A 72,089-nucleotide genomic window follows, 5' to 3' on the forward strand; every position below is an offset into this window, starting at 1 on the left:
GTGCGGTGTTGTTTGATTTTCCGTCTTGTTGCGGTGTTTATTTGTTTCATATTGAAAGATTGATTATTCAATCAAAGATTTGAGCGTCAACGTTGCGGATCCGGAGGCATGAGTATTCCAGTCATTTTAATTTTATCGTATACACCCTCCGGTCACTATTATAAACAAAAATCAACTTTGTAGGTTCATTCAATAAATGATGTATGTGGTACATTAAATAGACCACATACATCATTTATTGAATGAACCTAAAAAGTGAAATTTTGCTTATAATAGTGATCGGAGGGTGTACTTTTGTAGGCATTATGCCGTTATATGCTATTAACTTGGATGCTGTGAGTTTGTTTGCAGATTCTCTTTTACGTTTTTAGCGATGTTGAATGATGTAATCTATCGATTTGAATAAATGAATATTGTTTCGTTTTTGTAAAAAAAAAAAAAAACCTTAACAATTCATTTTTAATTACTTCGTAATCTAAACTAACTTGAATTAAAAACTAACAATTTTATCAAAATCATAATGTTACTACCTTTAATAACTTTTTGAAACTTACGGTAAAAACAAGAAAAAGATGATAATTTTCTAGTACAACAATGAAACTTCCTGTGCAACGATAAAAATTGTTAAGACTTGTGTAAGAAATAAAAATTACGACGAGAATCATAAAGTATATAGATGATGTGTTTCTTATAAATAACTTGAATGTTTAGATTGAAGGGTGTTGTTAGTTTGTTTAACTGAAACTCAATTAATTATAAAGGGTTTTTCTATCATGTTTAAAATTACATATGTTAAGAAGTTTAAAATAATAATTTTGTATTTAATTATGTATAAACATCGAAGTGTCTACATCGTCAAACTCAACTTTATTAAATTGTTACTGTCAGTTTTCTTTTCCTACTTTAATTACTCTGAATCTTCTTCTTTTATAGGTTAAGCAAATTTTTTAAAGAAGGTTAAGCTAATATATTAGTTTTAAAATTACTTTTTATTTTATTTATCTTTATATTTGGCTCCTAATAAATTCAAAATTAAAGAAAACTACTATGGCTCGAATGTATTGGGTTCCACCACTATGGACCAAACCAAAAGATAGTTGGAGATTGTAGTAGAAGTCATGGATCTAGTGAAATTTCATTTTACAGTTTTACAATCGTTGCCGCGAAGTCCTCGTTTCAACTAAAGATTCACAAAGGTATTTATTGTACGTTAAGCTATTTGAGAAAATTATAACTTAAAATTGATTATGACTCAATATTATTATTTGTAGTTTTTAACTTTAAACATAATTTATTCAACTCACTTATACGAATATAATTTAATTTTTTTTTATACCGGGGTTCAAACCCCGATCACCATAAAAAAAAAACTTATTTTGATCTAAAATCGATTTAAAAAAGAATAATTTTTTTGTCGTCTTACAGAAGCAAAGATTATTATGGCAAACAAAACAATTTCCAGGTTAGTTGGAGTGTTGGACAATGGAACGCAACTTGCTTGAAGCATCTAATGTAGTTGTACACTTGTGTACTACTAGTAGCGTAGCATCAGAAGCATAATTGAAATATATGAAATAAGTCAAATACCGCCTAGTTGGATTCAATGGTCAATAATCCCAAGTCTACTTACGTCTATGTGTCCTGAACTTTTTTCTGTGAAAAAAAATAAAGTTGTTTATTTATAATAATTTTTTTTACAGCAATCTCATTCTTAAAAAAGAAAATTTTCATTATACTGATATGAAAAATGTTATATACACTCACTTTCTTAGACATTCAATTTTCTATTGACTAAAAAATTTATGTCGATGACACATTTTAAATGTATATGTATCACATAAAGTGATAAAATCTGCACATATTTTTTTATCCGATAAAAGAGAAAACGTTAGAGTAAAAAAAAAGTGTTAAAAAATATACTAAAGTACTCCGGTTTTATTTATAAGAAACAATTGACTTTTTAGATTCATTGAGTAATTGATGTATCCGGTCTAAATATAGACCAAATACATCAGTTATTCAATGAATCAAAAAGTCAAATGTTTCTTGTAAATAGAACCGGAGGGGGTATATACCAAATTCTTTTTCAAATCATTTTTTTTTTTTAAAAAGTCTATAGCGTACTTTTATTGAGCAACAGTCAACTGTCGGCATGAGTTTTTAGAGCTCTTCCACGATAATTTTTAGAAGCCGCGCTGCTCATTAATTGTGAATTTCACATAGAAACTTAGAAATGCACTTGAGTATGAGTTATTAAGAATTCTAACTTTTTTTTGACACAATTAGTCTTGTACTAGTATAACAATACTCCCTCCGATCCTATTTATAATAGAAAGTTGACTTTTTAAATACATTGAATAATGTATGTATCTAGTCAAGAACCTAAACCAAATACATAAATTATTTAATGTATCTAAAAAGTTAATTGTTTATTGTAAATAGGACTGAAGGGAGTATTGTTTATTTTCTCTGTTTCAAATAATAAAAAAAAAATTCATGTTTATTGTCTTAAATTATAAAAAAAAAAGTCAAACTTTTATCATATCTAATTATGTTATTTTGAAAACTCAATTTTTTCAAAGAGAAACTAAATACAAATTGCATTTTCCCTCAAAAAAAAAAATACAAATTGCATTTATTATGCTCTCATTTTCATTTTTTTCTAGGCTTAAATGTGACATTAGTCCTTGCAGTTACACCATTTTTTGGGTTTGGTGCCTGCACTTTTTTTTGTTTGGTAAAGTCTTTGCACTTTATAAAAAAATTGGTTTTAATCCTTGCTATTAGTTACTCCCTCTGGTCTCAAATGTAAAAAACTTTTTACTTTTCAGATTCATTCAATAAATGATGTATGTGGTCTTTATTGAAGACCACACACATCATTTATTGAATGAACCAAAAAAGTGAAAAGTTTCTTACATTTGAGACCGAAGGGAGTAGTTGTTAAAAAAAAGGTCAAAATTAACTTAGTGTCACGTGGCCAATCGTTACATGTCATGTGACACAGCAAAAATAAATATTTACAATTTTAATTAAATAAAATAAAACAATTGATTTATAATTTGTTTTGAGTTTACTGTTCATCATCCCCGTGGTTAACATTTGATTAATTAATCAGTGCCAGTTAACATTTTCCAAAATTAATTTAAATGAAATGAGATAGCCACTTTACAGCATTATATTCATGATGATGATATGAGATTGACTACTTGTCATGTGTCGATAGTTGGTTTGTTGTAGCCTTGTAGGGTCCCACAATATAGTTTGGAGTTTATGCCGACAGATGAGCATGCATGCAAAAGTATAGAATATCAATCAGGTCCTAGTATTGGAGTAGTAGGCATGTTCCTTGTTCATGCAAATCGAAGGCACGCATCTGACACAAAGCAGCACTCAACTTTCAATTCATAAAAATATCTCTTTCAAATTCAATTCATTGGTGAGCAGACACTACGGCGGCATGCCGCTTGGCCAACATGCAAAACCTATGCCTTTGGCATTAATGACACACCACTATTATCCCATTCTAATATCTAACAGATCATGTTAACTTGTGCTCTAAGGACACATATTAAGGAACTCAAAAAAAGCAACTTTGTAATGGAAAACATGATATTTTAACTTTTTAAAAGTTGACTACATGACTTTTGATGCGTATATTTCTATAATGAATTCCTTCACATGTAGTCTTGAGGGCACAAGTTAACATTTGTCATATCTAAACGGTCATTTTACTGCTCTACCCTCTCAAATGTTTACTACCACGATTTACCCTCTTCGGTCATTCTCGAAGGAGGAATGATATTTTGACAACCAATTTTAAACAACTTTGGGTGACAACCTTTTTGCTCCTTTCTTATTGGACAGTAGCAATATGGAGAGAAAAAGGAAGAGAAAGAATAAAAGTATAATGAGAGTATGAGAGAGAGAGAGTTGTCACCAAAGTTGTTAAAAAATGGTTGTTCAAATATCATTTCTCTTCTCGAAGCTTATAGTAATGAGTGCTACTAACAAGTGTTCGTTAGGATTAAGCCTATAAAGATAGACCAATCCAAAAGACTGGTCTAATAGATGAAAGATTCTCTTGACTTAAATATCACATCAAACACTGTAACCTAGCCCTTAAGAGTCGACGTTCGTAACGACTTTCTCTCTATCGACACTGACTTGATGGTAGCATTTTTCTTTTGGAGACTTCACTCACCTATCAGTATTCGATGACTGATGTAACACTTTAATCAAGCCTATAGGTAGCCCTTTCCGTGGTCTAACTCTCAATAAAAGTGATAGACTTTTAGCAAGTGTACTAAAACCATCGAAGTAATAAAATTTATAAGTTCGTATCCACGAGGATTGTTTCAATTTTTACTCGACAGTGTCATTAATATTAAGGATGTGTTAAAATGGGGGGTTGCCCTAGGCAGTTGGTTTGGTTTGAATTGCATAAATTAAATAAAAGCTTGTAAATATTGGTAAAGATAATCGGAGAAATAGATCAAGTCTGTAGAATCATCTTGTTATCAATGTTTGGTAAACTGCACCAATCACTAATAATTGTTCTTCTTGCTTTACGGTGATTAACAATGTTATCTCTGATCAATTCCTTGACTCAGAGCTCTCTTCAATAGTTACAAATCCTAAATTTCTTAAGTGAACTAATATCCTTTGAAGGTTTTTAAAGTGCGTTAATCTTATATCACAATTAAACGATTATCCATTCTTAAACTAATCATGTCTAATTGAACAGTCAAATTAGATCTAAGTTAAAAGTTAGGATAAATAGTCATTCAATCTTTTGAAATCAATTTATATACGATTAATACATAAAAAACATTGCACACAAATTTAACTGAATAAAGACTAAAATTGCATTATCATAGATAGAGTTTCATAGCTACATGTTTTAAACATATCAAACAAGATTCATCTCCAGACCTAATCACTAAGAACTTAGCTACTCATAATTGAAATTACAATCACTCAATTCAAAGAAAGATTCCTCACATACATGAGAATCAACTATTAGTTTGATGGCAAATCACCTCTCCAATCTTCAATCTCAATTCCAAGATGTAGTTTTAGATTTTCAAATTTCAGAACCCTTTTCTCAAAAACGTATTATGTTTATACAGGCAAGGTTGTCGGCGTAAAAAATTGCGTCAAGATGGCCTTCATTAAATTCAAATTCCTACTTTGGTGCTGTCAAAATCATGTCGCAATTTTGCAACAGTGTCACGATTTTATAGGCAGTGGCAAACTCCAACTCTTTGTAATTTCTTGCCTTTTGCACCTCCACGTTGTTTAATAATGCTATAGACTCCATAAAAACATCAAAACAACTAATAAAAACATGTAATGACATCATGTCATCAGAAAACACCAATTGTTAGGAATTAAGCCCATGAGAAGAGTACAACCTAAAAGAATAATTCATTAGGTGAAAGAACATCATGACTTAATACAACATCAAACACTTTAATCTACTCGATGTGGGACTCCTAACAATGTCCAAGCGCATTGGTTAAAGAACCCCTTAATAGAAACTTTGTTTTTAAAGTACAAATTTTTATTTTTGTCTTAACAATAGTTACACTATTTTTTAATACAAATTTATTTATTTTAAAATTTTAATCAATGTCTCAAAAGTACACGTTAACATTCTCTAATGACAATTACCTCCGTCTTAAGATAATTGAGTCCGTTCAAAACTCACAAATTTTGCTTTAGCTAATATTTAACTTTCCGAAAAGAGAGATTACGTTTCTCAATTTACTTATTCATAAATTATGTTAACTAATGTCTCTAATGTTTTCAGGCATTAGTTAATTAAGTCTCTAATGTTTTCAGGCATTAGTTAATTAATAAATAAAAAATTGCATTGAAAAGTATATTTTTATATTTTTAAATGTTTATCTACATAAATTTTAAAATATCTTTGCTATATTTATCTCTTTAATAAATGTCTAGGAGACATATGTTAACATTTTTTATGGGTCTTACTAGTGAGTGTCCTTGAGACATTATTTAACCATTTTAAATTGAGAAAATATTATTTAAAAAGATAAATATTTAGTTTTCAATGCACCGAATTAACAAATCTCCATAAAAACTGATCATTTATAGAATGTTCGAGAGACACTCCTTAGTTTTTTCATTCTTTTACGGGTTATATTAACAAGTGCGCTAAGGATATTCGTTAAAGATTCAAAAATAAAAATAAGTGATAACTTTTATGTAAAAAATATACTTTTTATTGTTTCAATGTCTTAAATGCATAATTTTTAAACCAAGATTTTCATTTTAAAGACCACATTTGTTTATTAGTGTTCATTAACATTTGTTTATTTTATGGGTTATGTTAACTTAAGCCCTGAGACCACATGTTAAGAAACCTAAAATAAACAACTTTGGATTAGAAAACATGATAATTTAACCTTTCAAAAGTTGACAGCACAACTTTTCATACGAATATTTTTAGGGTTATGCTAACCGGCGCCCTTAGGGTAATGGTTAAGGAAACCTAAAAAAGAAAGTTTTAAGTTGAAAATACCAATTTTTAAACTTTTGAGGAGTTGAATGCACAAGTTCCAATATGAGATTACTATATTTGTTTCCTTAACCATTGTCCTGAGGACACTGGTTAGCATTATCCATATTTCTATAATAAGTTAATTAACATTTGTTTATTTTATTTATAAAAAGTTTTGAACACTAAAAAACAAAATCATCGAAATGAGCAAGTGGTTGTTCAAAAAAAGTAAAGAAGCTGGTAGTAGTTGTTAGCGAATCGCAAAGTGTAGGCAGAGTCACGTGGAGGCAATGATTTTAAACAAGATTGAATAGGCAACAGTGATAACTGCAAATCAAAAAGTGGGATAATCTTTGGTTTAACTTAATTTAAGTAAGGGAAATGTTAACTTGTGCCCTTGGGACATAAGTTAAGAAGGCAAATGTAAAAAGTTTTTCTTGAAATTTGTGCATTTAATGTCTTAAAAGTTGCAAAAGTTATACTTTCAATATAAAATTTATTTTTAATTTCCCTTTTAAGCTTCTTAACTTGTGCCCTAAGGGCACAAGTTAACATGACCCTTTAAGTAAGGGTGTTGTTAACGAATGTCTCCAGGACACTTTTTAAGGATTTTAAAAAAAGAAATTATTTTATAAAAAAGTCAAAGATTTTGATTTCCAATGCATTGATTACACATATTTTTATGAAAAATTATCATTTAAAGGCCTTAACCAATGCTCCAGAGACACTAGTTGACATTTTCCTTTAAGTAATATCGACCTCATTTTCACCGAAAAAATTCATTGCATTAGACCCACATAAAGAGAAACGGGCTAGATGAAGTGTTTGACTTTCTTCTAGTTGGAGCTACTTGGTACTTGCCCCATTACGTTCTCCCAAGGGTGAGATTTTTTGTCGTTTTGTTCCAAATTAGTGTCAAGAAATAATGGAATTGTTTTAGTAAAATAAAAATAAAAATAATGGAATTGCCGATTAACTATTCGTCCATTTCATTACAACAAAGTTTGATATTTTTTTTACCTCTCCTTGTACTTGTTAATAAATTTCTTTTTGCTTCTAAAAAAAAGGTTGGAATTGTGCATAGGTATTAAAAAAAATTAAAGTTATATTCCCTCCGGTCACTATTATAAGCAAAAGTTCACTTTTTAGATTCATTCAATAAATGATGTATGTGGTCTATATATAGACCACATACATCATTTATTGAATGAACCTTTAAAGTTAACTTTTGCTTATAATAGTGACCAGAGGGAGTATGAATTTTAATGATAAAATTAGTTTCATATATAAAAACACCTTATTAATTATTAATAGATGAGTTAAGATACCATAAATAAAATAGGGTCTTGTTAATTTATACACTAAAGACATAAGTTGAAGAATTAAAAAGTGGAAATTTGACAATAAAAAGTGTAATTGTTGTATTTATAACAAAGAAATGTTCAAAGTAAGAACTTTAACTTAAAAATTGTGTATTAAACCTATTGAAACGTTAAAGGATGTTTGTTACCACGATCCTTAAAAAAAGTCTAAATACACTATTATTGTGATATTACTATTTATAAATTTTTAACTTATGTCTTAATAGTACGTAGGACACAAATTATCATTCTCTATAAAAATATATCCATAAAAAAATTAGTAATTTATTGTTGATGATATAAAAACACAAATAAATTTTACAAATTAGACACTTAGGATTAAGACCGAAGAATAATAATAATTTACACATCATGACATGACACACAAGTAGTAAATCCTTGAAAAACAGCTCACATCACATCACCACACAACATGTTCTCTCCTTTATCCTCTGCTTGTAGTACCTATAGCAAGTAGCCACCCAATTAAACAAACTTCCTCTATAAATACAACCAATATTCCCCTTTACTTTTCAATTACTCAACTCACAAATTAGCTAGATTCAATTCAAGATGAAGAGGCAAAGAGGTGCAACTGTGAACAACCCCAAGAATCTTCCCAATGTTGAAGATGTAGTAGCAATGGGGAAGAAAAAAGGAAAGAAAGAGGGTGAACAAAAGGTGGAGAAGGAGGAGAGGAAGGAAAGCAGTGAGGGTACAACAACAATAAGGGAGGGTATGAATTGGAATTGGGAGGAATATATGCCATGGTTGGGAGGTGTTGTGGATGAACAAATGTCATGGGGTTCAACTTGGTTCCCTGGGTGGGATATGGATTTCATAGGTGAAGCTTTTAATAATGATGTTGTTTGGGATGATGATATCTGGAATCTCAAAAATCAAATTCCAATTCCATTACATGGAAAGAGGTTTGAATTGGAGTAGAAGAGGTACAATAATACAACATATTATATATGAAGTTTTCAGCTTTGTTTAGGCAGCTAAGAACGAAATTTCACTCACTATTTTCATGTCAATTTTAGAAATATATATGTGAAATTCACTAGTAGATGTCAATGTTATATAGTAATTAACTTACCCAAGCTATCTAATTATAAGCATATTTGTTTGAGTTTAATTATATTTACACTTGTGTGAACAAAGAATGATTAATGGAGGATCCATTAGAAGCAACTGATATATTTATCTCTTGCTGCTGAAAAAAAATTCAAAGAAACTCTATTTTCCTATGATTCTTCATTTTTTAGGTTTGAGTTGATTTAAGGTGGTAGCAATAGTATAATGTTTATTTTTTTTTACTAAAGGAGCCAAAGGCTCAAGATAGATTTGTTAAAAAAAGAAACTCAAGACAGACCAGGAGACTGTAGGGATAACACTTTTAGTAGGATGTTTTAAAACATATACGAATTAAAATCGTAAACTAGTCCAAAAAATACTAAGCATCGCACAAAATTGAATATTATCAAGGGCTCGTTTGTTTGAGATTTTTTTAACTAAAAAATCTTTTTTTTTTAATTTTTGGAGTGTTTGTTTAAGATTTAAAAAAAAATCCATTTTGTTAAAAAAATTATTTTTAACCTCAAAATAAAAAACTATTTTAAGTAGCTTTTCCAAAATCTATTTTTTATTATAAATACAAGGATATCAAGTGTAAGAGCTTCATATCTTAAAAAAAAAAGATTTTTAAGTTAGTAAACAAACATAAATAGCTTTAGATTTTTTTAAAAAAATCTCTGGATTCTTTAAACCCAAAATCTATTCTTTTTTTAAAGTTGAAACAAACGTATCCTAAATCTTTTTGAATGTCTTTTTCGAAAACTACTTGAAACAGATCGGGTTTTGGATTGATTTTCAAAAACCAAACCATTTATATATATTTTGATTTTTTAATTTTTTTTATCAGAATGAGGCAGTTAAATTGGATCGGATTTCATCAATTTTTTTAATTAGTCATCCAAAACCTAACCACATGTAATACCAAGTTGAATATCTCACTTTTGAGCCCGTTAAAAACAACACCGCTCACTCTTTGGTTCAGTTTGCTTTAAAATGGTTCGGTTCAAAACGGTTCAGTTATGGTTCAAAAATTGTTATTAAATTAACGGTTCGCGAACTGAACCATTAAGTTTCTTCAAAACTTTACCTTGGACATAGTTAAAAATTTGCATCTTGCATATACCCACAACATTTGGAAGACCAAAGTATTTAGAAATTAGAAATGTTATTCACATATTTCGTAGAATGCTACTGAAGAATTTGATATTGTGTGTTTGTTTCATAGCTACATTTTTTTTTAAGTAATTTAGTGGTTGAATCTCACACATTTTAAATATGGAGAATTGAAGAGTCCGGAGTTCGAATCACAGTTTCTACTATAATGATTCGGTTAATTTTGGTTCAGTTCAATGCTGTTTGACAGTTTAGTTTGCTTCTTGGTTATTTTTGCCCACCCCTACCAACTATAGATTGGGCCTAATCACTTAAGGGGGGCCAAGATTGCTTTACAAAATCGAGAATTTCTTTTTAGGCCCCCCTCAATTTCTCTTAGGCCCCAAAAATTCTCTTTTTACCGATGTTGATCTATACATCCGGTATATATTTTCCGGAGGATTTGAGAGATATCTCTAGTTCGCTTCATTACAATGATTGATTTATGTACAATCCGACCTTTCCCCCTCACGTTATCGTCTTTACTTGCACAAACCCGACCCTGTTTCTGAGAAAGACATTCGTTATCTCCCAATGCAATCAATAAATTGTTACTTTTGATACCACTATTTTTGTCCCTTATAATATCATTTATTATTTATTGTTTCATTTCATCTAGTTCTCTATGCAATAAATAAATAACTAAGGGTATTATCGACAAATTTATAATTAATATTTCATTGAACTTATGAAAACATAAGTAAATAAGAACAAAAAAAACTTATGTAAATGCGACAAGTAAAAAGGAACATAGGGGGTAAAAAGTTGTTGATTTCTTTGTAGTTTGTTATTTTTCGAGGTTTTCCTCTCTTCAATATAAAAAAAGTAAATACTTGTTAATTTTGATGGTAAGGGTATGGATTTTCAGGTTAACTTTTTGCTGGGAAAAAAAGGTCAGGGAGAGAATGGGCAAAATGTAGGGCCACTGATGTTCTTGGCTACAATTTATGGTAAAGCATCTGAGGCTTGGACTCTCTGAAGCCCCGATACTCCAAAAATGGTAAAGTATCGTATCCGACACGTATCCGATACCGATACGCCCCGATACGTCCCGATACGCGTATCGAAAAAGTATCGGGCAATTAATATTTATTTTTTTGAAAAACAATGACCGATACGTGTCGGATACGTCCCGATACGCATATCGGAGAAGTATCGGGCAGTTAATATTTATTTTTTGAAGGAAAAAAAAATGACCGATACGTGTTGGATACGACTAATTTGTACTCCGACACAGCTTACTTATACTCCGACACCTATACTTCTGTCTTACATATTTCCTTTAAAAAAAAAAGAAAAAAAAATAATAAGAAATAAAACTACAAGTCTCACGGCGCTATCAAAATCATATTGTCTCTCCTAACCTAAAAAAATAGGGTTTCTCGTCACCACATAACAATAGCTATTCTCTCTTCTAACCATTACCACTGATTGAATTGTACTCGGTTTCTCTTCTCTCTAATGTTATGTTTCTTCTGCTGTTTGTTTTCGATATAAATTAGTGTTAACTGTTAATTAGTCAACATTAGACAAAGATGTTCTTTTTTTATAGTACTTATGATGTTCTCTTTGGATGGTACTAATGATGTTTAGCTATTTTCTATCTAATTTGTGCGGAAAAAATATGTAATTGTCACTTGTTTTGATCATTTTCATTAATGTGAATGTTTATTTATTATCATTTTTAGTTATGTTTATACATTGTGCACTTATACTATTAATTTTAAATTTAATTTTTTTAATAACGTATCGAGGCCGTATCGTATCGGGAATTTTGAAAATTTTCCCGTATCGCCGTATCAGTATCGTATCGTATCGGTATCGTGTCAGGTATCGGGGCTTCATAGCTTGGACTCCTAGTGCACTAATTAGTTATTCTTTAAACTAGATATAATTTGAGTTTTGTTCATATATTTATTTCATAAGACCTGCAGTTTCTTGATTGCATACCTCTCTTTGTTATTTGTAATGTAATGCATGTAACTAAATTCTAGGATTAAGTTGAGAGTGATAACTAATATATTGACTACAGTAATTGGGGTTCAGTAAAAGTTGAGCATACTATTGTTTCGAACATTTATATCAACATTTCAATACTGTTTAATCTAGCAAGTTCATGCTAATTAATAATGAGGTGTCTTGAATCGTTAACAGGAACTTAAAAGATCAGTTGCGTATGCTCAAAGCAGTGCAAATTTGTCGATGAAACTCACGTTTCAGGTGGAGATTAGTCCATACAGATGTGTGGTTAATTAGTTGAGCAAATTTTTTTAGTTAATTTGTTTGAACTTTCAGTTGTAGATTAGAGTTTGATTTCCTTTAAAAGACTAATGAATCATTCAAACAATGCTGCAGTTCCTCGGAGGCTTCTCTTCTCATCAGAAGTTGGTCACGGTATGGTTCTCAATAGCATACTTCTTAATAGCTGGTACTTTAGAGAATTATACATTCATAAAATGGTTCAAGGGTGAGGGGGATAACATAAGTTGAGAATGTTAATCATTTGTAGTTAGGCAATGTACAATTTCATTAGGCATAGCAGGTAATTTTTCTGATTGCATGATAAAACATTCTGGATTTTCGAAACGAATAAGACAAGGATGAGTGACATTGGTTTCAGTATTGTTAGAAATTTATGTACAATATGACCTTTCCCTCTCACGTTATCGTCTTCATTGGCACAAGCTTAACTTATCAAATTATACTCTAGTTGGAAATGTAACAGGAACACAAGTTGCTAAAGGACATGCTTTGATTAAAAATAAGTTGCTGGTAGACTTTCTCAAGCCACCAAGGCCCGCGAATTAATGTCGATTATGTATAAATAGGAAAATTTTGTCTCTAGTCAATTTTACCAATTAGAAAAGCAATTTTGGTTAGCAGGAAGAACACAATTGAATGTAGTAGGACCGATCCAGTCGAGCACAAGAGTCTGTATACTCTTCCACCTTCAACGTTCGACAGCCCAGAAAGAATGAAGAGTTCCAGATTCTTATATATTCTAAAGAAGCTGATGTAGTGTGGCGTAAATTATATGTTTCATGAGTTTTTCCGAGCCTAATAGGGGATAAATTGATTTTTTTAAAATTATCGATGAAACGGAAACTGCTTAAAGTTGCATCTAGTTTGTGCTAACACAAACACATACATTAGTCAAAATGTGATATGATCTCAAATTTTCTGATATTCACCTGCCATATTTTCTGATAATACATGGAGTTATCCCTAAACTAGTGTGTTTATAGGTTTCTTGTTAGATCGCATCTCTTATTAAAACATGATGAGGATGAACAGTTTTAAAGAAGTAAATTGATGGCAAGATAAAATTATTATTTTGATTAATACTATTTAGTAATTAATAATATTAGAAAAAAAGATTTTTTAAAAAAAAAAAAACTCGTTTGTTTCTTTGTTTATTAACTAGTGTGACACCCGTGCGCGGACGCACGGGTAAATTTATCTATGTATCTACAACTGCAACAATACATTGCGGATATCGTGTGTCTTGACAATAAACAACATTACCTCAATGTTCAAATAACATGTGTATCGACAACGAACTTTCATACCTCAATATTCGGATGACGCATGTCCCGACAAATTAATCATTCAAAAATACATTGTTCATCACCTAACTTAACATCAAATAATCCTCGGATAATTTATATCTTGGCTAAATATGTTTTTGAAAGTTAATTAGTGACTTAAGGTACCTTAGCAGATAATAACAATTTTATCTCTAAAATCAACACAACGTAATATTATTTTGAGAGAGATAATACTTATTTACGACGAAAATAAAAACATCATCTTATTCAATAACTACAAATACAAATATCATTACAACGTATTAATCTCTTTCTCTATTAGAACAAACAGTAATAACCCAAGCTAAATCTAATAACGGAAAAATGGTAAATACAATTAATCCTACGCAACTAATTCCTAATTCTTCAACATTGATAATATTAATAAGGAACAAAACAATGACAAGTAGAGTGATGCATAGAAGAAAACATTTGACCATTATGAAGATATGGATAAATATTCTGAGATTGATGTGAAAATTATGAATGAAAGTCAAATATTTATAGAGTGAATTTTTGTAAAGTGTTAATTATTATTTTTTTTAAAGGAAAATTATACTATTTTAAAATATACAATAAAATAAAATAAAAAACAACACTGTAATCTCTCTTATTCCAACAAACCATCCCCTCTCTCTTCAAACATCTCTCTCTATTTCTCACACAACTCTCTCGCAGACCTCTCTTTGTCGCTGTGTTCACGGTTCTGCTTCTTTTTTTGCTGACGAAACGACGAATGATGGCGAGATGAGAACGTGAGAGATGGTGACGCAGATGGTGGTGGTGGGAGACGGTGGTCGGCGGGAAAGAAGAAGTTGATGGGGTGGGAGAGGGTTGAAGGAGGGAAGGAAGTTTTTTTTTTTTTTTTTAGATCTGGGCACGTGACAACCGACCACCGCGCCGGAATTTGTCTAGTGGGTATGACTTTTTTTTATGACATTCCTCATATTATTCTTGTTCTATTTCGAGTTATGTAGTTAATTTTAAGTTTTCTACTTAGTGTTAAGTGATTACTTGTAGATGTAGTGGATCAAATGAGAACTATTGTTTGAAGGCCTGTGAGAAAAAATTGACAGTTTACCTATAAGCTCAAGCTCAATGACAATGCATATAGTAAGGTTTTCATTTTGTGTTTTAGTGTTAATTATTTGATTTTATGTTGAAAACTGTGGATATGATTTCTGTTTTTTTCTTCTTCACTTCTCTCAGTTTGAACCATGGTGCGAATTACTTCACTGTTGTAGATCTTTTAGTAAATTTTTTTTTCTAAGTCTTGTAGTACTTTGTATTTAATTTTGTATTTTGGATAAGGAAAAAAAAAAGATACGGAATAGAAGATGAAAGTAAATTAGTATTGGCTGAACTGTATCTAATGTTACTTGATTAAGTGGAGGACAATACTTTTGGGTGTAAAATTGGACGGTGAATTTAAAATAGAATATTATGTTGGTTGAAAGCTTATTTTTCATTATCCCGAATCATGTTTTTTTTTTTTGTTCTTAATTTCTGGCAGCAAAGGTTCACATGAGAGAGTGTGCATTTGATGATAAAAGGCTTTGCATAAGTACAATCTCAATTGGTATACTCTTGCTTCCTCAAGTGCCAATCAAATTAATCATTAATCATTTAATACATAAGCAATTGCAGCTTATCTTAAACAGTATCATCTGGATTTTGCAGGAGATGATCACCAACACTTTTCATCTGAACACTATCACTAAAAAAGCTTATTGGTCGTCATACATATTGGCATATAATGCACATTCTGTGTAGGGAGTATTCAATGCTCACTGCCTTCATTTATAGGTATAACTTTCTCATCACATTTTACATTATGGTTGTTTTCAAGTTCCTGAACTGCATGAATATCCATGTGTTACAAATAGACGAATACAAATCTAAACTGATATAGGTCTGAACCATTGAATAATTCATAATATTAAACTTCATAACAGAGTCAGGTTGTAACGATTGAATAAGTCATAATATTATAAGAATACTTTACACTAATGTTTGTTCCACTCACTATTTTTTAGGTCACAAATGTACTAAACTACACACTAATGTCTGTTGAATTCTAAACAATTGCATTCTCTAGTCCTTTTCTATTGGTGATGTTTCGTAAATTAAATTAATTATGATTTGTTTGAAGTTTTAATCATATTTAGAGTTAATTTGCACGCTAATGAATATGAATATCATTTATATGCTGGTTAACATTTAAGATTATTTGAATGGGGTGGCCAGAAGTGATGAAGATTAATCAAGATTTTTTTAAAACAAATACCTTTTAAATAATTTTCTCATCGTTGCATAAAAAGTGAAGCTTTTTTCTTTCTAAAAAAGTTATTGAAATAACTGATATCACATAAGCACTTTGGTATATAATTTTATCCAAATGCATCATGCTGTTATGCCCACCTAATGTCAGATAGATTGACAGAAACAATTGATGATGATGACACCTTCTCTAGATAGGATTCATAGTTCACACCTTGAGAACATATGGTAAAGTCAGGTCTTCTTCAATTGGATGGAAAAATAGATGTAGACCTAAAATAATGCATGTTTTATTAATTTGAAATTAACATGTAAGTACCATTTTGATTAAATGAGCTAGCTTAGCTGGCTGCATGGTGCATATGTTCCTGATGCATATATGCATGTGTTCGCACTATCAACCGTACATGACATAAAGGCATTCCAAAATTGTTGTGAATGGACCATGGAGTGGTGACATGTAATTGGATTTTCACTGTGCTATAATATGCTTGTTTTGGTTTGTGTCTTAACTGTTAAAGAGGCATATGTTATACTACTTTGCAGCTGAAGGAATCACAATACCCAAAGCATAAATAAATTTCGCTGCTCTTGAATGCTTTTGCCTGGTCAAAAGTGAAATGCAGGTTTGCTGATTTTTGGATGTTGTTCTATAGAAGTAGGATAGAAGAATCTTAGAACACAAAGACTCACCATCATATGATTTTGAAATTTATTTTATTTTTACTTATTCAAAGCCAAAGGAATATGAAAAAATAATTTAAAACATTAACACACTACTATCTTGTACCTTACTTATAGAGTATATATCTAAATTAATTACTATTTTCTTAGTATCTAACAATTTCAATCTTGAATCTAATTATCCTTTATAAAGATTAAAGTGTCCTTATCAATAAACTTGAATTAGAATAATTTGACTTACTTTTAGATTCTTAAAGAAGGAGGAGAAATATTTTAGCTCTAATGGTACGTCCAATGGAAAAAGAAGAAGATGGAAATAGAAGCAGCACCAACTTTGCAGAAGAGAATAATGAAAAACAATATGGATAAGCTTTAAGATCCTTCTACTCTTCTACTTTAGAAGAAGCAATAGGGCTGAGAGTATAAATCCTGAAACAAAACCATGTAATTTTTCCTTCTACATCTTCTACTTTTTTTTCCATTCTTTTTTTTTTATTTTTATGCAATTTTCATTTTCTATCTAACATCTTTTTTCTTTTCTTTCTGATGTATGATAAAAATAACCAACTCTTTCTAAAAGCATAGAGAAAAAAAAAGGTAGTTTTTTTAAATGTGTAAAGAATACATAGGATTTATACCATTTCCAATACAATAATGAATCTCCAACCTTTTCCTTACCTTGAAAACCAAAATTCTGGTCGTATTCCTAGTCTATGCTTAAAGTATATTCCATTCTAGGCTTGGCTAACCCTCCAATAGAGATGCCATCAGCTCATTAGAGCTTGAACTTAAGATTCCTGGATCATAAACACAACAGCTTGATTATTATAATTTATAAGTATCTTAAATAAATACGGATCATCAACACAACGACCTAATTACATAAATATGCACCTGTAATTGTTGTAGTAACCGACTGCTGGCTGCTTAAGCAAAAATAGTATTGTTGATTAATATAAGTTTTCTTTTTTTATTTATTGGACAGAATGCACAAAAAAATATTGCTTTAAAGAAAGAGAAAAGGATGTAGAAAGGATGAAAAATTGGTACCTGTCATTTGAAATGGAAATGAGAGAAACTCACCACAAATGAAGTTGTCAATGCTCACAACAAAGGGTCTTACTTTTCCTGCATTTACTTTGGCCTCACCAAGGGACCAAAATCAAGTAAGAATAGTCGTGTGTTTGGCTCCAAATTTGAGCAATGTTAGTTGGAAAAAACCTTGAAATTTAAATGCATGGATCATCAATACAACATGTTGATTATAATTTATTATATCTTAAAAATCAGAAATTGTTTCAGTGCTATAACTTACTAACCTTCATTTTGTTTTTGGCAGGATTGAACAATTGTGGACAAAAGAAGAGTAAGAATGAGCAAGAATTCGGTGGTGCAATGTTAGAAGAAAAGAATTAGCGAATTTTTTTACCAAACAAAATTCTAAACGCTTACCACTCGCTTTTCTTATACCATTTGAAAGTTGGATTCTTCTATCATTCAACCATATGGTTCCGGTCGTCTAATTTACACATACGTGTTTCGTTTCCGATTGATAGTTGATCATGGTTTTGGGATATAATTTTTCTATAATTTATAAGATCAAAATGATGAATGGAATGGAATGGCTCTTCCCCTCACAAGAGTAGAGGTGGAAACTGAAGTAAGATCAAAATGATGAATGGAATGGAATGGCTCTTCCCCTCACAAGAGTAGAGGTGGAAACTGAAGTTGCAAGCAAAAGTTGCAACAACTACTTCTATTTATAGATAATAAAGTTGCAGCAAAAATTTGAATTACAACAATTTTTTTTTAAGAAAAAGGCAGGGCTATGATTATTTGCTGAGCTATTAAAGCCATTTTTTTAGGCTTTTGTCAAAAACTGTCATAAATTCCATGTTTCTTGGCTTTATTTTGAAATCCCACGTTTTTAGGCTTTTTGCCATGTGAGCAAAGAAAATCTGTCTTGTATCCCTTGTTTGTAGGAGCCACGTGAGCCAATGAGTTTTCCCCACATGCAAATGTTTGCTTGGATAAGGATGTTTTTTGTTTTATACGGCACCCTTGAAAAAAATAATTGAAAATTTGTAGAAAATCAGAAAACATCAAAATGTGAGAAAAACAGTTGGGATTTAGGGTTTTGCATTGTCAAGATTATAGATTTGGACTTGTTTCACTTGACATGATTTCCATGTGTTTGAATGTGCGTTCATTTTATCAATCTTGCACTCCAGTGCTCTTATGAAACAATAATAGATTAAAAAAAATCAACTAAAAGATTCTTGAAATCGGATTGAAACAAAAAACTATCAAGCAAATTAGAAACACGAAGAAAGTGAACAGTAAATAAACAAGATTTACTGAGGTTTGAACCAACACATGTTGGATTAATTATTTAATTAATCAATTATGGATTGACAATAATCAATTATTATAAGTTGATGTCATAATATAAATTATGGTCTATTGTGTTAAGCACTAATTATATGATGAATTTGAGTGATTGGGCTTTTGTTACTAAATGGACCGTGATGGGTTGGACCATCTAGATAAGCCCAATGAGAGGTCCCTGCCCTCAGCCGTTTAGCTATTTAAACGTCATCCCATTAGACGGTTAATTATTCTGAATATTGGTGAAAACCTAGAGCTAGACAGAATGAGGGTAGTTACCCTCTCATAGTTGTCGGCGTTGTCTACGGTTATCCTCATCAACCTAATTCAAAGGTACACAATCTCTTGTTCTTTCTTTGTTATTGATGATATGCTATAATTTGTATCTAGTGATCTATGGCTGAAAAATCTAAAACTTTCATCAATTGGTATCAGAGCCAATTAGATACAATTTATGGCTATTATCCTATTAAATGGAATTTATAAATGTTTGTTCATACGAATGATTTAACCTCTTCTTGTCGATCAAAATTTTGAATATGCTAATGAATTTGATTTGAGGTTTATGTTCCTCATCATTTGTCCTATACTATGATATGATGATGACGTTTGCAAAACTCTTTGTGTATTAACTTTCGTATGAAATTCAAAGTCTTGATATCTTATAACTCTATTAAACATCCATGTGCGTTCTTGTTAATATTGATGTTAGATTGATTTTCATCGAGAAACATTGTTTTACAATATTTTAATGCCAGATAATGTTTCTGGGTTTCAAAACCGTTTTCCCAAAGAACAGTTCAAATCGATGACCATACAATGAGAAACCAGTCCCAATTTTGAATTTTGGGATGAACCCTAATTTTCTTAGATATGTCATTAGGTTGATAATCAGTAAAATTGACATGTGTGTTCTTTTCTTCTCTCAATTCCGATCAAATTAGTACCATAATCGCCGCGTTTCACTGCCCAAATCGTTATAACCAGTCGCGGGTCAAAACAACCCGTTTCCCTAAAACCGGGCGAAGAAGAAGCCATTGGCGCGTGACTTACACGCGTACGAGAGAGAAAACTGGCTTGGGACCCACGCGCGCGTGTAGCGCGTATAATATTATATAATTCCAAATTTTTATTTTATTTTATGCCAAATAATTATTATTATTATATTTTTGATTGTTTTGGTATAAATTTGGAATAGTTTGATGCATGTGGATATTTTATATGATATTATTTGGCGATAAGTAAATTATATTCTCACATTTTTTGTTGTGTGAAAATTACATGAATATTCCTTACTCTTGATTGACATTTATGAGAAATTTTACCCCCTCAAACTTGAGATTGATGTGTCAATGAGGAATTTTACATCCCTAATTAACTAGTAAATATTATATTATATTATTTTGGGATATAAATATAATTTATCTTGTGCCCAAAATATTCAGAAGATTTGATTTATTTTATACCCTTAAAATTAGGGATTTAAATTACTTTTGAAATCTCTAATTTTTTTTTTTTATGTAAATTGATATGAGAATCATATGTTTTTTTAAATCATGCATTCTTCAGATTTGAGTCTAAAATATAACACTTATGTAAATTATTCTTTTAAAGTGTTAGTATTGTGAAGAATCTTTAGACTCAGTCTTATATTCTTGTCTCAAATATCTTGTATAAACTAATATATTTTGAGAATTGTTGATATTGTATTTTTGATGCATGAATTTCAAAATTTTGTCAAATCTTGTAAGGATTAGATATCAATTAAATTGAGAATAATTTATTTCAAATCATGTATTCTCAATATTTGAGCTTAAACTATTGTGAATTTTTAGAAGGTTCAATTTTATTAATTCTAATGCCAAATATATTGAATTTAATATATTCTTTAATTCATATTGTCTTAGCATAAAAATCCAAAGTTCACTAATTGATCATTCTTTTGGCGACATATTTGAACTTAGACACTTGTGCCTGATTCTTGTCACAAATTGATTTAAAGGGTCTTAATAATATTTTGTTTTCAAAAGGAGTATAGTAAGTTGTATATTATATATTCCCTCAAAAAAAAAAAAGTTGTATATTATATATGTCATTTATATTAATTGAATCTAAAATTGACATATTTCTCTTTAATATACATTATGTTTTCTGCTATGCTCTCTAATCTAGACCCTTAATTTATTACTCTAAATTTTGTGACAAACACCATTAGCTATCTAATTATGTGTCTTGTCGCAATTAAATATTTGGATCACAATTATGTTGAACTATGAATGAGGCGTGGTTGCATTTTTTTTTTATGCTAAAATTCTAATTATGAATTAACGTTTGTACGCCTCTTTGTTGTTTATCTGTTAACTATTATCAAAACAACTTATTGAGAATTAAGGCAATTTTTAAAATATGTATCATCCTTATATCAGAATTCTTATATAAATCATATTGATTTATAATTAGAGTCTTATATTTGTTTAGTTATAATGACTTATTCTCTATTCATGAATATTTTGAGATGACTATATTATAAGATATTCTCGTTAAGTCATCAAAATTCAGTGGCTCTAAGTATAAGGATGAATGTCACACTCTGCGAGGTAAGTTGTTATTTAATTATTTTATCCTCTTGTGATTTATTGCTTATTATTGCACATATGAAGAAATTTAGTTCTTCTTCTCTTTTGTTGTGCAATTTTGATATCCTATATAGAAGTGAAATCCTTTTCAGAATATTCTAAACAGAACTCTATTGTTATATACTATTTTCTTACTATAATGCTCCATTTTGTATTTGTGTTTTTTTTTCTTTCTAATTTATAGTGGGAGCATTGAAGATTTTTATTCTAAGAGTTCTTTTCTGGATAAATTGGAAAACTATTTGACACACTTCTATTCCAAATAACAATTTTTGTTATCATATAAAAGAAATTCTAAAGTCATATTTATGATGTGCTAATTTAAAATTTTGTAAAGCACATTTTTCTATCGTTTGAATATGACCGAAGTTGAGTAAATTAAGTACAATTGTTTATGCATGATATTATTGTATCATACTCTCTTAAGCATAAACATTATTTATTTGTATAATTGTAATCTCACCCATCGTGGGTACAATTATGCGAATTTTGTTAAATAGATTAACATTATATTGGTAACAGTCATACCCTATCGGTGTGTTGTTATTAATATAATTGTTATTATTCAATGTACCTAAAATGTTTATACTTATGTCAATTACAATACTCTATCAATGTTTAAATTTTGAGACATAAGAATTGTACATTGTGATGATATAGTTCTTACTTATTATTATCCTTAAGGTTCTTGAATGAGATTACAATAAGTAAGTTACCCTATTAAAGACATGTAGAAAATTGTATAAATTTTTGCAATCCAATATTATTACATTTTGAATTAAATTTCTACCTAAATGTGATTTTTTATATATAAATATTTTGGATTGCTACTATCCCTTTGTTATGTGAGTGACGGACATACCCTATCGGTGTGACGTTACTTAACATATCATTTTGTGATAGAGAAATAGTTGAATATTTTATTTAAAATATCTTTCAGACTTTTTAATTCAACTATCATTGTCTATTCTCTATCAAGTGGGAGAATCATTGCTATGTATTGTGTAACGTGATGGACATACCCTATCGATATGACATTACTTAACATAATCATCCTTTTGTGGATAAGATAGTTTAACTATCATTCTCCACCAAGTGGAGAAAATATCATTCTTCAACAAGTGAGAAAAATTCTACATGTCAACTAACTATATCTCATAAACAAATATATTTATTTGTTTTTCATATTTTAGATATGAAATTTTTTGTAGAGACTTATATTGAGGATATTAGTCTTGTGTATTTCCGCTGCTTGTAACCTAATTGTTTCTCAAATTTGTGTAAGTATAAATTGTAGCATTTGAGTTTTGAGTGAGTTATTAAAATTGTGAACAGAGTCTTATATCCTATTTTTAGAGACTCATCTCACTCATATGATGATAATTTTTTTTTATATAATCATCATACTCTGTCATATAACGGTTACTATGTTTATAAAATTCTGTGGAATTTTAATTGTGAAAAGGAGATCTTGTGTTATAAAATTCTTAAATGAAAATTTGCGTTCTCCTTAATTGTAAATGCAGAATATGTGGTTAACTACGAAACCCAATTCTTGATAATATCTGCCATTGATAAAATATGTATTTATGGGGGTTTCATATTATTCTTGAGTTACCACTTGTGTTAATAATTCTGCTATGCTCATGTGCAAAATATGTGGTTGAGTTCATGAAACTCTATTGGCTAAAATTATATAACCACCTATGTTGATAATCTTGCACTAGTAATTGAGTATCCCACTGTTGAATATTACATTATTATAATATTTTGTATCAGTGATCACTAATGAGAATTCCACTTACTCTTGTTTATATATATGTGGGATCAGTGGGAGTGTGTACACAACATTATATATTATGAGCTCAAATGAGAAATCTCACTTTTGTTTATATATATGTGAGATCAATATGAGCTCAAATGAGAAATCTCACTTTTGTTTATATATATGTGAGATCAAGAGAAATGTGTACACAATATTATTGTTGTTATCGCCATATACTCTTGTGCACACTATAAAATATGGCATAGCTTAAGAGACTTTAAACTTTAGTCTCATTCTATTATATTGAGATATATGTTAAAATTCTATCGATCTCAATGAGCATCATAATTGGATGCTTAAGTCAATTTTGTTGGAATATGCACAATAACCTCGTAGCATGCAAATATATATTGTGCTTCTGTTTTACCAACATTCCACATTTTATGAGGTCATAAATAGTAAGTACAATGTATAATATCAATACTCCTATCGAGTATGATATTGTGTTCTTGTGGTACTTATAATTTGAGATAATCATACATGTTCTTTTGTTATTGACATTCTAGTGGCCACATTAATCCACATTTTTTTCTTTAAACTAAGTGTCTATGTTAATCCAATTTGGGGATTCTTGAATTTCCTATTTTGTTTTTATGGATTTTCATAGTCACATTTTTTATAAAACTTGGATTAATTGAATGTCGTAGAACATTTATTGATTTTGACTATATGTAATTACACTCTCTTAATAGGCTATCCCTATAAGTAATTACTATTCGTGTACCTATGTGGATATATGACTTCTGTAATATTGAAAACTCATTGGCAGAACCACTAACCACAGACTTATATATATGAGTATTGTAACTCGTAATGATTTGATTAAGTCTATGTTATTTTGGGTTAGTGGGAGTTTGTTACAGCATTTTTTAAAATGCTTGGGCTATTCTTTAGTGACATATTCTTTTTAATTCAAACGTGTCACTATAGATTCATCATTTGTTAGAAAAGTGAGTCTCTGATCTGTATGATTTGTTTTCCCTATCGGATTCAACTTCTGCAGCATTAAAGCTTACTTCTCTTTTGAATGATTAGTGCTTTGACCATACATGTAATTTTAAATTTTAAATTCTTTATGACAAGTGAATTTTTTATTTTTTCAGTAATTGAGTATTGTCATCCAAGTGGGAGATTGTTGGATTAATTATTTAATTAATCAATTATGGATTGACAATAATCAATTATTATAAGTTGATGTCATAATATAAATTATGGTCTATTGTGTTAAGCACTAATTATATGATGAATTTGAGTGATTGGGCTTTTGTTACTAAATGGACCGTGATGGGTTGGACCATCTAGATAAGCCCAATGAGAGGTCCCTGCCCTCAGCCGTTTAGCTATTTAAACGTCATCCCATTAGACGGTTAATTATTCTGAATATTGGTGAAAACCTAGAGCTAGACGGAATGAGGATAGTTACCCTCTCATAGTTGTCGGCGTTGTCTACGGTTATCCTCATCAACCTAATTCAAAGGTACACAATCTCTTGTTCTTTCTTTGTTATTGATGATATGCTATAATTTGTATCTAGTGATCTATGGCTGAAAAATCTAAAACTTTCATCAACACATTCACAGGAATTTTTATGAAGGAAAATCACAACTCCTCATTTAAACACTATTTTTTTTCTCTCTTGATCAATAATTTTATGAAACATCACTTTTTTTTTATCCTTTTACAAGGATAAAGCAGCTGATATACAAGTAGTCGATACAAAGTAGTTACAAGATAATTATTATAACAAAAAAAACTAATTAACTTAACCAATATAACAAACTCAACCTTTGGTTGGTAAAATTGAAACTTTTTTTTTTTGAGTAATGGTAAAATTGAAACTTAACTAACAAACTAAGACTTAACCAATTATTTACTCCCTCCGTTTCAAAATGAGTGTCACTTTAGCCAAAAAAATTTGTTTCAAAATGAATGTCGCTTTACATTTCCAATACAACTTTAATTTTTTTTTTCCAACTTTACCCTCTCAAACTTTTCTCTCACACAATTTTCAATGCAACTTTAAGTTTGTCTTTTTCTAATAAAGTAAGGACAGTTTAGTAAAAGCGTTATATCCAATGATTATTTCATTCCATTTCTTAATCTGTGTGCCAAAGCCTAAAACGACACTCATTTTAAAACGGAGAGAGTAGTACAGAATATCAAGCATAAATAACAAATGCCAATTGCACTTTGATTTATTAAAGGTACAAACTAGAGATATGGACGAAAGCAAATCCTAAATGTAACGTGAGTTCACACAATGTGTGGGATTGTTTTAAGCTTTTAGCTTGAAAAAAAGAAAAACATCTGTGTTAAAAGATTATAGAAATTTTTACTCCATGTAATATTAGCGAGTTATGACTTACCCTCTGTAATTATTTTTGTTGTAGATTCCAACTTTGTAAAATATAGAATATTTGGTGTTCAACCCTGATTCTATCTGAACGTGACTTGTGCAAATATATCGCATGACGCGTTGACGGTATAAAATTGTACATGTGGCATGCTTAGTTGGAATTATTTAACTCTTTTCCGGTTTTTTTATTCAATTTAGAATTATTTTTAATAAAAACAATCTCTCTCTCTCAACCCATCCCAAAACCTTCAAATGTCTCTTCTTAACCCATTCTTCATCAAAACCCCATTCACCATCATGAGTAACAACCCAATCCATCCCTTTCATCATCAACAACCCAATCAATCTCTCTCATCCTCAACAATAATCATCAAATTTAGATAACTATTTATTTGATAATTTTTTTAATCCTAATCAAACACTTCAAAATAACAAAAATGGTTTTTTTAAACTAGATTTTTTTTCAAAAAAAAAATCCTTCACAAACGCACCCATAACACATTTAACTGAATATATAATTTTTTGACAAAATGATCCCTTTTTATGGAATCAAACCAATGTTTCCTTGAATATTACTGTATATTTTTTGACAGATGTTTCCATGAACAATTATATTTTTTGACCTCCCCCTCAAAAGAAAAAATATATATATTTTTCTTGACCAATGTTTCCCTGAATATTAAAACATCCAAGTCACGGATTTCTCGTAGGCACAGTTTGCAAAGTTGCGTTCTCACTTCTTGTTTCAACTGTCTCCCACCGACATGTTAATTTCAAAGGCCAAACCTAACTCCTATAAATTTAAGATAAATCATTTCATCTTTTAAATGTGATATTTGATCTACTAATACTGATATAATCTCTTATTAACCAATGTTGTGGGAGTATTTTCATGTAAGGGTAGTTTCTATTATAATTTCTCATGTAATAAGCGGGAAAGTGAACTGAATAATCATGCTCAAATCTAGCTAAATTGCTTTTGTTTGTTTTAAAGAACTCAAGCGGCAAAACTCATATAAACTAGATATATATAGGTAAAGTATTACAGTTTCAATTAGTAGTAACCAAAATCCAAAAATAGGTCTTTCTAATGAGATATAATAATACACTAATGAATAGGGAAAGGCATGTGCCTAAGTGATACTACAATTATGTTACAAACTTATAATATAATTTGGCCTAAAAAAACTAATAATATAATTTGGTATTATCGACCATTGCAGGATTTCTTTTCACGTGGGCCAGTGTGTGTATGGGATGGTCCTAACATGAGGCTCCATCTCTATATTTCATAAAATACTTAGCCGTCAATTGACTCATTTGTTTTTTGACTCTCATCTTCTCATATCAATATATCATACACACAGCCAAACTCAGAGCTATAGAGAAAATTTCCCTCTACATAATTTGAAACGTACAGGTGTTAAGGAATTGAGTCACCCAAAGGCTCAAAATTTATGTGTACTATTATTGTGTGGCCATGTGGTTTGGTAGTGGAAGGAAACTCTTGTATTTCTCTATGGTGATGTTTTTGGCAACAACGTTGTTACAGATGTGGGTCTGCTGCCACTCGTGCCAGGTTGGAGCTATTCGTATAATCCCAGGAAATGATGTGGCAAACGTGGAATTCAATCAAGATGTTATGCAGCATAACAAGATCAACAACAAAGATCTATTGAATAAGTACTTCAAAGGAAGGACTTTTTTTGATGATAGCAAAAGAAAAGTACCAAGCTGCCCAGATCCTCTCCACAACTAATCAACAAGTAGAATGAATTCTTATTATCAAATTTTTTTTTTCTTTCATTTATACATATTTGTGTGAGACCATTTTTTCCTTGTATTATAATTTTCGTTTATGTTTATCCAAATAACCCCGTTTTTCTCATCATTTTCTATCTGTTAGTGGAAGAACATGAGAGAAAACCGGGGGTATTTTGATATATTATATCTAGAAAATATATGTTTTTGTATGCTTTTCTCATCAAACGGAGGTCCAGAAAATGATAATAAAAAAAATCTATATTATACATACGTTTATATAGAAGATGCTGAGGAATGTTAGTTTTATAGTTAGGACCGGTTTTTAATTTGTTGCATACATTTGTTTAGTTTTTTATTTTTTAATTTAACTATTTAGCTTTTTCTTCGCAAGGGATTTTTTTGAAAAGGTTATTTGCAAGGGATTGAGAAGGAGGAGAAGCTGAAAATGTTTGTATAGTAGTAAAAAGGCATGAATTTTTTCCTTTAGCAATATGAAAACAATCTTTTTCTCCCTTCTTCTCCCAATGGAGAAATAATAATATCGTTCAATCTTTTCTTCATTGTCAACGACAAAAGCATTTTATGGTAGTAAATTCAAAGTGAGAAAAGCTAGTCTACTTTTACTGAGTACACGGTCTGCATAGATTATGGGTGATGAACCATGTACTTTATTTGGTAATTTGTTTTTCATCTTTTATTAATTGTTTATCTCACATGATTTCTACTTCCTGGGCAATTGTGGAGGTTATTTATTTCTCTACTATTCTCTGCTTTCAAAAGAAACAAAAACTGTCAAAAGATCTGATTTTGATTCCGGTGATTTAATAAAAATAAAATTGATCTACTATCTTCAAATATTTGGAATTTAATAAAAAACTGGTTTTACTTTATCTTAAAAAGTTCCTCTAAATTTTGTAAAACACCATATTCAAGCATATGAATGTTAATTTTCAAATTAATTTTAACCGAGTGTGCAATTGGTTCCACGTACACCAGAATTGATTTTAATTAAAATTGAGTAGGTTTCGTTAAAATTAGTGAGTTAAATGTAAAATAATTTAATATTAATTTGAATTGACGTTGAGTAATGATATCGACCACGATCACCATAATTTTGGTAAAAGTTACATTTCGGAGTTTATGTTAGATGTATATATAAAAGCAAGCTAAAGAACAACTTTAGACTAAAAATCAATTACATGGTAAAATTTCTAAGAAAAACATTCAAATATATCAAAATCAATTCTACACATAATTAAATTTGTTTCCTCGCAAATATTGGGTCATGACTCATCACTCATGAGGGGAATCCACAACAAAAACGTGAAACCAAACATACTTTCACTTACTCTAATCCATGTTTTATTTTCCTTACTGTCATTATCCTAAGTGGATGAGGACAAGACTAGATGACTGAGTTGATTAAACTGTTTAATCATGTTATGTTACCAAATTAACGAGTAGTCTATTAATACAATGGTGTCGTTATGCATACGTGAATGCAAGTTTAAACTGCCACCAATAATTCTAGATAATTATAAAGATGTTAGCCAATAATACTTGCATTTGTTTTGACCAAATAACTGGTTGGCTATATGACTCGTAATTGGAGCAGGTCTGGAAAGGGATCTTACACTGTCTCTTGACGTAATTATCTTTCTTCTTCTCATCAGAATTACTTCACAAAGCAGAACGGGAAATAAGTTGTTAATGTGTGGTTCATATTTAAAGGGTCTTGCTAACCAGTGCTCTAAGGGCAATGGTTAAGGTTTCTATTAAAAGAAACTTTGTCTTGGAAATACAAGTCTTTACCTTTTTCTTAGCAATAATTACACCACTTTTGATGCAAATTTACTTATTTTATTACTTTAACCAATGCCTAAGGGCAATGGTTAACATTCTCCATGTTTAAAACATACTTATATTTCATTTGCTATCATGCCAGTTATTTTAGCTGTAATTTGCTATCATAATTTATAAATTAAAGATTAAACGGAAAATATAAAATTTATGCCTGCAAGAAACAAAGGATACTAGCTAAACAAAGAAAGGATACATGATTTGAAATTATATATTAGAACTCTCTTGTAGCAAGGAATACATAGTACATCAACATGCAAGCAATTCAATAATTTTAAAGGAGTATAACAACAAAACTATGGTTTGGTAGTTTCTGTGGCTGGATCATTTCAGTGTGACCACATCTCCAACAAGGTTTCCATTCTTGGGGTCGCCACTATTTCCTCCTCCTTGTTTCTTGCAGGTTTACTTAGCTGTTTTGGTTTCTAAATCTAGTTGTATTCATGTATTATGTTTTTTATATTCTTTCGAATCTTCTTATATCGGGTTAGAGTACCCTTATATTTGTTTTGTTAACAAAACTTTTGACACGAGAAAGTAAGTTTATCATCCGAAATTTAGTTTTAAATTAAATGGATTTTGTAAAATTGATATACAACATGTATGGATTAGGGGGTTTGTACTTTGTAACGACGACGTTGTACGGTTGACCATTCCAACAATCATATTTCGAGTCAAACTTGTAGTAAAAATTAAAATTTATTTGGTTTAATTTAGAATGCTGAAAATTAATATTATATGAACTTAGTTTTAAAACGATATTCAACATCCTATTGAAACCAAATAATGTTCACAATTATTTATTTAGTTTTTATAATATCGATTTTCAACATCCTAAATTAAACCAAATAAATTTAAATGTTTACTACAAGTTTGACTCAAAAATGCGAGTTGGAATTCACACATTAATGATCAAAATTATTGATTATAATAATTTGATGCATTCAAAGTATCAAATTTAGTATCAAAATGGTTGTTTATTCAATCCACATGTAGTGTACTAGTACTTGATACTGTTGCTTTGCTCACACGATACCACCGTACCCATGTATGGAAAGTTTGCTTGCTTTTTTATGATCACTTTTCTGTCTCACCCTACATAAACTGCCTCAAGACACATCGAAAAGGCCAACATAGAGAAAAATGTGTGATTTGGTTGAATTCAAGGAAATTGATTTATGTGTTGGATTATTTTGCAAGACTCAAAGAAGAGAACAAATAAAATGGTTCTCGTAATCTGGTAAATTTTGGGTACTTATGAAAGAGACTAGAGAAAGAAACTGAAAATGGCATAGAAATCAATGTAACAAAGCGCCACGTATTATGCGGCGAAGATGTTTTTACTATAAAAGTTGCCAGTGATTCATAGTCTGGTTTTTTGTCTTGTTGCATTTTGGATTTGGAATCAACTTTGATTCTCATTAATTCACCATTCATCGATGCATTTTTGCAAGTACATATTTCTTCTCTTTAATGGCCAATGCTGAGTTTAATTTCTACTTTGATTAGTGATTTTCCATCATGTTCTTTTTTATTGTTGGTTATAGCTATAACATTATTATTGTGCTGACCAATATTCCTTGCCAGTGATGCATATATATTTGATGGTCTTGCTAAATAAATAGGAGTATATATACCCTACACTATTTAGTGCTGACCTATACCCTTGTTCTACAATAACTCATGATATTTGTGGAATTCTGGCTACGAATTAAAGAGACACTAATTAAGCTGATTCTGATTTGGCTTAAGGGGAAAAGCTGTCATCGTTGTCATTCCTATCTTGTGTTGTGACCACTTCAATCAAACCTACTACGGTACCAATATACAATTAAACATGCAATGGTGACGCTCGTGATTATTAAGGTGGGAATATGTCACACTGATCAATGGATGTATATGGTTTTCCTTAAAAATAAAAATAAAAATAAAAAGATGTATATGGATTACCATACTTCAAGTCTCACCAATTTTTTTTCTTTTAAATAGAGAGGTTTATTATCTAAGACGTTTAAGAGGTTACATGTCACCGGAAAAACCTTATAGGCCTATGTACAAGTGCGACCTATTTACTTAAATATGGATGTTGAGTATGTTTAAAACATATGTTTTTTAAATGTTTAATGTCATGACCTTTGATCCACGTGTGTACCCTTCAAATTTATTTACTTAAATTGGTCGGACTCGTACATAGACCTATTTACTTAATTATAGAGATTGTCCGACCTATTTATATATATAAATTGATGTAGAGTACGGTTAAATCACATAAAAAAAAATTAGCAAATGTGGATCAAAAGTCATGACGAAAAACATTTGGAGGAACAAAACTTGTAGAAATTTTTTATAGCGACTAAAAATGAAATTTAAGATATTTATTAGGACCAAAAACTTTTTTGATCATTAAAAATTATGATATGACATTAAGCAAATGAATTTTGGATATCACACCAAAAAAACACTAAAGTAGCAGAAAGAAGTACATTTGCATAGATACCAAGGTTTTACAACTCGAGAGTTTACCTCACCTCGTTTTACCTATGTAAACTCGAATCGTAAACTTGACTCGTAAACTCCTATGAGTTTACCTAAAATTAAAATTATATAAAATTTATTATATACATGACATATGTAAGCTAGTATAATATTACAAACATGTCAATAGTGCAAAATATATTTAGGCCCCGTTTGGATTAGCTTATTTTAGAGCTTAAGCAAAACAACTTATGCAAATAAATATGCCTTTATGAATTATTTATAAGTTTGTTAATGTAGTTTATGAAAAACCAGTTTATGAATGTACAATTTTCGTTGGTGAGAACTTATGAATTAAGATAAAAACTTATTTATTTGCACAAGGTCTTTTTCATAAGCTTAATCCAAACGGGACCTTAATTACAAAGGCAAAGTATGAATAACCATCATAATAAAGAGTTATGTTCAACTTAGAATCAAAATATAAAATTAACTTGCAAAATCATAAGTTTCGTAAGTCTCTAAACCATCCAAAAAGGTAAGTTTTACGAGTTTATAAAGCTGCTAATAAAACTATCTAAAAAATAAATGAGTTAATTTTTTCAAAAGTTCAATCCTTCTATAGTTTCACAAGCACATTCAGTATTCAGTAAATCGCACATCAAAGACAGAAAAATCACATGTTTCAGTACCTTGGGCTTGAAAAAAGAATTGAGTTTTGAAAGAAAATGGACCAAAAAAATAGCCCAAAATAAAGTTTTTTTAAAACGTAAACTCGGACGAGTTTAACACGTATTAACTCGGTCAAACTCATCAAACTTTCTGATTTCACCAAAAATTGAGTTTACCTCCGAGTTAACACGCTTTTGGCATCTAAAAACGTAAATTCAGACGAGTTTACGAGTTAACACTCGGTTTGTAGAACATTGATAGATACATCTGCACAATGGTAAAATTAAAATGATTTATAATAAAGAAAAATTTGTAAAAAAAAGATATTTCTTTTTATGGACATATCATATGTGTACTTTTTTTTAAGAATCCAAACTAATATCATATATTCATATGTGTATTTTCACATAATATTGAAAAATTATTGACGTGCGAAAATTTGATTCATTCAATTTACAAAGCCAAATTTTATTGAAAATTTAATAAATAACTACAAATTGGAGAAAACGAAAGTGGGGCATCCAAAATAGTTGACAAAAGAACTTTGAGCTCATAAAAGGAGGAATAAGTTTCTATCATTACAACAAAATGCTCTCAACATATACTCTCTATTAATATTATGACTTGCATGGCTATGTCAAAATCAACGCTGACAGGGAGGGAAAAAACATTGGCATCATGGCTGCTTGGGGTGGCCTTGTGAGGGATGCTTTATGTAAACTTCTTAAGGGATTTTTGGCTAATTTGGGAACTTGTTCCGTGATTCAAGCATAGCTTTGAAGGATTTTCCTTGCGATGGAACGCACAATTTTCTGAGTGAAATAGCATCTATAATGGCAGTCAAATTGATTAACCAAGGCTGCTTCCATCTCCAAAATAATAAGTCATTTAAGTAAGCTTCTGCTGGCCAATGTTCTTCACAAATCCAGGGATGCAAATGTTGCAGCAGAGTTAGTGGCCAAGGATGGTTTTAATTGTAATAATGTTAATGTTGTTGACCTACCTCCTAATTATTAGATATATAAGATTAGTGGTATATTAGTCTAATAGATAGTACCAAAAATAGCTTGTAACCACCCCATTTGTGGTTCATCAATACAAAGAGTTATTCACTTTTCTCTCATTCCTTTTATGGATGCCATGTTTTATAACATGGTATCAGAGCAAATCTGGTATCCATCTTGAAGGATATTTTCCGCTGCATTTTCTTGAGAAAATATAATTTTCTCACCTTCATCACTTTCTTTCTCGTTCCAATTTTTCTTTCTAATCTCATTTTCCTTAGTTTTTTCTTCCTTTCTTATTGTTTCTGATTCCTTTTTCACTGCTTTCCTTTTCTTCTTGATCGATCAATTTCATTTTCGATTGCTCTTGATTTTTCATCTTCTTTTAACCGTTTTCTCCCAATCTTCAGTTTCCTTCTTCAAGCGCGATTTCTGTTCTATTACGTGATTCAATTTCGCCACTCTGTTTCGTAATTCTTGTTTTGTTTTTTGCTTCGATTCCTTGTTGGTGCAAATGAAGTATTGTTGTTGCGTAGCTGTGGAGACTAATTACTAGAGTTTCTGTGAGATTCAAATGAATGGAAAATTATATCCAAGAGTTTTAGCGATTTTGCATTCCTAAGTTTGATCAAACTCGAATTAGAACATGAAACCTTGGGTAAGTTAGAAAGAACTTGCATCATTTGATCTAAACGCTCTTGGGTATTCACTTATTAATTTTATTGAACAAATTAAAAAAATATCACCCACGAATTTGGTATTTCTTTTTTCGTTTGTAAATAAAATAAGTCAAATAAATTTTAGAATCAAGCATCTTATTATTTATTTTTTTGGTATCGCTTTTATTTCAAAGTATAGACATATTTTGCCACTCCATTTAATTGAAATTACATATAAAGATTCCACTAAATTTATAAGAGATAGAATATGTGGTTGTAAATACTCTTCACATAAATTCCTACTCTGAATTTCATAAGCAATAAATAAATAAAGGGTTAATATGTCTTTACCCCCTGTAATATAGGCGAGTTTCGGTTTTCCCCCCTGTAAAAAAGATTCTTTCGATTCCAACCCTGTAATATAAAGATTCCGTCGAAAACCCCCCTGAGCACATTTGAGACCCCCCCAGCAGATGATGTGGCATGACATGGCGCGCTGAGTCACCTATTTTGCTGACGTGGCGCGCTGACTGTATAATTAATTTTATTTTTTATTTTTTTATAGGGACACGTGGCATTTGTCATTTTTTTAATAAAATTTTTTTTTAAAAAAAAAATTCTAAAAAACGAAAATAATTCAGAAAAAATAAAAAAAATTACGAAATTTTTTTTAAAAATTGGAAAAATTAATAAAAATGATAAAAAATCTGGAAAATTTTAAAAATAAAAAATAAAATCTGGGAAATTTTAAAAAAATAATAATTTAAATTCTGGAAAAATAAATAAAAATTGAAAATAATGAAAAAATTTGGAAAAAAATTAATAAAAACGAAAACAAAAATCTGGAAAATTTTAAAATAATAATAATTTTTTAAAAAAATTCTGGAAAAATAAATAAAAATTGAAATAATGGAAAAAATAAATAAAAATGGATTTTTTTTTCGAAATTTAGAAGATATTTAAAAATACTGGAATTTAATTTTCAAAATAAAAAAGTTTAGATTTTTTTCGAAATAAAAAAACTGGAAAGTATTTAAAATTTTAAAAATCTGGATATATATTTTCTAAAACCCAATTACAATATGAAAATTAAATTTTGAAAATATATAATCAGAAGAAAAAAATTGATTTTAGTTTAATTAAAAATTTAGGAAAAAAATCTGAGAAGCTTGAATTACATAGGAATATTTTTGTAAAAAGAATTATTAATGCGTGTAAAATTTTAAAAAGTGTCCGTTTACACTCAGGTTCATCGAGCTCGAAAGAGCTTTATGCTTGCTGCTTGAGCAGGGAGTTGTTGGCACTTGGGTTTGTTATTGTGTTGGCAGTCAATCCATTCGCTAAAATTAAATCCTAATTGTTTTTGACAAATGTTCACTATTCATATTTTTTTTGTAATCTGGTTTCGTCCCCGCACGCGGGTTTGCTATGTTATGCTCATGATTAGTGAATTTTTGTTAGGATATTTTAGGACTGTTTCGCTTGGTCTGATTTATAATGATGTATGCCCGTTTTGGGTTTTACCTGGGTTAGGTTTTATGTCCCCCCAGTCTCTGTATCTCTCTCTTTTTCTTTTAATGTATTTTTCTTTTTACTTAAAAAAAATTTAAAAAGTGTCTTATTTAAGAGACATTAAAATTTAAAAAGTGAGTACCTCAAATTGCTCTTCCAATGTCTTTTGAACTTCCCAAAAAAATCTAAACTTTTTTATTTTGAAAATTAAATTCCAGTATTTTTAAATATCTTCTAAATTTCAAAAAAAATCCAAACTTTTTTATAATTTTTAAAATTTCGAAAAAAAATCTATTTTTTCATTTTATTAATTTTTTAAATTTTTTTGGAATTTTTTTCATTATTTTCAATTTTTATTAATTTTCCAGATTTTTTTTAAAAAATAATTTTTTTAAAAATTTTCCAGATTTTATTTTTTATTTTTAAAATTTTTACAGGGGGTAAAACTGGAACTCGCCTAAATTACAGGGGGGTAAAGACATAAAAAAATTACAAATGCCACGTGTACCCTATAAAAAAAATAAAAAATAAAATTAATTATACAGTCAGCAAGCCACGTCAGCAGACAAGGGTGACTAAGCGCGCCACGTCACGCCACGTCATCAGCTGGGGGGTCTCAAATGTGCTCAGGGGGGTTTTCGACGGAATCTTTATATTACAGGGTTGGAATCGAAAGAATCTTTTTTACAGGGGGGAAAACCGGAACTCGCCTATATTACAGGGGGGTAAAGACATATTAACCCATAAATAAATAACACTATCAAATGAAAAAAAAATACTAACTATTTGTAAAAAAAAAACCATTTTACAAAAAATATATATTTTAAAAGACTACCATTAATAAGTTTTAAATATAATTTATTTTTTGGTAGATATACATAATAATAATAATAATCACTTGAAAACTCACACACACAAGTGTTTAGTCTAACCTTTTCGGCATGTGTCAATTGTGTTATGACTTGTGATCGAAATATGATATATCTAACACTCATAAAAGTATTATATATTTAATTAATTATATAATAAATGATAAGCTAAGAAAATGTACTCTTTTTTTTTTTTTTGGTCAAGAGAAAATTTACTCTTTAATAAAGGCAAATACAAAAATTGTTTTTTTAATAGTATATATTAATTATTCAAAGACATTACACATTCGTAGATTACTCATCTTGACTTATAAGCAAAAAGTTGTGTATGTAGTCTATATCTAGACAAAGTGACTTTTTCAATATCATATCATTGACCAAATAATTAAGGAATACAAGCATTTATCACTTGTGTCGTAGCATGTTTTTTATAGCAAAGAAATTTCATTCAATCTATAAATAACTAGTATGGACACCCGTGCCAAGCACGGGCTAGAATTTCGTCATACTTAAATGAAAATGATATTGTGATGTATCAAATTTCATTTAAAGCTCAATATTGGATAAAAGAGTGCACGTTGAACCACAAATAAGTGACAAAATACATATTTAAATCTTAAAATTTTGGATGAAAATGTGGTATCACTCTTAATTGTGTGGTTGTTCTTTCCCAAATGTGTCAATCCACACCAGTGTTGGCTCCCTAAGGTCCAACAGGTGTATGATGTCCCGATTTAACATTGTGGGGTAGCAAGATTGGTTCTTGGTGGCAGTGGCGGAGCCCTTCATGGGCTAGGGTGGGCCACGGCCCATCCGAAAAAATTAAAAATTAACGATCATAGGTTTATTTTGCGAGATTTTATACAATTTTGTGTCGGTTTTAGGTTTCGGCTGATCCAAATTCCCGCAAAGTTGTGTATTGGCCCACCCGAAACATTTAAATAATTGAATTATAGGTCTATTTTGCGAGACTTTAAACAATTTTTCAACGGTTATAGTTTTCCAGAGTTTCAAAAGTGGCATACGTGATTTTTGTGATGCTTATACTTAGCATGTTAGCGGAGACTTATAAACCTTCGAATTTGCATGAGTTTCAAATCTCCCGCATATTGTCCTGTGAACTGAAAATTCTCTCAGTTAACAGTTGTAATGTACATAAAAAGTTTCATAATTTATAGTAGTTGTTAAATATCTAATTATTTAAGTATCCATCCTAACTTTTTAGTCAAACTCCGTCATTTCAATTTCGTACTTAATGTTTATTACAACTTTAATTTGTGTTTATATATTGGAATTAATTTTAGTGGCCCACCCGAGCTTTTTTTTTGGCTCCGCCATTGCTTGGATATATTGGAATTAATTTTAGTGGCCCACCCGAGCTTTTTTTTTGGCTCCGCCACTGCTTGGTGGTGGATCACGACCACGAAGAGTCCAACACTTAATGGAGAGATGTTAGTGTGTCAAGTGAGTTAAAATTATAGTGTATGAAGAGTAGATGTTGAAAAACATATAAGTAAGTTGACTCATATAATTAATGCCTTCAGATTTTAGAGGAAGATGTGATGTCAATCTCACTTGTGTGGTTGCTATCAGCCTAATATCATGATATAATTCATTGTAGGCTCCCTCAAAACATTAAGATGAATTATTTGGTTAGTTTTTAGATGTCATTTGTTTAATTTTTATATTCAATTAAATATTTTGTATGTGAATCGTTTTCATGCAACATTTTTTAATCAATCTCTATTTTTTAAATTCCTTCACTTTTGGTTTTTGTTGGAATTTGACCAAATAAAAACGCAGATTTATTATGCTGAGTTGACAAAATACGTGCTTATTATATATTTTTAAATGTTGTGCCATTGTTTTGAATTGCTTGTTATCAAGTCAAAGATTTTAATTTTCTGCAATGTAAAAACTTTCTTTAAAAAAAATCGAATTTGATTTAAAATTATATTAAAAAAACAATTCAAATCATGTAATATCTGTATTGAAGTCACAATTTTGCTTGTTTGCAGTCAAAATTAAAGCGGTGTACTAATAAAGATATAGTGAACTAAATGAAATTTTAACTATTTTTAACAAAATTAAATCTTATTAATTATCTTGATTGTGGATCATCATATTGTGGGTCATAAGAAGAAGGTGTATTAATATTACTTTATGAATCACGAATCTTTTATAACCAATTTAATTGTACCAATAAATTACTTCCAAATTAAAAATGGTTTTTTTTTTGAAGAGACTAAAATTAAAAATGGTTATAAAATCAAAAACAAATACAAAAATAACAATTGACTAAAAATAGATGAAATGCCTATCTTAAACATTCCATGTAGCTTTCCTAAATAAATTAAATAAAAAAAAAACATTTCATTTATCTAGCAAACATTATTTGTTTTGTACTCCATTTTACTCTAAACTTCAAAAGAAAAATCTTAAAATCATAAAATAGATTGAAAGAAAATAAGAAGACAAAAAAAATATGAAGTTTGTTCATGACATATTTGCAATATGTTGCATAATTTTGGTAATGAATCATGCATAGAAAGATAAATAAATAAAAAAAATTATTCTAAACTTCCGAAAAAGCAATAAAAAATTAACCTTTGACTCAAATCGATGAACAAAATATAAAAACAATAATAAAGTGTCAGAAACATATATAGATGATTTGAGGCTTGTCACACGATACATAGTGAACAAATCGAATTCAAACAACACCAACAATATGAGAATGAGAATAAGATAACTAAAAAAATGTAAGATTAAAATAAAATAGAAATTTGGACAATACTTATGAAAAATTGTAATGCAATTCGAATTGGTGTGAAAATTTGGAATCTCAAAGGAAATATTTATAGCTAAAGACAAAGAAAAATTTGCGAGTATTTAGAGATTAAAAAACAATAAAAGGGGATGAAAGTGGTTATATTTGTACGTGGTAATAGAAATCATTGATATATATTCTAATTGCTACGTCATGCATTTTTTCTTTTCTCTTGATTGACTTCCATGTCCAAAATAAAGATTCGGTCAAAAACAAAGAATAAATAAACACCAAAAGACAAATTTAAAAGAGAATATGATTAAGAAAATATAAACAAAAGAAATCACAATAAAAAGTAACATAAGAATAAGAAATGTTAAACAAACAATAAAACAATAAGAAATAAACAAATAAAGGAAAATAGAATGGGTTGAAAGCAATGATTTTTTCTGGGAGGAAGATGTAGATGAAAATAAAGAAAAATAAATCATCTATATATAGGAAAAAAAATCATGACATGATCAATTTTGATTGGCTCATGAAAAACAAATGAGTCATGATTCATTTTGTTGGTAGAAAAACAAAATAAATGATTCAAGATCCATTTTTATTGGTTGATAGAAAAACATTAAATGAGAAGAAGGATATGTAGATGTCATGTGTACTATAACTTTTGATGAAGGCTTTTGTATTATATAAAGATTGGCCTTTTTGCATGTATAATTTTCAGTTTTCAAGCAACCTTAAATAAAACCATTTTAGATTTTTAGTGATTGTATTTAAAGGGCATGTACTCATTTGTAAAAACTCATAGTGAATTTGTAAAAAAAAAAAAAAAAAAAAAAACTCATAGCAAATGCCATTATATTACGATCGAAACAATTAAACTCTAATTAGGATTCTTGTAAATAGTAGTCATATTGACTTTTCTAGGAAGATGTGAGTTATTAGTTAGTTTTTTTTTTATGCTAGGAAAATATATATTTTAGTGAAATGAATAAAATAAAAAAATAAGTGAGCAAACTTCATTGCAAAGTTTGAATGATTGCTTGGGCTAGTTTCCAATATTTTGATTTCATACCTGTTTGTATTAATGATCTTGTTAATGAGTTGATTTGGTTGTTGTCAAAAAAAATAGTGAGTAACTAATTTAAAAGATTTAATATAAGAAATTATAAACTATAATATTAGATCTCTTTAAATAATTTTCCTAAGGCCACTAAATCCATGTACACACCTATGATGTCGATGACAAACATATATAAGAAATATAGGCGTAAGAATCAAGTATTGCCTGAATTGATCATAACAAATCAATAAACTTATTGTGGTGAAAAAAGTTGAAAGATTAATATAAGAAATTATTAACTACAGTATTAGATCTCTTTAAATAATTTGCCTAAGGCCATAAAATCCATGTACAAATCAAACATTACGTGAATAGATCATGGCAAAAATTACAACAATATCAAAATAAATATAATTCATAAACATCATTATTGGAACGGTGGAAAACCATCTCCCAACAATCTTCAGTAATCTTTCATCGTATGAAACAATCAAACATCTGAAACAACCACACTAAATTGATTCAAATCTTTAAAAAAATTGAACGAAAATAAGAGAGAAAAGAAATACGGGTGTAAGAATCAAACACAACGTGAATCATAACCAACATCACAATAAGAGTCAAGTAAATATAATTCATGAACACTTTTATCGAAACGGACGGAAACCATCTCGCAACAATCTTTTGAAATCTTTCTTCGTATGAAATAACGGAACACCTGCAAAAACCAAAATAAATAGATTTAGTACTCTAAAAACAGTTGAACGAAAAATAAGAGAGAAAGAAAGTACTCTAAAATAGTTGAACGAAAAATAATGATTTGAAGAGATGCAAAATGAATATGAGATAAAGAAAAAAAAGATAATGACTATGAAATACTTATGAACACGTCAACAATGTTTGTTGGTCAATATTCCTTATATACACACAGAATTGGTATGCGTATGTGAATTGTGCCTTATAATTAAAAATGCTTAAATCTCTCAAAAAAAAATGCTTAATTGGTGTATTTAATTGCATGATAATTGCTAATTCAATGACATTTTAAAAAATAACCACTAAAATTCGTGATTCATGCTTCCTAATTGATAAGTGTCAAAATATATTTTTTTGTGTTGATTAAATAAACGGTCCTTATAATTTTTTTTAAAGAAGTCCTTATAAATATTTAGAATTCCGTTTTTAGTCCTAAAAAAAATTGCAATTTTTAGTCGTTGTAAAGTTTTCCTTTTAGAATTTTTAGAGATCATAAATGGTGACGAAAAATTTATAGAAACAAAAAATGATTATGAAATTTTGAACATGGACTAAAAATTTTACAGCGGCTAAAAGGTGCGAAATTTTTTGTATCGACTAAAAACAAAATTCTTGATATTCATAAGAACCATTTACTTAATTAATTTTTTTTTCCTAATTCAATTTTTGTAAGATAAAAGTTTATTGTGAAAATAACAATTAAATATAATATTAAGAGAAAGGAACAATGACCTTAATGAATAATTTGGTAACCAATTACTTTGCTTTTATAGAATATACGTCTTTTAATAGGAAAGATAATTTAAATTTTTGTTGGAGAAGTAATAAATGCTAGGGAGAAACTTGAGACGCCACGTGTACTATTGCTCTTAGATTTCGATTGGCTGACAAAGTGAAATTGACACTTGTCATACAACCATTGGATCGGCCATGGAAATAATACGTCATTAAGGGAAAAACGCATGGACCCTTTTTTTTACACAAAAAACGCATGGAACTGTATATATGTTAATACATTATTGTAGCACTTGATATCAATCAACTATTTCTAAATAAGAAAACAAACTCCTTGAGTGCGGCAACACTGATCATTTGACCAAATCATTATTGCTTTGAGTGGGCAACACCATATGGTGTAGAAAAATCGGTAATGAAATGGTAAAGAAGTTACCATATATATATATATATATATATATATATATATATATATATATATATATATATTAAGAAAGAAGTTACCATATTTGTAAACCAAATTAATTATGTATTGATTTCGGCAATAGCATGATATCATAAAAAAACAGAAACAAAAAAACAATATGGCAAAAATAAAAAACATTGGAGTCCAAACAGAGTAATTGCTAAAAAAAAATGGTACTGCCAATTGCTATTTTTTTCTGATTAAAAACAGTGTATCCGTACCTTACACGAAAAAAATGGTACCAAATTATAGAAAACAATTTATGACATTTTTTTTCGGAGACTTAAAAAATTAGTTTGATACGATGATATATAAAAGTGGTATTCTGTTTTGATACGATGTACATAACGTTGATCCTATTTAAGATAAATCTTATTTCCGAAGATTAAAAAAATTTCAGAAAGAGTATACAATAATTAATTCCTTCAAAAAAAAGTACACAATAATTAAGTTATGCAAATGTACATAAAACAATACTGTATATTTGATACCATTTTTTAATCAAATATTTACATAATACATAATTAAGGAAACTATCTTGATCAAAGGTCTAATCAAAGGTCTTATGCTTTGCAAAAAAATTGTTTGAGGAGCATTAAATGCTAGAAGCAAAATGAGGCGCCACGTGTACTTATGCTCATAGAAGTATCCTTTTGTATTATATAAAGATTCGAACTTGAAAAGATCCAAAATTGTCGTATCTCCAATAGAATATTTATGAAACCTGTTCTTCACCCTGCACTTTTCACTCGAACACTGCAGGCATTTCGAAAATGCCCTTGCGTTAGTTAACTTGCGCAAGTGTAAACTAATGCGCAAGTTAAGTAACATTGCGCAAATTAAGTGGCGCAAGGCTACTTTTTTTTTAATTTATTTACTATTTTCAAATTATGTTATTTACTTTATTCTAAAATATTTTATTAACTTTATTCTAAAAAAATTTATTAACTTTTTTCTAATTTATTTATGAACTTCAAATAAATATTGATTCGATATTATTCATTAAATAAATACAAATATTCATTAAATAAATATAAATATTTATTCATTAAATAAAAGGAAATGAACTAAATTAATATTTATTCATTAAATACAAAAATGGAAAATAAAAGCAAATATAAAATAAAAATGAATGAACAAAATTGAGGCATATAACAACATCTTATTTTATTAATAGAATCCAAACAATACAATAATTGATACAATAATTTATTCAAACATTACAATAATTTATTCATATATTTCACCCTCTTTGGTATATACCAATAGCTCTTGGGGAAAATAGTGATCCGTCCTGTTGGGGAAAAAGACATCAAGATCCCTTGAGGTAAATTTTAATTTGGTTCCTATTATACCCCATGATGATTCTTTTTATCCACGGTAAAAAGATTTTGGGAGTAAAAGGAAGCAAATCGAATTTTACCTCAAGGGATGATGCCCTTTTCCCCAACCTAACAGACCACTACTTCCCCCCAAAAGCCACTGGTATATACCTAAAGGGACATAAAGACTAAAGAAGCCTAGAGACTAAAGAAGCAAAAAAAAAAAAAAAAAAGAAGAGAAAGAGGGGGAGAGAGATAATGTGAGGAAAAGAGGATGGTCGGGAGGGTATATATAGGTGGTTTAAGGTAGCTTAGCACTTAATGAGGTCCAAAAACGTGAGAAAAACTTAAAAAAAACGTGTAAAAACCAATAAAAAGCATTGACCACCGTCCAAAAAACGTTTGTTCTTCAGTTTTTACCACCGGCCAACTAGCGCGAGTTAACTCGCGCATAGGCCAGTGGTGCGTGACTTAAGTCACGCAGAGCTTATAAGGTGCGTAAGTTAAGTCACGTTGCGTGACTTAACTAACACAAGGGCATATTTGGAAGGCTTGCAGGGCGCGAGCGAAATCGTGATTCACTTTTACTCCCGCATAAGCTGGTATGTTTGGAAAAGCGTCAAGATGCTCTATTCACACATTTGGTGAGAAGCAAGCATATAAGTAAATGGGCCTATATGGGCAATATATAAATACCTTTAAATTCTCTTAGCAATCCATAATGCGACAATTAAATTCTCTTAGCACCCACCCTAGAGTCTAATTTTGCAACATGAAAAATCAATATGATTCTATAATAGCAATATATAAATTAATGGATACATTCCCTCAAAAAAATAAATTAATGGATACATCGATTTGAGCTGATCTTTTTTTTTTTTTTGTAAAAAATACCTTTAAACAAACTTTCTCTAAACTTTGAGAAATTAAATCAAATTGTTATTGTATATGTATATTTAAGATAAGATTTTGAATTAGTCCATAAAAACATTAAATTAGAAATATAATGTTATATTGTTGTTCTCATTGAAAAATATAAACACAATTGTTGTTACAATTTTAAAGTCACAATTCAAACACGTCTATATTATTTCTAAAGCAAATAAATAATTAAACAATTCAAATAAAATCCGAAATCATAAAAAAAAACATTTATAATTTACTCAGGTCGCAATTAAACACTTGCCTATTTCATCAATATATTACAAGGAGATTTCATATATCTTGAAAGCCACAAGAAAACCATGGGCACACCCACAATCTCTAATTACCAAATTCTCTCTAAATTGGAAAGAAGATCGAGACAAATATTTGATGTAGATCAAATGGGGCAAAGCAAAGTACTTTTCCATTTTATGGATTTTCATATGGTTGTTTATTATTTACTCATTCAAGCTTAGCCCATGATAAACAACATCTTTCCACTCTCTCGTCAAAAAAATTAAAAAATTTCCACTCTCTCATTTCCAGTGTTATATCACTTTAATCAACACACTTCCCTTTGCTTAATTTGTCTTTTTTGTTTTTAGGCAGCTTGATTTGTCTTCTTATTAAGCCTCACATATATCCTCGTATTACTACCAACCACAAAAAGGCACAATTTTTTGTTCCAATTATTACTCACTTTGTAGAAATTCAAAATTACCAATTTACCATCTTTTCACTTAATCATTAAGTTAATTAGTGTATCACATCTAATACAGCCCAATATTATCCCTTAAAAAAAGCCCAATATTACAAAAGCACTGCCCCAATTAATAAGGTCTCTAATCACCTTTACACCAATTGCCTTGGCTAATTAATTTATAAATACCCCATGAGTAGTTCCTATAGCATCCATAAGTGCTCATAATGAAGTTGAGTTGCAATGGGTGTCGTGTGCTCCGCAAAGGTTGTAGTGATGATTGTATCATCAAGCCCTGCCTTGAGTGGATCAGTTGCCCTGAATCCCAAGGGCATGCCACCCTCTTCCTTGCCAAATTTTATGGCCGAACCGGTTTGCTCAATCTCCTCACCAATGCTACCAATCAAAATCATAATCCACCAGGTAGCTAGCTATGTTCACTATCATAATCTAACACTTAATTCATGAATATTGATGGATGGAATGATTGATCAATGATTCCATCCATCATGGTTTTAAATTGTGGTTGTTGCAGTTGCCGCTACACGACAAACTTTTTTAATGTAATAATAAATGTGACCAACTTAAGTTGATGCGGCCGCAATACCGTTACGGATCATAAATTAAACCTAATGTCTCATTTATGTTCCATAAAATCTTTTCATAGATTCTACATCAAATTTGATTTTAGTTTTTAATATATGATGATTAATGTCTTTAATTTTGTCACAATTTTCAGCTGTGTTTAAATCATTGTTGTACGAGGCAGCTGGTAGATTGGTGAATCCCACATATGGGGCGCTTGGCTTATTTTGGACAGCGAATTGGAGTCGTTGTGAAGCTGCAGTTGAAGCTGTGCTGACTGGATCGAATATTAATGACAGTTTTACAATGATTGATGGGCAGACATCATCAGGTACACTCAATGCTGAAAATCATGTTCTCCCCAAAACCTATGATATACGCCATGTGGCAAAAGGTACCAATGTGGACATCAAAGGGAAAACTCAATTCAAAAGAGCTGGGCAAGTTCTGAAGCCCAAGCCACGAGTTGGTTCAGTCGACTCGGCTACAATGTTGAAATCCCTTTTGAAGAATACCAACATGGAAATTGGGGAGACTTCATCAAGGGTTCAAACAGAGAAAATTAATGAAGCTGCTGAGAATCAAGTGAATTTGGAACTCACTCTTGGCTTTGATTGCCAATCAACTAAGGGCAAGAAAATATTAGATAAATGATCGATTTATTATATGTACTCCCTCCGTCCCAATTTATTTGACCCCTTGGCTCATTTCACACAGATTAAGAAAAATGTATAAATAAAGGGGAAAGTGGAATATATTGTATTGGGAATGATAAAAGTTGTTTTATTTAGTGTTATATTGTATTGGGAATGATGAAAGTTGTATTGAAAATTGAAATGGGTCAGTTATTTTGGGACACTTTTTTTTAGAAAATGAGTCAGTTATTCCGGGACGGATGGAGTAATTCAGTTTCAATTGAGATGTACTTTTTTTATTAGACAGTGGAACAAATGATCAAAGGTTGTTTGTTTGCACCTTAATTTGTGTCATCCTTTTTAGTCATATATGCAGAGTTGTACTCCCTCCGTTACTTTTTAAGCGTTACATTTAAAATAAATTTTCGTTCATTTTTAACTATCGTATTCAAAATTTAATAAACATTAATTATTGATTTTTCAATAATACCCTTACAAAACGACATTAAAAAAGAAACGAGGAAGAAATGTGAACTTTCAAGTTTCACTATCAATATCAATATCAAATACCAGTATCTTTTTTTTTTTTAAATAAAAATAAAAAATCATTATCTTGTTAAGTAGAATCATAGAATGCAATCATCAAAAGTTCTTACAACAGATTCTTCCTTATTTCAATTCAAAAATGACAAAAGAATCTTCACTATAAGCATATAATAGATTTTTAGAGATTTGTGCTTTTCTTTTTCTTCTAAATACAAAGTTTAGATACATTTAGTTTAATATGATAATTGAGACAGAGAAAATTTTAAGACACAAAGAGCATTTCAGAGGTACTAATATATTGTTCATTAATAAAATTCTAATATTAATGAGATTTGTATTTACATCCTTAAAGGATTATTTTTTGTGGACCCTTAAAGGATATATTTGTCAAATCCAAATCAATCGGATTAATTGGTGTTAGTTCAATGAATCTATATCAATTTTTATATAAAGTTTTCCTTATTATTTTTATTACCATATCTATTATTGGAATATATTTTCCTTCATAAATTCCATGATTTGAATATTGGACTTTCTTGACTAAATCAATTTTTTTTAAGGATGACTAAATCATTATAACTGGTAAAATAATTAAGAGTAAATTACACTCCCCTCCCCTCAAAGATGCTTGAATTACACTCTCCTTCCCTTCTATGTTAAAACATACACTTCCCTCCCCTCTTATTCAAAACATATTAGAAAATATTTCACTCTCCTCCCTTGAGAGAAGCTTGAATTACATTCCCCACCCCTCTAAAGTTAAAATCTACGTTTTAGTCCCTCAATATTTTTTTTTAATTTCTAATAATCTAGCAAAAAAATAATCTAACACACTTCAAAGAAAAATAGCAGCACGGGTTCATTTTAATATAATCTAATTTTGAATACATATCTTTCTCTATTTTTTTATTCACAATCTCATTAACATATAGTTTAAACCCTATTATAAAATATGAAACAACCCAACATAAAATTAAAATACGTGAAAAATTACTGAAGTCGATCAAGTATGGTTATTTAAAAGTGAATTTTATATACTAAATTATAAAATTAATAACAAAATATTTAAATTCAATTGTGATTGACATTTAGATTATAAAGAAAAGAATTTATATTTTTTAAATGATGATTCAAAAATAATATATATTATAAAAGTATTTATTTATGTTAAAATAGATTAAAGTGCAGTCCATATTTACTTATTAAGGGGGAAGGTTGTAATTCAAGCATTTTATAGGAGAGGAGAGTATAAATTTTACTTTTCAAGGGAGGAGAGTGTATATTTTAACATAAGAGGGGAGGGGAGTGTAATTCAAACATCTTTGAGGGGAGGGAAGTGTAATTTACTCAATAATTAAATTTGTTTATATTTAATGTTATTTTTCCAAGCTTATCACTCATAGTATTTTTTTTTTGGTGTCCGGGGTTCGAATCCCAGACCTTGCATATATTATGATTATGCAATGTCCTTACCAACTGAGTTATTTATTGTTTCTTTACTATAACAAAAAAATATGCAATATAATTAGGCAAAATCTTAGGTTCCTAAAGTTTGATTGGATAGAACTTTGAGCATGCAGTGACGTTAAAGCTTTTAGGATGAGTTTGTCGTTATTTTGGTTCCCACAAGACTTGAAGGAATAGTGTAAAAATAATATGAAAATATGAATGCCATTGAATAATTGGATGATAGATACATGCTCAACTAAATTTCAGGGGTATCAATTTATTCGCTGTATAATTAACAATATTTTGATAAAGAGATAATTTATGAAATTAAGAATTTGTGAGGTCTTATAAATAGGATGAGAATGTTTCTCAAGAGAGTCCTATTTTAACACCAGTGGCGGTGGGTATGTGTGATTTTATAAACATTAGTAAAAACTCAATGACAATTCAAATATATTAATATCACAAACAAAATTGAATTTGCATTTACACACAATTTAAAATAGTTTTATACACATGTTCAATTATTATTTTTACTATTTACATTTTTTTTTGAGGGATATTTTTACTATTTACATATATATATATATATATATATATATATATATATATATATATATTGAATTCATGTATATATATTTCACATGTACTACTACTAACAACTTAAAATAGTTTTACACATACATTCAATTATTTTTTACTATTTACATATTTGTATATATTTTTTTTTACTATTTACATATTTGTATATATATTTTAGATAATAATATTATAATATATCTAAAATGCATGAACCTATTCAACGTTTGCGTAAAAAAATTATATTATCAAAGAATATAAATTAAAATCTATCAATAGTATAAAAATAAATTTAATATTTATTAATAATTTTGTCAAAAAACTTTATAAAATAATTAAAATTTTCATAAATGTTATTGAATGATCATTTGCTACAACTTTCAATAATTTTCTTACGTCGATACAATATATATATATATATATATATATATATATATATATATATATATATAAAGCAAAATTTTATATTTATGTGTCTCTAATATTTATTCTATGTAGAGAATTATTTTATACTTTTTTATAAAGAAATAATTTATTTTATAAAAAAATATCGGTAAACTACACATATATACTTTAATTACTTCCACCAAACATCTAATTTATACATTTTATTTATATTAATTAATATAATTATTTTTCAAAAAAATTTAAGGTAATTTTATTTTATTGATGATTTACTAATTATTCGACATTGTAAGCTAACATGTAACTCCCAAATTCATTCTAAATAAATTTATTTTAGACTCAAATTCGCTTTTGATCCATATATTTACTATAATTGGATTCTAGTTTTAAGCCTAAAAAAGGATTTTAGCCTCCAAGTTTTACAGTTTTATGATTTTTTTACCATAACCTGGTTTGGGATTTATCAATACCGATTCCCACCATTTTATTTTGCTCTAAAGGGCCTAGCAACAAAACGTACACACAATAAGTGTTGAGAGTACTCACCTTTTTAAGCTAATTATAAGTTATATAATCTTAAAATTAGAATTATAATTATTACTTTTCATCAAAATCAATAATTAACAATTTAGAATTACCTAAAAAACATTATAAAATTAATATAATTTATTGTACATGTTTATAATATTAATTAAAATATATGTTAAAATTTATAAATATACTATTAATTATATGTTTTAATTGCAATCAATTAATATGTGTGTGTGTGTGTGAATTTAATGTATATTTTAATATATAATTAATATAAACAATAAGTTATATTAAATTTAAATTGTTTTTTAGGCCATTTAAATTGTTAATTATTGGTTTTGATTATGAGTAAAAATTATAACTCTAAGTTAAAAATATTATAACTTGTAGTTAACTATAAATGTTGACACCGTGGATTTGTTGGCAGGATAAATTTAAAAGTGTAGGTCAACCCTAACCCTATATGCTCATACAAAAGTGTAAGTCAACCCTATCGAGTTATACACATAAAAATAACGAGTGTATCGATGACGGAACATCATATGATATTTTTGGCTAAGTTTTTAGTATTTTTCTTTGCATTTGAAGACAAGTAAGATGAAAATTAGAGGAGTTGTCAATGATTTGAGAAACATATTGTATTGTTTTCACTCGAGTCATGGTAATTCACTTTTATCCTAAATCATACAACTTCATATGTGTTTTGAGTGTTTTGTAGCGAGAAATCATGTAAAGTGAAGAAATCACGTGAAGGATCAAGGGTATGAATATTGAAGATCAATGGTACTTAGAAGGTTATTGAAGACAATACAAAGTGAAGAAAATTCATTTTAAGTTCCTATGAGTTTTCGAACAGAAGAACGATAGGAAACCAGACAAAAACACAAGATTTCTCACACTGGGGCTGCCTCACGTGGATAGGTCATGCACCATTAGCGCACGAGGCAGTGTTTCCACTTTCCCATGCGCCTCCTGCGCACAGCTGCAGGCAGCCTGCAGCTTGTTTTTCAAGTTAAAACGGTGGAAAAAACTAAGTTTTCTTCTCTTAAATCCTAAGTAATCATTTTCTATAAATAGAGACCCTTTCTCACATTATTGTTCATTTAGAAAGCTAGCGGTTCAAAGCAAGGGTCAAACATTAGAGTTCCAAGGAGGAGGATCTCCATCCTCCTCTTGTTCTCTCTAGGGTATGTTTTTCTATTGTTTTGTAATGATGTTTGTTGCCATGAGCAAGTAAACCTCTTTGATTAGAGTTCTACGATGACCCCTTCTTATTTGTTGGATTCAATTAATAAAGTTTCTATTTAGTTATGATTTTCTTGTGCCTGATTTAATTTGTTCTTGCCAGTGCTTAATGCTTTTTCAATTGAGAATTCGTATCTGTAATCTTGAAAATTGATCCGTATAGAAATAGTAGGATTGACAACCCAAATTTATTATTTTGTTCCTGCCAGTTCTAATAGCTTATTTCTTAATTATATTTAATGAAATTAAGTATGAAACTCCATAATTTCTAAATATTCCTTCCGGTAACACCGTAATTATAGCTAGGTTATCTTATCGCACATGTTGTCGTTAAGGTTCATAAGGATGCAACGATTTCCTAATCACTGTTAATCATCTGAATCATAAACCTAATCTTGCATTGGGCAGAACAATTAAACCCTGCAAGCCTATTCAAATCTCTTTTGATTTCACTTTTAAAATAAGTTTTGCTAGTTGCTAAGTTGAACGACAGTCCCTGTGGAGAACGATAAACTTACTACTTTATTACTTGTTATAATTTGATGCACTTGCCAATTTCGTCCATCATGTATCTAACCCTAGTCAATCCTAACAAACGAGTATGTATTAGAAGCAAAACCTAACAAACCCGCGTACAGGTGTGAAACCAAGTTGCATAAAATGATGATATGCGAACGTTTGTGACCACCAACCCGAGGTACAAAGGTTGGCAAATGAATTGACTGTCGAGACAAAAAAAATCCACTTACCATCAACTCCTTGTAACAAACAACAACAAATAGTAATGACTATTTGATCCATAGTCAAACAAAAAGAATAACGAGGATATTAGAACCGTTTGAAAATCAACCACGATAACCGCTACATATATTAATATGACACAAGCACGATGGAGGAAAACCTTAAACCTGGAGATCTCAACAAATTTGGAAATAATAAAAGAATCAATTGTTATGAACCTGTAGCAAGTCTTGTCGAATGCAGATTGCGGGATGCATTCAATAGAAGAAAACTTCAACCATACCATGCTAAACATATCTGAAACTGGACGAAACCTGTGAACTGAAATAGATAGAATAAAAAAAACCCAACACAACTTTAGAGAAACCACACATGGTTGTGAAGAGAAACAACCAATGAAGATGAAGGCTTGTGCAACGGTGACGAAAAACACCAGAACAACATGTGTTATTGATCTGCCCAAACCTAGAAATTTACCTTCTATATCTCATAAAACATCGACGAGCCATCAAACCTACCAAGGAGTGTGAAAGATCAATGCAAATAGCTAGTCACGACATCGACGACTAATATACCCCATCCGGTAGAGAGAAGTGAGATCTTAGGCTATAGAGAGAACACAAAACTATTGTCATCAAAATGGCTATTATTATCTTCAATTGAGATGTTCAAACTAAATGTCAAGTTAAACCATAAAGATCTTGTGCAAGGCAAATAAAGAGAGTAAGGGAAGATAAAAAGGATCTTACATATCCTCGTACAACAATAAGTATTATGCTGGTTTTATAAAAAAAAATGTATTGAACCACATAGACCACACTTAGTTTTGATATTGCTCAAATCCATAGAAATTCTAAATTTGGTTAATAAAAGTTATTTTGGTAACGTGGTCACAAGTAAAATATGACAAGATAGAGAAAGTTGAGTTGGTATTAGGTGTCAATAGCTATTCATCTAATGTTTCCTCTTAATCTATCATATAGTTTTTATGTTTAAGATATAAATCCACATATCCATCCCTCAACGTACATCTCCATTTCTAGACAACAACGTGAGATCCAAGGAACGAACTGACTGTCCGATGCTCGGTGGTAAAATAACAGATTCTTTCAAAGACACGCGCTCATATAATTATACATGAATATAGACATAAGCACTATTTCTTGAGTGATAGCACCTATATATGATTTAAACCATGTCTCTTAGATAATAAGGCAAATCTTTGCTACATATTAAATAAAAAGTTCATTTGTGGAGTGCTTGTCGGCAAAAGCATTAAGAACAAATTTAAACCAAAGATTTTATTAGTGTAAATCATATACAACCAACCAAATTAAGAGTATTGCATAAAATTAATCCCAACTATTTACATCTAATTCTAACACAAAAGAGAGTTTAGTTACATGTCGAGAACATAACTAACAAGAGAAGGTTGATATGTGTTGGAGAAGTATCAACAATCTTGAATCCAAGCCCGTTGGCCCTCCTATATATGGTTTCTCACGCTTTCCTCTCTCTGTTCTATCTCTAAAGTGTTTAAATTACAAGTGATAAAAATGAAAAAATTGTATTACAACTCTAAATATAATATTTCTGCAAGTTAAGGTTTGATAGGCGCATTGATGCTCCCGCCTAGAGAATTCGAGTTTTCTTCAATGGCGAGAAAAACCAAATTCCTTATGATATTTCTCAAAACCTCCTTAAATCGCCTAGAGAACCATTTTTTGCCTAGCGAACCGACCTTGGCAAATCTCCTTTGAACCGACCTTAAATCACCTCGGGGTTTGCCCATATCCCTTTGAGATGCTTTGGCTTGGCTTCAAACGTGTGTACTTGCATCACTTTCTTTCGTATGGGAGATAAACCTAATAGCTTTCTGACATAATATTACAATATATACTATATTTACATATAATTGTGGGCTTTTATATTAGATTATTGGTCAAATGCATCTAAAGGTCCTTTAAGTTTTTTCGTTTTTCCCAAAGTGGTCCTTTAAGTTTTAAAAGTCCCAAACAAGTCCTTTTAGTTTTTGAATCGTTTCAAACGAGTCCTTTTAGAGGATGATGGTGATGATTCAGATGATAGCAACAAAGAGCATTATCCACCATTTGCCATGCCTAAAAAGATGACTAATTTTAAGTGGGTGTTAGGAGCCAGATTTGGTACCAAAGATGAGTTCAAGGAAGCAATTACCAACTATGCTATCTACAATAGGACTTGTTTGAAACGATTCAAAAACTAAAAGGACTTGTTTGGAACTTTTGAAACTTAAAGGACCACTTTGGGAAAAACGAAAAACTTAAAGGACCTTTAGATGCATTTGACCTAGATTATTGGCAAAACAAGTTGATAGTGTTATGGAAACTAACTGTAATTTGATACTTATCATTTATATTATTCCACTATCAACCGATAGCTAGTATTCTTTGATCTGCCTTCCCTCGAGAAACACTTAATTTACTAACTAAGTATTCTTTGATCTGCCACTACGAATATTTTTCCATGGCCTCTCCATGCCTTGTGAGTATTCATACATTGAATCTCCAGGCTTAGTATTCTTCAACAACCTTCGTGACCAACATTACTAGAAATACTTTCTAGTTTCTCAACAAAACATGGAAATTGCCTTGTTGAGAACCTGTGTGTTTAATTGTCTCACCATACTCTCTTTTTAACAAAGATTAGTTGCCACTACTGTCGGATTATAGCAATGATTTTGTATTTGAAAGATACACGGAAAAGCTAAAGCTAGGAGTTTAACTCTCTACGAGAGGATATTACGATTCATCCCTATTTCAATTCAAGTGTTTAACGACTACTTGATGTATTTATATCAAGATCTAATCACTCTCACTCGAGAGGATATACAATGAATTTTTAGACGTCAAATTCATGGTTTTTCTAAATATATCAATGATTCAATGAACTTACCTTTTTCTTCTTTCTTTCTCTCATACATGGATGTTCGGTGGAACTCTCTCATGATACCATTTGCCATATAATATTTGATTGACCTTAGTTTTTTTTTATATACACTAATGAATGTTCCTCAGAACCATTTCATGGCGTTGCTTGTTTTTTTGACTCATTAGTCTCAGCCTTTTTGGCCATTCATTTCACTAATATTCGTCGAAATATTCATGGGACACACAAGGTGGGTTGTTTCCTTTCAACCGAAATTTTTCGTACGCATGAGTCAAGTATCAAACTCATGGCCACTTGCTTGAGATGTTGTTTTCTTCTCTCGTCTTATTAGCTAGCTCTTCTTTTATTTTCCTTATTATGTAAAGAAATGATAAAATTGTAGGTTGATTTATTATAGAATTATCAAAATGGATTTAATTTAAAATTAATTTATTATCTTGAAATGGTTTAGCATTTCATAAATTTAACAAAATTGTTTGTAGTTTTGTTTATGAACATATTGTTGGTGTGAGATATCTATCGACTTTGAAGATAACTAATTAATCACGGTCAAAGAACATGGTTGACTATACTTAGTAGAATCTCTCCTCCTAACTATATAAATTTTTCCAACCATTAGACTCGAACCAAATTTAACAAAATTGTTTGTAGTTTTGTTCTTGCATAATAAATTCCAATAAAGTTTCACTCAAACCAATTGCACAAAACTTTTATATATACAAAGTGGGAAACTAAAGTAAGACGAAATGCAAACTCATAAAGTACCAAATTATTACTTTTAGCAAATACTAACAAAAAAGATTAGGGGTAAAGTAACGCAACAAATGCTAGCTCTTATTTATTTTAGCAAAGGAAATGTTGGAACTGCAAAGGAAGCCCTCTTCACAAATCTCCCTTTCATTCTTGGTCTCTTCTCTGCATTCAATTTCCTAACCTCGTACCTTATTTTCTTTGAGAACAACCTTGTTCTTCGCTTTTCTCTGTACCTTGAAACCCTTGCCTCTCTGCCTCCATCTACCGTTACTGGATGACATCCATATCCACCAAACTCACCATAAGCATAATGAACCTCCGTTCCAAAAGTTCCCTGATAAATAATTAAATTAAAAAGTTAGACTTTTTAGTAATTTACAACATCACCTTTATAAAATTTGATAGAAAGAAAAAAGTGGCCAATGATTAATCTAACAGTAAAAAAGTGAACAGCAGGTCTAACACAAGTGAATGGTGACACCGTGTGTGCAAGTGTTGTAAAGCTTGTGATAACAAATTCGATTTCTATTATATATATATATATATATATAAGAAAATTAAAATATCTAAATGTATATTTGGTATCACCATGAGTGTGTCAAAAATCACGGTGAATTAGATGTTGATAAATTGATTGTGATACCAATCATTAACTAAAGGGATTGATTATATAAATAGTAAATAAGCCATGAAGAAAAATTAAGATATAAATTATACCATGCAATCAGGCCAGTTCTCATCAGCATCCAAATTTGGCTTGTCACCATTAGTCCAGGGACACTTTTGGCTATCCCATGCAATGATTACTGCATCATAATCTAGCTGCAAAGATATTTTTCTTTTCCCCTTATTATAATCATTATTTTCATTTTGTTCTCCACACTTCTCCTTCACCTCTTCAAGTGTTTCATGAGAATCATCATAATCAAAATTCAACTCAAATGAAGATTCTTTTCCAATCTCCATCATATTATCTCCCTCAACAATTTCATAGCTCTCTTCACCTTCTTCCTTCACCTTTCCACTACACTTCCACTTCTCACTCTCCTCATGCTTTGTATCAATCAATCCCAACTCTTCCATCCCTATACACTCATTTTCTAATCCCCTACCCAATAAGCTCTCAACATCAGCTGCAAATTCGGCTAATTCAATATCAGATGGAAGAAGCTCGTGAAAGCTTTCCATCTCATAATTATTATCACTAGCTAGTTGAACTCTGCTTTCACTCTCATTGTATTTAACATCAGGAGCGAAAGCAGAAGCAACAACTACCGCTCCTAGTCCTCCTTCAGTTGAACCAACTGAAGGAGGACTAGTACATAATTCAGCAACAGAAGGATCGAAAATTGGTACCCTGTAAAGAAGTTGCGCTTCATTTTCGTCATGTGAATTTGAATTAACTTCATCGAAACCTAAATCCGGCACAAGATGAAACGGGATATTATTATTATTCCTCGCTGGTTCGCTGCTGGAGGATGATTTTGATTTGTGTTTCCCCTGTCTTGGTGTTCTTGCCTTCTTGGTGAAGCCAGAAAAAGGACCACAATTGAAGAATTCATCACCATTAATGGACTTGTACGACGCTGTTTTCAAACGAACTCTTTCATGTCTTCGAGCTAAAGAATTAGCTGAATGAACAGAAGAGTCACAAGCTTGACAGAGAAAAGCATCATCAGCAGCACAATACCAACGTGCTCTCTTTGTTATGCAACTGTCACAAGCCCTAGCAGTTTTGCCTCCAACAGCGTTTGCTACGTTTTTACTAGAACAAGTCATCACAATAATTCTCACACACAAAACTTTGAAGCTATACGTGTTTTTTGGTTTGAACTTTGAAATATGAATTTGGTTCTTATATTATTTTGTTAACACCTGACAAATTAGGTGAAGGGAATACAATTATTTTAGGGAGAGGAAAAGGGAAAAGGAGTGTGGTAGAGTGACCCACAAGAACGCTTTTGCAGTGTATATTTAAAAGCGAGAGATCGTTTGGATTTGTACTTTTTGGGACCCTATGCACGTTAAGTGGGGTCCATCCATTAGGGTAAGACCTTATCTGAATTTTAATTGGTTGAGTTTGTAAAGTTGATCCTAATCTCTTGCTTCTCATTGGTTGAGTTTCTAATCATATGGATTTCTAGTGGTGACCCACATGGTATATGGATGAGATGACTCTGAGCATGGGATTTTTTGAACCTATCTTGAATGGAAAAAATGAAATGTTATGGGAAATTTGAATGAGACTGGTTTGTTGAGGGTGTTTTTTAGCAGCGTCATACATGGGTTAGGGGTCACTGACTTTTGTTCTATGGTCCCCTAATTTACTCCCTCCGTCCCATTTTCTAAAAAAAAGTGTCCCAAAATAACTGAGTCATTTCAATTTTTAATACAATTTTCATCATTTTCAATACAATATAACTCTAATTAATACTACTTTCATCATTCCCAATACAATATATTCCACTTTCCCCTTTGTTTATACATTTTTCTTAATCCGTGTGAAAAACCAAACTGGCTCAGATAAAATGGGACGGTGGGAGTAATTTCTTTTACTCCCTCCGTTCCTTTTTAAGTGTCACTTTTGAAGAAAATTTTTGTTTCAATTTAACTGTCACTTTCAAAGTTCAATGTAACATTAAATATTGTTTTACCATTATTACCCTTAATTATTTATTGTGGAGAGAGAAGTATATGAAATAAGATATTAAATGAATAAGGTCATTATGATAAAAGTATAAATTATTGTATCAAAAGTAGTAACATTTATTTATTGTCTTGGTATGTGTAAAATGTCAAAATGTGACAATTAAAAAGGAACGGAGGTAGTAATTTCTTTCCCACTCACTTTTGGTTTTGGCATTTTACCAATTATTTCTGCTCCAACTTTTTTGTGACAGTGTAACCAATGTGATTTTGCCAGCTGAAATTAGCTATTACTCCAATTCGTCTCTTCTTATTGTGGATTATGTGATTTTTGTATGGGAAGATAAATATACGCTTACATCCAAAATTCCATTTATTCTTGAAGCATTCATTTGCAAGTGATTAGATCGGTATAGATTAGGCAATTTCCACTAGGCACTAATGGACAGTTCCCGGTTGGACAATCGTCACACATAGATGGCACACATATTGGAGGTTATGGTAGATCAATTGGAATCAAAAGATAAAAAGTTGGATATTAGGACTTCAAATTCAAAGGAATGAATAAATATTAATATAACAACTAATTACTAATATTTGTTATTTTAAAAAAATTGTTCGCATATTTATTTGTATATATTAAAATAAAATTAACATAAAATGCGACCCAAGATGTTATGCACCAATTTAAACTAGTTTTACCGGGAGTTTAGGGTGTGTTTATAATAGATTATAAAAAAAATTAACATTTAATAATATTTTTTTTGGTAGTGACACATTTAATAATATAGATGTTACTAAAAAAAAATATAAGTTATTTTGTGCTTGCTTACTATCATAAAATTTTTAAATCATCTATCGAAAATGATTTTCACGAGGATATATTGAAAACAACATCTCATTTGAAGAAAGTTTTAGATTTTTTTTTTCTTTCTAAATATATGACAAACTGATAATTTTTACTCAAACATTTTTTTTAACCAACTCAAACAAAGTTAATTCATATTATTATTAATCAAAATAAGTATATAACCAAGAGAAAAATAAAAATCACTTTGAGGAGCACATGAGATATACGCCCTTGCCAAAACATGAGCACTACCTGCTTTATAAAAACAATTTGAAAGTAATTAGAATGGCTATACAATAATCTATGGTAGAGCCATATTCAGATTTGTTAGATTTGACATTGCAAACATCGTCAACTTGTTTACAATTAAATTCAAAGATGCATTAGATAAGCATAAAAAACTATAAGTGCTTGAAGAACATCACAAGCTTCGCATTCAATTGCTTGAAGGTTCATATGAGGCCAACATGTTCTAGTCATAACAAAACTCTTTCTAGTCTCAATTATAAAGAAAACTTCACCTTTTAAATTCTCACTTATAGATTATACACATTTTTACTGGTGTTTTTAGTAAACAATAAGACTAGTTTTAAATAATTACTTGCATGATCAAACTAGAAATCTTAGGACATGTTGTGCAATCTTTTTTCAGATAATGCTTGAATGTTCATCATATTCATAGTTTGCTTTATGAACAAGATGAATAAAACTGTTTTTGGGATGAAGATAATTACGTTTCGACAGAAATCAACAATGTAAAACAAGTAAAAGACTTAAAAATTTAAATGCAAAAACTTAAAGAAAAGTAAATTGCATTTCATTGAATTAAAAAGTGGTTCATCAAATCTTTACATACATTATGTGACTCTTTTCTCTCTACGCTGGATATTTTGAGTGTTTGAATTCTGCAAATGAGATTTATGACTCGTTTTTCCTATGAAAACTACTATATATACATAGAGAAAATAACTACAAAACTAAACGGCTATAAACTGAATATCTTCGACAAGAACTGCATGTTTCCCACGTGTTTGGACGCTTAAACTTGCTTCTTCAAAATCCAATATTCTGTCGAGTTATAGCCTTTTGTCGAAAACATTCCCATCTCTGTCGAACTCATCAACTTCAAGCCATGAACTTAAAAGATTCAGCGGCTTTAAACCTCTTTCTTCCTGTCGAATAGCATAAGATAAAATATAGGCTAACAACACGGGATTAATATTTATTATCTATCAAATATATTAATTATTGAATGAATCTAAAAAAACTGCACTTTTACTTATAATTCAGACTGGAGGAAGTATATTTGAATCATGCTAAGGTGGGAGGCTCCCAACAAATATTATTGGAAATGGAACGCGTGAACTTGGTTTGAGTCTAATTACTTTCGTGAGTATATTGCCAATGTGTGACCATGTCCATAACTCATGATGACACATTTCAGCTAATCTATTCTGTTGTTTCGATGTTTGACATTTCTTTTTAGCCAAATGATGATCTATTATGCAACAATAGCAAACCTCACCATTTGACAATCGTAGAGCCCTCAGTTGAAAGCATTAGAGAATTCAAAGTAAGCCAAAGATCTATTTTTTTCCAGCATAGGATGCTGTCATGACACACAAGGTATAAGTGCCACGAATTTTCAATGGCTTGATCATAATAAAACACATGCCAATGGGTAGTATACAACTTTGGTCTACAAGTTTTTTTTTTTTTTTTTTGAATGGCTTTGGTCTACAAGTTTGAATTAAGGAAGACAATTCATTCCATATATACTCTCCACACAAAAAGGTTTTGACCTTAGGAAATAGGAGGAATTGGAAGATATATATAGCAAATCGAACTTAAAATTTAGTGTGTTCATACTCACTTTAAAATTTATATACACTCTTCATCATTGTTGATTTTCATTTTCATAATGTTCCCCAAACATCGGTTCTAACATTTTTTCTGCTTCTTTTGGTATAAACGCGTGTTCTAACACTATCAACGTTCCAAATGATTTCATCAAAGTTATCCAACCTTAAAATATGATTTTTTTTCTTCTTCAAAATCTAATATACGTCCCGATTATTAAAGAGATGGGACAAGTTATTAAGTCCAAACATCCATTATGGATCAGACCGAATTTGTATGTATATGAGTCAGCACCATTCTTCCAACGATGTTTCTCTGCTAACACTTTTTGTAACAAATAAATGAAAACTTATAAAAGTGATATTTTCTAAAAAAAAAAGTGATTTTTTCACGAAAAAATTATAACAAACGGGTCTTTAATTAATATTATGCAATTATTTTTAAAAGGAAATGTTAACCAGTGCCCTGAAGCGGAGCACTGGTTAAGGAGTCAAATAAACTAATATTTTATATTGAAAATTGTATAGTCAATGCATTAAAAACTTAAAAAGTTTTCTTTTTGACTTTATTTTTTTATTTTTTGTTTTCTTAACCGGTGCCCGAAGCACTGGATAGCATGACCCATTTTTAAAATACAGTTACAAAATAAGCTTGCACACCCCTAAAAATAAAAAATAGGCTTGCGTGATTTGTAATAAATTTTCATCAAAATGTGAGTGTAAAATTAACTTATACGAAACTGCATCTCTATTAAAATTAAGTATTTGTCTGTAAATCCTATCGTAAGTATTAATATATTAAACCCAATTTTATTTTTAAAAAACTCAATTTTTGTCCATAAAAGTCAAATTACTAGCTCGAATGTTGTAATCGGTGTTCGAATATCGACTCCTTCATTAATGTGTGTGGATTCATAATGGCTACCGTCATTTCATCTATCTACAACAAAAAAACTCAATCAAAAGAGATAAGTTTTTGTATAAAAAATAATATATTTATGATTTTCACAAGTGTTTGACTTATATTTTGATTTATGAATTTCTTAGATATATCATATTTATTAGCATGATTCAATTAATTTTAATTTATCTTGTTCAAATACAAACTGGTTTTAGTATAAAACAGCCTAGATTAATTGTCGATTTTTTTCACGTTGAACGTGAACTGATTACTAGATAATGATTAGGTTCTCGTTAAAATATTTGGGAAGACATGTTACCGTTTTTTTTAAGGCTTGTGATATGTATATAGTAAGAGTTTGGCTTGGTTAAAATAGTAACTGTAGTGTTGGAACTTTTCAATTCACATGATGCCTCCGAGGTTCAAAAGTCAGCTTCAGATGCACAATTTGGCAAGAACAAGAATGTGAGATGACTTGTCATGGGACATATGTGGACGTGTTACTTGACATGAGAAGGGCGACACATCTATTGATTATTGCCATATGCTTCCGTTTCAAACATCAGATTGGAATCGTTTTATTTTTCTTTTCAAGTTTTGATGACAGATTAAATTGAATGTTGGTGGTTGGATAAAACATATGATGCCAAAATCGATATATGAGTAGGCATGGCAATGGGGCGGGGTGAGGACGGGTTTTACACTCCTCATCCCCATACCCGATTCTCATATACTTACCCGTTACCCTACCCATACCCAACGGGGATGAGAAATTGAACCTCATCCCCGTCCCCGACGGGTTCGGGTATCCCCACCCCATCCCCGTCCCCGCATTGAATAATTTTTTTAATAAACTAGTCGAGATACCCGTGCTACAGCACGGGTAGCGAGGCTTCGCCGCGCTATACGGCCGCGGCTCCGCCGCGTGTCGCGTCTCGGCTGCGCTTGGCATAGTGATTTTTTTTGTCTATAGTGAAAATATGTAAAGTATTTAAAGCATAATAATGTATATATTGACCGGTAGTAATAAAAAATGACAAAATAATTAAATTTTAATATGAACAAATATATATTAAATTTTAGTATTGACGATATTAAAAAAGCTAATAAATAAAAATAAGGCCAAATACCTCCCTGGGTCCTTTAAGTTTCACGTTTGTTTCAGATAGGTCCTTTAAGTTTCTACGGTGTCAGATAGGTCCTTTAAGTTTCTAAGGTTTCAGATAGGTCCTTTAAGTTTCGAGTTTGTTTCAGATAGGTCCTTCTATCAACCTCCGTTAAGGACCTATCTGAAACCTTAGAAACTTAAAGGACCTATCTGACACCTTAGAAACTTAAAGGACCTATCTGAAACAAACGTGAAACTTAAAGGACCCAGGGATGTATTTGGCCTAAAAATAATCATAGATTTTATTTACTAATATGTTTTAGTGTGAAAAATACTAATATGCATCCCGTAAAAAATCATAATTAATGTATTATATAATATTGCTATCGTAAAATATATTTCATAAATAAACATATACTAACATATTCCCATAAAAAAAATACAGTGAGATATATTTTTGTTAATATATAGTCCATACACTGATATATATTTTATCAATATATAGTTCCCATTAGATTTCAGAAATAAGAATATACTAATATATTCCCGTAAAACGAACATATACTCATATATATTTTTATTAATATATAGTTCATACACCCACATATATTTTATTAATATATTAATAAAACTTAGGCAGTTGCGATGTTTAAATAGAGATATTAAAAAAATACTAATTAAAACTGATCACTCGTTGTAGTTACTAAAATGGGTCCCGTGTTACAATCGTACACTCCAACAGGTTTTTTAGTGATACATTTTCAAAAAAAAACAATGGAAAAAATTGAAGTATGATTAATCATAGTATATTATAATATTTGTTTTGTTTTAGTATTGAAGATATTAAACAAGATAATAAATGAAAATACATTTCATAAATAAACGTATACTAACATATTCTCGTATAAAACTATATAGTGAGATATATTTTTATTAATATATAGTCCGTATACTCATATATAATTTATCAATACATAGTTCCCGTTAAATTTCAGAAATAAGAATATATTAATATATTCCCATAAAACAAACATATACTCATATATATTTTTATTAATATATAGTTTATACACCCACATATATTTTATTAAAATATTAATAAATCTTAGGCAATCACGGTGTTTAATTAAAGATATTAAAAAAATACTAATTAAAACTGATCACTCGTTGTAGTTACTAAAATGGGTCTCGTGTTACAATTGTACACTCCAACGGGTTTTTTTGCGATACATTTTTAAAAAACAACGGAAAAAATTGAAGTATGATTAATCACAGTATATTATGATATTGTTCTTGTTTTAATATTAATAAAACTTAGGCAGTCGCGGTGTTTAAATATAGATATTAAAAAATACTAATTAAAACTGATCACTCGTTATAGTTACTAAAATGAGTCTCGTGTTACAATTGTACAGTCCACCGGATTTTTTAGTGATACATTTAAACAAAAAAAACAACGGAAAAATTGAAGTATGATTAATCATAGTATATTACAATATTGTTCTTGTTTTAGCATCAACAATATTAAAAAAACTAATAAATAAAAATAATCATAGATTTTATTTACTAATATGTTTGAGTGTGAAAAATATTAATATGCGTCCCGTGAAAAATCATAATTAATGTATTATGCAATAGTGTTATCGTAAAATACAAAATCATATTCTGTTATAACAGCAACACTTGTTAGTTTCCTCTAAAAAACAAAACTTGTTAGTAAAACCGAATTGAAAATTATTAGAGAAAATGGAGTTGAAAATGAGGAGAGAAAATGAAAATGAAGAAAGTTGGTAAGAAAAAGATAAGGAGGAGAGTGAGATTGAGAGAGAAAAGTTTATTATTAAAAAAGAAAGGTGATGGTGAGGGAAAAATTTATTATTAAATAAATAAAGATGAGAGAGAAAAATTTATTATTATAAATAAAGAAAGATGAGATAGAAAAGTTTATTATTAAATAAAGAAAGGTGTGAAAGTGGTTTTTTGAAATTTGAAATAAAGTAGATAAAATGAATTTTGATAGTGGATGAGAGTGGAAGTAGATAAAGTGAGTTTATTAGCGCAAAAGACCATTATAACCTTAAATTTATGAAGGGAAAAAATTGATAAGTTAAATTGGGTTTGGGTAGTAAAGTAATAATGGTAGTATTCTGTTTTCATATAATGATAGTGGAAAATAGAAGTTTTTTTGCAACCCCTAGAGAAATATTGTAATGCATCCATACACTTGACAACACGACTACACGAGCACCCCAAATTTCACTGTAGATGGCCAATTTTACATGGTTTTGATTTCTTGGCAGTATTGCAATGGCTGGTTTTGTCTCCATTCGCCTGTCCCTTTTAGATGGTTTCCTTTTGATTCAAGGCTTTAATTGGATTTTTAGCAAAAAAAAAAAGTGGTATGTTTTCAATTTCTGTCAGCTTTACTGCACCAAACTTTGAAAATATGGCATATTTTATTTGTCTGAGAGTGTATCTAATATTATAGTCTGACAATTAAATTTTTTTAATAACAGGATTGCGGCTACTCCAGCTTTTGTGGGATCATTTTCCTTTTTCTTGCTGACACGGGCTTGTTTATTACTCCATCCGTCCCGGAATATCTGACCCATTTTCTAAAAAAAAGTGTCCCAAAATAACTGAGTCATTTCAATTTTCAATACAACTTTCATCATTTCCAATATAATATAACTCTAATTAATACTACTTTCATCATTCCCAATACAATATATTTCACTTTCCCCTTTATTTATACATTTTTCTTAATCTGTGTGAAAAACCAAACTGACTCAGATAAAACGGGACGGAAGGAGAATTTCTTATTACACTAAAAGAAGCTTGAATAATATTTACATGTAAAGCTGAACATGAGATAAAGGTTGAAAAAAAGTTAATAAAGAGATAAAATAATGTAAAAAAGAGAGACAGAAAAGCTGAATGACAGCTTTATAACAATATTAAATCCTCACAACAAGTAGTATTTAAGCTCAACATTGCCATTCATTTGCCATATTGTTGAATCCTTCACACTTTCTGCAGGTGGTAAATACATCATATTCTGCTTGGTAAGAGAAATTTTGATTGTTTTTCCTTTCTTCTCCTTTTTTTTTTACATACCTTTCTTCTCCTTTTGTATGTTAAAAATTTGCATACATTCAATTTCTTGCATCTTCTGTCTCTATTCTATAGGTTCCCAAAGCCAAATGAGGGACTAGAACCAGCAGCAATGAAGAGCCACCAATACTTGCATCCTCTTTACATGGTTCTAATCCTATCATTAACATGAGAATCAACGCTTTATGTTTGTCCAAAAAAATGGTTCATTAACATTAGTTCTATACAATTGTTTTCATTTTTTTTTGTACTTACAGTGATATTCTGTGTTTGACAGTTCTTTTTCTCCTTTGAGTTATGTGAAAGCAAAGCTGGCAGCTCCTTCATCAATGTTTCTTAGTGTTTGGCCAACAACTCCTTCAATGCATTCTAATCTCCCATAAACAATCTTGAAAGTCTAATTATCTGCACTGATTTCATTTGATAATAGTTTAGTTCTAATCAATGAAAGTAATAATATTCCCTCCGTCCCGGAATATCTGACCCATTTTCTAAAAAAAAGTGTCCCAAAATAACTGAGCCATTTCAATTTTCAATACAACTTTCATCATTCCCAATACAATATAACACTAAATAATACTACTTTTATCATTCCCAATACAATATATTCCACTTTCCCCTTTATTTATACATTTTTCTTAATCTGTGTGAAATGAGCCAAGGGCTCAGATAAATTTGGACGAAGGGAGTAATAGAATAGTTTGCTAATAGTTGTATAATCATTTTTCATAAATAATAATAGAATATATTGTGACAGTATATTCAATATTAAATTCACTCATTTTTTTCATTTAAATAATCAACTTCAAGGCAATCAACTTCAAGCCAAAGGTTAAATAAGTAGAAATATGAATAGCTTGAGTGTAGTAGTCATAGTGCAATTAATACATATCCCATATTCCATCACAAAAAGCTGATGAAAAACTGAAATAATATCCCCATTCAAGTATTATTTAAACTTCAACTAAATATCATAATTAAAACTCTATTCCAGTAGTCATAGTGGTCATTGGTTTAACGAGAAATGGTTTTAGTTAATTCAAAAAGAACCCCTCTTTGGATTGACTTAGTAGAGCTTATTTATTGCCATGTCATATTCTTCTATGTTCTACATATATTCTCCCATCCTCCCTCAATATTTTTGTTATATCAATCATGATTGATTTTTGTCACTCTACTAATCAACGACAAATCAGAATTGATTTTTGCATAATACAATTACAAAAGCAAAGGCGATTTACTTTCATTGACTCAACATTTGATCTGACATATGAATCCTAGACAATATCACAGGAAAAAATATGTGATTCGCACCAAGAGTATTTTCATTTATGTTGTATGCAGACATCCCAAGCAAGATTGTGAATCCCATCTCAACCCAAGCTTTGATACGGCAGAACACAATGAAGACACATGATTCGTAATGAGTTATTACAGTTATAGCTTAAAATGTAGGGAGGTGTGAAGGAGTTCTATTTGAACTTAATCCAAAGTCAAAAAGACCTCTGACTTTACAATTTGTTCTCAAGATGAGAACTATGAAATCCATCTAGAGAATGTGTCATCATCAATAGTTTTTGTAAATCTATTTCAAGTTGGGTAAGGATAATACCATGATGCATTTTGATAAAATCAGAAACGAAAGTGCTTTTATGATATCATTTAGCTCAATAACTTCATAAAAAGAAAAAAGCTACATTTTCTACATTATGAGAAAATTAGTTTTTAGGTTTTTGGTGTTGTTTAAAAAGCTTAATCATCTTAAAGTTTGGTTAGACCTTTTTTTGTTAATTAATCTAATATCTACAATTAGATAAAAGTTCTCATAAAGATCTACAATTACATGCTACTTATATGCTTGAAGATGATTTAAAAAACCGAGCACTAAACTGAGCACTCTATGTCAAAATAAACTGAGCAATTAAATATTATCATTTTGAATGTTGAGACCTAAACTGAGCATTCTGTGTGAAAATAAATATAGAATAAAAATTGTGACACAATTGATTCAACAAGTTAAAAATTAGATGCAATGAAATATGATAATTCATTTAAAGAAACCAAAATAATAGAGATTGGTATTATTACCATTTTCAGTGATGTAGATAGAAGGATTTAGAAGATAGTTGTGTGATGATTGTTAAAAGGATATTCATTTGCCATCTGTGATTTTGAGGACGTGCTCCCAAGTCCCAAACACTGATTTTTTAGTGAAAGATTAGTGTAAATGTAGAATAGTGATTATGCAAAAATTTATAGAATAGTGATTATCAATGAAGAATAGTGATTATATATGTATAAAATAGTGATTATAAATGAAGAATAGTGATGCAAATGGCGATGAAGGGTTTATATAAGGAAGGTATTATTTTAGTAAGGTTTATGTCGGGAAGGCTTTTTCTACAAATAATGCACTCCTTCATTCATGGTTATTGAAAACTAAAAAACATTAATTTTAGCATATGCTTCAAGGTGATTTTTTTGACTTACATAAAATGAAGTTTGGACATCAAATAAAATTGATTCATTTGATGTTGAGATCTAATAAGCCAAGCATATCACAAAAAGGGAATTTTTAGATTAGTGTTCAAATAAGCCAAATGAGTGAGATTAGTACCAACACAATGCTGCATATTCACATTTGGACCTTGCATCCTCCTTGCCTTGCCTATGCCTGCAAGAAGAGCATCTCCACCTCCAATTTCATTGGATGTATCCACTATCGCTACGTACTTCATGAACTCATCTGCCAACATCCTAGCAGTCCCTGTGCCAATCAAAGCTTCTTCAGACATTCAAACTAGATAAAATAAAAAGGAAATTGATAGGAAAACAGAAACAAACAAAGTCCAGAGGCATTTTCAAAGAAACGAACATGAAATAAAACAGAAAATGAAAACGAAAACCAGATAAATCTTAAACCAGTTCACCATACAGACATATCAAAATCAAAATTCAATAAAATGTACCCCTGCAATCATTTAAATGAGTTCTAATAAAACTAAATTTTTTAATATATGCATAATAAAACTAAAATTTTTACTGTATGCATTAAGGTGATTATTTTAATTGATTCAACTATCAAAAACATCTCTGATTATTACGAGAGAAAAAAAGCATATGTCACACTATTGTTGTTACGTTCTTTTACATAATTGTTCCAATGCAAACCTCACATAACCAACCACTATTTACATATCTTTTCCAATGCAAACCTCACATAATCAACCACTAAATCATGAAACATCCACGCATTTTACTATTAGATACTCAGATATTTGCATCACCTAATGCGAAGAGCAGGATTCTAATATTCCAACAAGTCAAAAGTGATAGTTATAAATAAGGTCTATGTGTTAAAAACTAACAGGCATAACTCCAATTCAACAGCATATCAAATAAGTTTGGACTTACAAAAAACTAAAAAGGGTATGCTTCATAGTAATTTGAAACTAAATTAACTTCGATATATGCTTCAAGGTGATTATTTTTACTTACATAAAATAAGTTTGGACATTAAATAAAAATCACTCATTTCATGTTGAGATATAAATTGAGGAAGATATAAATTGACGAGGTCTTGGTAAGCAATTTGAAGAAACACATTAAGCCATTTTCTCCTATCCAAAATCCTCAACATATAATTAAAAGATAAACATATCTCATCTTTTTCAACTCTAATTAAATAAATAAAATTTTGAATCACACCTTTTTTTCTTTTTTTTTAAAAGAAAATCACACCTAACCAAATACATTTGCACAAAATAAATAAGAACAGTAGGATAAACATGCTATGTGCACAGTGTAATTAACTCCTACTTTTCTACATATCATTAATTTTAATTATAAAAACTTATTAAGCTAAACAAAATACAATTAAAAATTAATGAAATTTTACTTTGTCTATCGAATATATATGTAAAAAAATCTAAATTAAGTATACTCTATAAAAATCCAGCATAAGAAATTATCTAAACTAATAATGGAACAAGGAATATACCTTTGTGGTTACATGAGAAGATTAAGCCAAAAAATATAAGATCCCGCTTCCGTTTAGTATCATTGCCGATATTACCAAACCCATTGAAAGATCTAACAGCAACAATGAAAAACAAAAATGAATAAAAAAGAGACATGCATATCTAATTACATAAAAACAAATGGAAAATAATTAGGTTTTACATTTTTACATAGTTTGGTGCGATGATCCTCTATGTATTTTGTAGAGTAGAAGGAGAGTATGAAGAAATGATGCTTCATTGATGATAAAATGATCTGTTTGCTCCGAAAACTCTTTCGAAAAAGATGACCCAGTTTTTTGATATGTTTTTTTTATGATTCTGTTCGGATATAAATATAGAGAAAGTCGAGGAAATAAAGAAAATGTGTTTATTTTGGTATAAGAAAATCGATTTCGGCGGTGGTGGTGGAGAAGAGGAGCGGTGGCGGCGGTTGGGGGAGAGTGGTGTGTGTTTTAGGGTTTGAGAGAGAATGACAAAGAATTTTGCTCTCCACCCAGCACGTTTTGCTCGCACCCTGCAGCCATGCCAATTTTGCCCTTGCGCATGTTAACTAACGCAAGTGTAATACTATGCGTTAGTTAAGTAACGTTGCGTGACTTAAGATGCGCAAGAGTAAAACTTTGCGCATGTTAACTCACGCATAGTCATGTATGTATTAAAGCACTACGTGAGTTAACTCACGCAATGTATTACACTCGCGCGAGTTAACTCACGCACTACTGATATATCAGAACAGCATTCAATGATGTACTGATGTGCATTGAATGCAGTTTGGGTCCAAACCCTAATATGCTCGTAAATATCTATTGAATAAAAAAAATTACAAAGGAAGAAAAAATAAATTACTTGCGGAACAAGCTAACCAAGAACAAAAGTGGCGCAAAAAATTCAAAAAAACATGGCTGCACAGTGGCGTGACTTAAGTCACGCAGCACTAATGCACTTGCGCCAGTTAAGTCGTGCAGCAAGCTAACCTGCGCAAGTTAACTTGCGTACCATGCCCTAGTCCCTACGAAAAACAGACGAACCAAGCAGGAAAACCAGCAAAATGAGATGAGTTTAGATGGTACAATACCTGATATTTGATGCTTGATGAGCGTAGAAACTTGCTTCCTGACGATTTGCAATGATTTGGGATGATGATTTTCACCCAAAAAATCGCACTTTTTGGGTTTTTGAAGGTGGAGGGAAAGAAAATGGTGGTTGGAGTTCGGACTGATGGGTTTTGTTCAAAAACAGGAACATTGTGTGAGTTAACTTGCGCAGCGTGAGTTAACTTGCGTGGCGTGAGTTAACTTGCGCGGCGTGAGTTAACTTGCGCAAGGGTAAATTTGACATGGCTGCAGGGTGCGAGCAAAATGTGCTGGGTGGAGAGCAAAACTCAATGACAAATGAGTGGGAGAGAAGATAGACCGGGTTTGATTAAGGATTTTGGGCTTGGCCCAATTATGGTTAGTGGAGGGGGTTGAAAGCTTAAATCGATGGTGTATGTAGCAATGTGTCCAAAATTGCATTTTATTGTATTTACTAAAACAATCTCAAACCTAGAGTTTATATCATTTAATTTTCAAAATATCTACAACTTCGAATATATCTCCAAAGTTTTATTCTAAATATTTTCAAAAATTAATAGTTCATTCTCTATTGCCGATTTGAAATTAGTTCTTAAGCCTTAAAACAATGATTTCTTAAATCTCGGTATGATCAACATATTGTAACCTTTATTTTTTTTATGTAATGTTGTGAAGGATTATGAATTA

The 72,089-nt window shown here is 30.1% G+C and overlaps 3 protein-coding genes and 4 long non-coding RNA genes across 17 annotated transcripts; 4 read left to right on the forward strand and 3 right to left on the reverse strand.

Annotated features, from left to right (window-relative positions):
- The first annotated feature begins 8,314 nt into the window (after positions 1-8,314).
- Positions 8,315-9,084, forward strand: LOC146959071 (uncharacterized). The gene has a single exon (XM_085740603.1). The coding sequence runs from the start codon at positions 8,464-8,466 to the stop codon at positions 8,833-8,835; it is 372 nt and encodes a 123-aa protein (XP_085596729.1). The 5' UTR covers positions 8,315-8,463; the 3' UTR covers positions 8,836-9,084.
- A 5,262-nt stretch (positions 9,085-14,346) lies between these two features.
- On the forward strand, positions 14,347-18,806 carry LOC146959072 (uncharacterized). Of its 8 annotated transcripts, none has more exons than XR_015024796.1 (9): positions 14,347-14,624; positions 14,727-14,819; positions 15,220-15,285; positions 15,387-15,512; positions 16,533-16,612; positions 16,918-17,114; positions 17,656-17,836; positions 18,010-18,318; positions 18,386-18,806. It is a non-coding gene; the product is annotated as an uncharacterized LOC146959072 (long non-coding RNA). The 8 variants fall into 8 exon arrangements; XR_015024798.1 differs by having other exon boundaries at positions 16,928-17,114; XR_015024794.1 differs by having other exon boundaries at positions 14,347-14,819.
- On the reverse strand, positions 15,298-17,861 carry LOC146959073 (uncharacterized). Of its 3 annotated transcripts, none has more exons than XR_015024799.1 (3): positions 17,565-17,704; positions 17,349-17,467; positions 15,298-15,563 (listed from the first exon to the last, which is right to left on the reverse strand). It is a non-coding gene; the product is annotated as an uncharacterized LOC146959073 (long non-coding RNA). The 3 variants fall into 3 exon arrangements; XR_015024801.1 differs by lacking the exon at positions 15,298-15,563 and adding an exon at positions 17,721-17,861 and having other exon boundaries at positions 15,667-17,467; positions 17,565-17,593; XR_015024800.1 differs by lacking the exon at positions 15,298-15,563 and adding an exon at positions 15,667-16,259.
- A 26,853-nt stretch (positions 18,807-45,659) lies between the features above and the next one.
- Positions 45,660-46,916, forward strand: LOC146959074 (LOB domain-containing protein 42-like). The gene is made up of 2 exons (XM_085734650.1): positions 45,660-45,855; positions 46,172-46,916. The coding sequence occupies exons 1-2, from the start codon at positions 45,660-45,662 to the stop codon at positions 46,669-46,671; spliced, it is 696 nt and encodes a 231-aa protein (XP_085590776.1). The 3' UTR covers positions 46,672-46,916.
- Positions 46,917-55,694: 8,778 nt separating this feature from the next.
- Positions 55,695-57,773, reverse strand: BBX15 (B-box type zinc finger protein with CCT domain-containing protein). Its single transcript, XM_085740596.1, has 2 exons — positions 56,547-57,773; positions 55,695-56,163 (listed from the first exon to the last, which is right to left on the reverse strand). The coding sequence occupies exons 1-2, from the start codon at positions 57,606-57,608 to the stop codon at positions 55,915-55,917; spliced, it is 1,311 nt and encodes a 436-aa protein (XP_085596722.1). The 5' UTR covers positions 57,609-57,773; the 3' UTR covers positions 55,695-55,914.
- Positions 57,774-66,118: 8,345 nt separating this feature from the next.
- LOC146959076 (uncharacterized) lies at positions 66,119-70,806 on the reverse strand. Of its 2 annotated transcripts, none has more exons than XR_015024803.1 (5): positions 70,490-70,806; positions 70,308-70,399; positions 68,925-69,074; positions 66,563-66,712; positions 66,119-66,464 (listed from the first exon to the last, which is right to left on the reverse strand). It is a non-coding gene; the product is annotated as an uncharacterized LOC146959076 (long non-coding RNA). The 2 variants fall into 2 exon arrangements; XR_015024802.1 differs by having other exon boundaries at positions 66,563-66,717.
- LOC146959077 (uncharacterized) lies at positions 66,223-68,276 on the forward strand. Its single transcript, XR_015024804.1, has 3 exons — positions 66,223-66,258; positions 66,383-66,455; positions 66,585-68,276. It is a non-coding gene; the product is annotated as an uncharacterized LOC146959077 (long non-coding RNA).
- Positions 70,807-72,089: the final 1,283 nt, after the last annotated feature.

Source organism: Medicago sativa, chromosome 1 (assembly GCF_051527215.1).
Source record: "Medicago sativa cultivar Bolivia chromosome 1, Bolivia_mono, whole genome shotgun sequence".
Lineage (NCBI taxonomy): Eukaryota > Viridiplantae > Streptophyta > Magnoliopsida > Fabales > Fabaceae > Medicago > Medicago sativa.

Excerpts from the sequence above, each read along its gene's own strand:
- LOC146959071 (XM_085740603.1), top strand. The coding sequence starts at position 8,464 with ATGAAGAGGCAAAGAGGTGCAACTGTGAACAACCCCAAGAATCTTCCC.
- LOC146959074 (XM_085734650.1), top strand. The coding sequence starts at position 45,660 with ATGAAGTTGAGTTGCAATGGGTGTCGTGTGCTCCGCAAAGGTTGTAGT. Across the intron at positions 45,856-46,171 it reads TCAAAATCATAATCCACCAG|CTGTGTTTAAATCATTGTTG; the intron begins GTAGCTAGCTAT and ends CACAATTTTCAG.
- BBX15 (XM_085740596.1), bottom strand. The coding sequence starts at position 57,608 with ATGACTTGTTCTAGTAAAAACGTAGCAAACGCTGTTGGAGGCAAAACT. Across the intron at positions 56,164-56,546 it reads AGAACTGGCCTGATTGCATG|GGAACTTTTGGAACGGAGGT; the intron begins GTATAATTTATA and ends ATTATTTATCAG.